Source organism: Carassius auratus, unplaced genomic scaffold, assembly GCF_003368295.1.
Source record: "Carassius auratus strain Wakin unplaced genomic scaffold, ASM336829v1 scaf_tig00006522, whole genome shotgun sequence".
Taxonomy (NCBI): Eukaryota; Metazoa; Chordata; class Actinopteri; order Cypriniformes; family Cyprinidae; genus Carassius; species Carassius auratus.
In genome coordinates, this window is record NW_020523762.1 from 1 (window position 1) to 62,707 (window position 62,707).

General features: G+C 39.6%; 3 long non-coding RNA genes and 7 gene segments (V, D, J or C); all 10 read right to left on the reverse strand.

Moving 5' to 3' along the window:
• Positions 1 to 3,638: 3,638 nt before the first annotated feature.
• Positions 3,639 to 5,787, reverse strand: LOC113071204 (uncharacterized). 2 transcript variants are annotated; one of them, XR_003280056.1, is made up of 3 exons: positions 4,765 to 5,787; positions 4,583 to 4,660; positions 3,639 to 4,368 (listed from the first exon to the last, which is right to left on the reverse strand). It is a non-coding gene; the product is annotated as an uncharacterized LOC113071204 (long non-coding RNA). The 2 variants fall into 2 exon arrangements; XR_003280055.1 differs by having other exon boundaries at positions 4,583 to 5,787.
• A 5,791-nt stretch (positions 5,788 to 11,578) lies between these two features.
• LOC113071205 (uncharacterized) lies at positions 11,579 to 13,255 on the reverse strand. The gene is made up of 3 exons (XR_003280057.1): positions 12,890 to 13,255; positions 12,708 to 12,786; positions 11,579 to 12,493 (listed from the first exon to the last, which is right to left on the reverse strand). It is a non-coding gene; the product is annotated as an uncharacterized LOC113071205 (long non-coding RNA).
• Positions 13,256 to 14,515: 1,260 nt separating this feature from the next.
• LOC113071208 (immunoglobulin heavy variable 1-69-2-like) lies at positions 14,516 to 15,399 on the reverse strand. The segment is given in 3 exon segments: positions 14,516 to 14,847; positions 14,943 to 14,957; positions 15,360 to 15,399. Coding segments are annotated over 3 exon segments (387 nt in total).
• Positions 15,400 to 15,598: 199 nt separating this feature from the next.
• LOC113071200 (Ig heavy chain V region 914-like) lies at positions 15,599 to 16,090 on the reverse strand. The segment is given in 2 exon segments: positions 15,599 to 15,929; positions 16,016 to 16,090. Coding segments are annotated over 2 exon segments (366 nt in total).
• A 16,922-nt stretch (positions 16,091 to 33,012) lies between these two features.
• On the reverse strand, positions 33,013 to 33,536 carry LOC113071209 (Ig heavy chain V region 914-like). The segment is given in 2 exon segments: positions 33,013 to 33,323; positions 33,408 to 33,536. Coding segments are annotated over 2 exon segments (354 nt in total).
• A 306-nt stretch (positions 33,537 to 33,842) lies between these two features.
• On the reverse strand, positions 33,843 to 34,420 carry LOC113071201 (immunoglobulin heavy variable 3-11-like). The segment is given in 2 exon segments: positions 33,843 to 34,262; positions 34,346 to 34,420. Coding segments are annotated over 2 exon segments (411 nt in total).
• A 4,673-nt stretch (positions 34,421 to 39,093) lies between these two features.
• LOC113071207 (Ig heavy chain V region XIG14-like) lies at positions 39,094 to 39,745 on the reverse strand. The segment is given in 2 exon segments: positions 39,094 to 39,571; positions 39,678 to 39,745. Coding segments are annotated over 2 exon segments (351 nt in total).
• Positions 39,746 to 41,223: 1,478 nt separating this feature from the next.
• Positions 41,224 to 41,757, reverse strand: LOC113071206 (Ig heavy chain V region 5A-like). The segment is given in 2 exon segments: positions 41,224 to 41,555; positions 41,647 to 41,757. Coding segments are annotated over 2 exon segments (351 nt in total).
• Positions 41,758 to 50,732: 8,975 nt separating this feature from the next.
• On the reverse strand, positions 50,733 to 50,962 carry LOC113071202 (uncharacterized). The gene is made up of 2 exons (XR_003280054.1): positions 50,889 to 50,962; positions 50,733 to 50,782 (listed from the first exon to the last, which is right to left on the reverse strand). It is a non-coding gene; the product is annotated as an uncharacterized LOC113071202 (long non-coding RNA).
• A 4,402-nt stretch (positions 50,963 to 55,364) lies between these two features.
• Positions 55,365 to 55,908, reverse strand: LOC113071203 (Ig heavy chain V region 5A-like). The segment is given in 2 exon segments: positions 55,365 to 55,687; positions 55,779 to 55,908. Coding segments are annotated over 2 exon segments (351 nt in total).
• Positions 55,909 to 62,707: the final 6,799 nt, after the last annotated feature.

Genomic DNA, 62,707 nt, shown 5'->3' on the forward strand with positions numbered 1-62,707 from the left:
GTCTTCTACAAAGTCTTTGGGGGTGTACTTGAACAGTGCTAATACTAGTAATTTTTCACATATTTTACATTATTACCAAACTTCTCTTCCAGTCTGGCATTAAACTATTCCTTTGACACAAGATTGGTTAGCAGGGCCAGTCTGTGCTGTGATTGGCTGCACTCGGAGCGTGGTCAGGAAAAGTCACGCTCCTTATTCCTTAGCTGCCTGTTGTGAGCTTCAGTGTAAATATTGTGTCAAAATCAAATCAATTTGAGCTCGATTTAAAGCCGGATGATAGTAACCGCTCTTGGCTCATCTGTCTTGGGAGACAAGCGTGTCTCTGACGTAGTGATAACACGTGATGCCTTCTCTAGTGCAGCTCAACCAGTTATCCCATTCATCGATCTTGTGATATCACAAATCCCGGAAAATATGAGTTGTATTCCGAACGAGTTGTTCGTTGTATTTTTTGAAAAGTATTATGTATTTGAACTTTGTAACCGTACAACTTTTTTATGCTCAACATTACACACTAACTAGAGTTGAAAAGTGAAAAAGCATAATAGCACCCCTTTAAAACTTTCAATATTGGCACTTAAACAAAACGACACAGGTTTGCGGCAGTGACGTTAAACCTCTGTCCTTATTGGCAGTCACTTGTGATTAATGACCATCATAGATTGTGTGCGATGTGCTAAATTGTGTTGAGTGAGATGCAGCACTTTGGGGATGGACATGCAGATCTGGAGAATGTTTGCAGCAATTAAACACTTTAATTTCATTCTGTAACTCACACAAAGTTGTTTTGCTGGCAATGTAGCTCACACATCATTTCATCTGTTCTTTATACTGCTTTTTGTAATGTTTTAAAATATATTTGTGACTAACGTACATTTATCTGCCTGTTACACTTTGTATATTGTAAAATTGTTATGCTTAAGATTATAGGGTGGAATAGGGAGCTTAAAATCATAGTTTTTATACAAAAGTGTGTTAACTAAGATAACTTTCATTGTCAATATATACATATTGCATTTACAATTTTGTGAAGTGGCTATAAAGTTGTTTATAAGGAGTGATTAAGGGGCTCAATGACATTATGTAATATTAAAATATATTTGCATAATAATATTTATAATTTAAAAAAAAAACTCATATAAGGGATTTGAATAGATTTGTATCCTGTTACTGAGAGGTATACCACAACATTTGAATATGGCAAATGCATGGTAAATTTACAAACTGCAGTTTGTACATAATTTATAAAGATCTGCAAATGATATGTAACCCATTTACAAGTGATAAATAGTTTAGATTATAGATAAGGGGATGCAGACAGTGTTATAAATGATTCATGCATTTACACAGCATCTATAACAGGAGTTGAACACTTAGTAGTGTGTACTGCAGTGTATAGTATGTGCTGACTGGTGAGGGTATAGACAGCTGTCTTCTATGACACACAACATTACTAAATTGTTAAATTATGACATATGAATCATTTAAGGGGGGGGGGGTGAAATGCTCATTTTCACTCAATCTCCTGTTAATCTTGAGTACCTATAGAGTAGTAACGTATCCTTCATATCTCCAAAAAGTCTTTAGTTTTATTATATTTATAAGAGAAAAATAGTCTGTGCCGATTTTTTTCGGAAAAACACAAGTGGCTGGAGGCGTGACGTGTGGGCGGAGCTAAAGAATCACGAGCGCGAGTAGGCTTTTGCGTTGAGAGCGTTTGGAAGTTGTGACATTACCGTGAGGAAAAAACCATCATCCAAAACAACCCATGGCTTACAGTCAGATTAAGTTGTATATTTATGATCCAGAATCAGATCCCGAGGCTGAAATTGAACAAGAGCAGCGTTGGGATTGCATCCTCCTTAAGAAATAAACGATACGCAAATCCGGCGTCAAACTGGGCCTTGTTTGTAAAACAAGCATCTTCGAAATGCAGGGAACAAACAAAAACACTCGCACAACTCCGTCGATGCTCTGTAAAAATAAACTCCATCCACTGGTCCCTTAATGTTTTTTTTTTTTTTTTGTAATCTGTGCAGGGTTGTATTGCCCTCGCAACCAAAAACACACTTCTTTTGTGACATTTCGCTCTCTTGCTCTGGTCAGTGAACGTCTCTGCTCTGTTCTACGGGCACGCGTGCACTCTTCCAGGAGAAGTGACCTTAGGACCCATATAAGGAAATTCCGCTCCATCTAACGTCACACAGACCCATACTCGAAAAAAACTTTCCGAAACTTGTGACAAACCGGAAGGAGTATTTTTGGAACAAAAGGTCAATGTACACAATTACACTCCGATTGAGCAGGTCTCTGAAGATGTTGTTGACAAACGCTTGAAAAACTGAAGGACTGTTGGAAAGGCCGAACGGCATGACCCGATATTGATAATGGCCGGTGGTTGTAGAAAACGCTGTCTTCCACTCATCACCCTCCCGAATACGAATAAGGTTGTAAGCATTTCGTAGGTCGAACTTTGTGAAATATTGGGCCGTGCGGAGCATTTCAAGAGCAGCTGGGACCAGAGGCAGAGGATAGCGGTATTTGATAGTTATCTCATTGAGACCCCGATAGTCTATGCATGGTTGGAGACCCCCATCCTTCTTCTTGACAAAAAAGAAACCGGCAGAAGCAGGAGATGTTGAGGGGTAATGAAGCCTTTGGCAAGCTGTTCTTCTATATACGAATTCATGGCCTCGGTCTCTGGCTGAGATAGGGGTATACACGACCGCGTGGCGGCATGGTTCCCGGCAGGAGCCCAGTAGCACAGTCGACAGCACGATGGGGAGGTAAGTGTGAAGCTTCACGCTCACTGAATGCTTGGGCAAGGTCATGGTAAACAGCGGGGATTTCCTGTAGATTAACATCCACGGAGGGGCTGGCACTCAATTTAGGAACCTGAACAGCGGGCATGCATTTATTCAGACACAAGAAGACCACTGGGTAATCCTCCTCTCCGACCAGGAAATTTGCGGGGTTGTGTTTCTCCAGCCAAGGAAACCCCAGAATCATAGGATGAAGTGGCGAATGAATAGTGTAAAACTGGATGGTCTCCCTATGTTGCGAACCGATGCTGAGGGTGAGAGGTGGTGTGATGTACTGGCGCTCCCCTGTCCCCAGGGGCGACCGTCCAAAGCTGTCACTGTCACAGAGGGTTCACAAGAGCGGAGAGAAATTTGATGAGTTTTTGCAAAGGTTGGGTCAATAAAATTTCCAGCAGCTCCCGAGTCTATAAAAGCCCTCGATTTTACAACCTGCCCATACATAATTAACGAAATATCCACAATGAGAGCTTGAAAAGAGAGTGAACGTGAACTCACCGTAGCGGGGTTCCGAGAAGTGGGTTTCACCGGGCAGGAAGCCCTGAAATGACCAGCCTGACCGCAGTACATGCATAAATGATTGCGCCTTCTCCTCTCACGTTCCGCCTCGGAGAGCTGGATGCTCAAACACTTCCCTGAATAGGGTGACAAAAGTGTAACCCTTGTCTTGTAAAATGAAACAGAGGGGTTAACTCATATATTAGGGAAAACAATAACTCACTAAGGTTTAACAGTTATTGTAGGTAAACTGTAATTCGCAAATCAGGACCAAATCAGAAGAGACTGAAACTCGTAAGAGGCAAGACACACACACACACATAGATGTAAATGCGCACCTTTATATTGGATAAAATTGACTTGTAAGCGCGATTGATAGGATACACTGGTTGGGAAAAAAAAATATCAATGACACTGCATAAAGGGCAAAAATAACAAGAACAAACAAAAAAAAAATAAAACCAAAAAAAGAAATATTAAATCTGCTTTAAATATTACTTTTTACCAATTAAGCTAAATGAATTTGAAATTTAACCCTTGACATAGAAAATTCTTCTCTCCAATGCAAATTAAATTGTAATAAACATTCAATTTCTGATCTCCTTTTTTATGTACACAACTCAAATGTATACTCAAGATCAGTAAATATAAAATAAACACGAATGTCAGGACTTGTGTTTAGTCACACGTACAAATGTCCACTGTAAACACTTGTTTATACGAAACAAAGTCTAAATGAATGCGTATCAATGCAGTATCAGTAATTCTTGAATGCACAGTTCAAACAAAATGTCAGTCTGAACAATAAAGAATGATATTGTCTCCTCAGTTCCTTTAAATCAGTGATCCAATGCTCAAAAGGAAAAATGAAAATGTCAGATGTTTCAAACCTCAAAAGAAAAAAATCCGACGCGATGTCCTGCCGAAAGTGAAGTGATACAGATGTCCAAAAAGACAAAGGATAGTTGTTTCTGATCGATTTACGGTTGGCTCGCCATCTTCATGAATTGAAAAAATCCAGATTCTAGATTTCTAAAATAACAAAACTGGCCTGTGCACAAACACAAAACAACATTCTTAATCAATCCTCACTTTACATACATTTCACTAAATCTACACAATCTTTACATGTCTGTACATATTTTTTATAACAGCGTGTACATTCACTGAACACCTCTTTCCTTCCAGTTACACCAATACACCCTTGAATCGCTATTTTTTTAACATATATACTAAACATTAATTATTTATTTTTACTAACTCACCGATTCCCTCGTGTATTAATGATATTTCTCTGTTTTTTTCCAGGTTTCTCTCGGATGACGCAATGATGGCCTACTCCACTGGAATTCAGCGTGACGACGGTCACATAATCAACAAAATGTAAGTAAGTGAGTAGTTTGAAATAAAACTTATTTATCAACAAAATGTCTGCAAAATAACTTACAATGTTTGGTTTTCACATGCGTTCTCTCTCAAAATGAAATAAATCAAGATCTTACGCAGCTTCTAATTCACGTTGTTTCTCAAGTTTTTTTCTCTCTCTCTCTAATGCCGCATCTCTCGGTGGGCGGAGTCAGCTTGACCTAATTACGCTCGATTGGCTGCTCACCTGCACAGATCTAGAGCTCAATCAAAATTAAAGTTACATTTCAACTATTTAGTTTACCTAACAAGTAACCCATTTCAAATGGAAAATATTTATATATACATATATATACATTTAGTATTTGTTCCATATTTCTTCCTCTAACAGTATCTAGCTATTCAGATGACTGTGTTTAAATCTAATTTAGACTACAAAGGTTTTTGAGCCTGGGTTACACCCTCCCCCCATAGAACCATGCAAGTCCCTTTGCATATTGCCAGTATAATCCTGTGCTGCAGAACAGCTCGTACGGGGACACTCTTGCAAGGACTCTGAAAAGGCTTCATTTAGGCCTTGAAGAAGGGACTGAACTATGGTTATCAAAGGGTTTCCCAATTTGGGGTAAGTCAAGATTTTGGGTTTCTCTTTTGTCCGAACAGACCTCCTTAACTCATTTCTTGAATGTACTGATTCGATGGCTTCCATGTCGGTTTCCATATTTTCAGCATCATTTAATTCCTCTTCAACCGAACTGAACCTTGGCACAGAAGATTCCCTATTGAAACTTGGGCTTTGTGCTTCCAAGCCAGTTACATGAGTTGAATCAGCAATTTCTTCTCTTTCAGATTGAACTTCAAAATTTACAGGTAAGTTCTCCTCAGGGTTTACAGGTAAGTTCTCCTCAGGGTTTACAGGTAAGTTCTCCTCCTCTAATTCTGGCGTTTCTTTCAGTAACCCTGTTCCCAAGGATTGGGCAATGTCCTCCTTTCCAGGTTGAATTTCTTTGGAAGTATGAACTGTGAAAGATTCGCCTACAAACTCCAGTTGGGGCACTGAATGATAAACTTCCTCTTCCGAATCAAAAATATCTTCTTCAGGACTTTCACCCATTCGCTTTACTGCGTGTTTTGCATCTGGGAACTGGCTTGGCGTTTCAAGTTCACTCACGTAGAGAAAGTGGTTCCGCAGGGAAGCAACAAGTCACGGTGTAGTGTCGAGTTGGTCCAGTTTGAAACTCAGGAATATTTGGTAAACAGGTAAATCGCCAATAACGGTCTACACTACATAGATGGTTTCCTCCCATTTGTCTGCAAGTTTATTCTTTCCTCTCAGTCTAACACTCCTCACAAGAACTCTGTCGCCTTTGTCCAACTCAGATGCCGTCACACGTTTGTCGAACCGAGTCTTATTTTTCTCAGCCATCCTTTTTGGGAGTTTTCAACTGCAATCCGGAAACTCTCCTCAAGACTTGACTTTAGGTTCTTTACATACTGGGAGTGTGTCGTATTTGCCTTATCTCTGAGAGGTAATCCAAACGCTAGATCTACTGGGAGCCTGGGTTGTCGTCCGAACATTAACTCGTAGGGGCTAAATCCAGTGGTTTCATTTCTGGTGCAGTTGTATGCGTGTACAAGTGGCTTTACGTACTCCTTCCAGCAGCTTTTCTTCTTGGTCTCCAGGGTTCCAAGCATATTTAACAAGGTTCTATTGAACCTTTCAACAGGATTTCCCCTCGGATGGTATGGGGTTGTTCTTACTTTACGCACCCCAGCGATATCGCACAATTCTTTGATCAAGTGCGATTCAAAATCGGGGCCTTGATCACTGTGAAGGCGTTCGGGATAGCCATAATGACATATGAACTGCTCCCACAGACACTTCGCGACAGTCTTGGCTTTCTGATTTGGGGGTTGGAATAGCAAGGGCGTACTTAGTAAATGATCTGTTATTACTAGCACATCCTTTGTATTACTACGGTCCGGCTCAAGAGTGAGAAAGTCCATGCATACCAATTGCAAAAGGGCGGTTGGTTGCAATGTTCACGAGTGGTGCTGCTTTTTCAGGTAGGACTTTCCTCCGTATACATCTCCCACAAGTTCTTATCTTATGCTCTATGTCTGAAGCCATTTTGGGCCAATAGAATCTATTCCGCACCAAGTCCAAAGTACGATCGATGCCCATGTGACCAAGGTCATCGTGCAGATGCTTCAACACATCAGACTGGTATTCTTCAGGTAAAACCAATTGATACATAACTTTATCAGCCACACTTCTCCTTCGATAAAGGACTCCGTCTTGGAACTCCAGACGTTCTCGTTCCCTAAGAAGGAAAGGTAGTCTAGGAAGAGCATTACGGACAGTTCTTGATGGAGTCTCACCAGTCTGGATTTGGGTAATGACTTCTCTAATACAGGGATCGGCCAGTTGTGCCTTTTTGGATTTCTGAAGGAGATAGGTGAGCGATGGTTTGGTAGTCCTCCACACTGATCTTCTTGCAAATAAACATCAGGCACTGCGGCTGTCTGCATTGTCAGGGAACTGATGAAAGCAGCAGGTGAGTCACATGAAAACTCAGACCATTGAGTAAGACGACTGTCACAAATGGCTCTTACTACCTCACTGCTGATTTCTTCCTTTTCAGCTTCTGCAGTGAGCCGTTCAGCAAAGTCAAGAATTTGGTTTTCCTCATTGCAAGAAGTGTCCTCTACAAAGAGTTCTGGATAAGGTCGCCGAGACAACCCGTCAGCATCGACATTCTGTTTCCCACACCTGTACTGGAGCTTGAAATTATAAGTGGAAAGTGCTGCTAACCACCTATACCCAACTGCATCAAGCTTAGCAGTGAAAGAACATAGGTTAAGGGGTTGCTATCTGTCACTACTGTAAAGGTACTACCGTAAAGGAAGTCGTGGAACTTTTCAGTGACTGCCCACTTTAACGCTAGAAATTCTAGTTTATGGGCAGGGTACCTGGATTCACTAGACGAAAGTCCCCGACTTGCATAAGCGATAACTCTTGCTTGTCCATCCTGCTCTTGGTATAGGGCGGCACCTAACCCTAAGGTGCTTGCGTCTGTGTGCAGGATATATGGTAGTTTGGGGTCAGCAAAGGCTAATATGGGGGCGGTGGTAAGTTCCTCGATGATTTGATCAAATGCACTTTGGCAAGCTGTTGTCCACCTAGTGTTGAAGAAATCCTTTGGATTTCGATAATGTCCATTGCCTTTCTGCTTACTGCCCTGACGCAAAGGAGGATACCCCGTAGTTAAGTCGTTCAAAGGCTTGATCTTTTTTGAAAAATCTTTAACGAAGCGACGATAGTAACCAACGAATCCTAGGAAGGACCGAAGCTCTTTTAAATTTCTGGGAACCGGCCAGGTTTTGACTGCTGTTACTTTGTCAGGATCTGTCTGCACTCCCTTGTCTGACACTATATGTCCAAGATACCTGACCGAGGTCTGTGCGAAGATGCATTTTTCTGGGGCAAGTTTCAAACCGTATTCCTTGAGCCTCTTTAAGACCCTCAGCAACCTTTCTTCATGTTCCTCCAAATCCTTGGAAAACACAATTATGTCATCTATAAAGACAAGAACTTCACGGAGATTGATATCTGCCATACACTTCTCCATGATCCTCTGAAAGGTGCTGGGCGCGTTAGTAACACCTTGAGGCATACGGTTAAATTCATAGAACCCCACAGGACACACAAATGCAGTCTTCGCTTTATCTTTCTCCTCCACTTCAATTTGGTAGAAACCAGACCTCAAGTCAAGTACTGAGAACCATTTGGATCCTACCAAAGCCATAAAAGTGTCCTCTAATTTTGGTAGTGCATAGGCATCTTTTATAGTTCGTTGGTTTAGTTTCCGGTAATCTATACATAATCTAATGTCACCACTTTTTTCTTCACGACAACAATTGGTGAGGAATAGGGGGACATTGATTCTCGTATGACTCCTGCATCAAGCAATTCCTGCAGATGTTTCTTTACGGCCTCCATGTCTTCCGGATGTATAGGCCTTGGCCGATGTTTGAATGGTGTCTCGTCCACAAGGTTAATTTTATGTTTAACCTTATCAGTGCGCCCGAAATCTTGGGGATGTAAGGAAAAGACTTCTGGCATCTCCCTTAACTGTCCAGTAAGCCTGTCTTTCCACCTAGGTGGGATGGGCGAATTTCCAAAGTTGAACTCAAGGGAGGAATTTGGAATGGGCTCCACTTCATCCTCTTTGCTGGACTGTTTATTTGAGATCACAGACTGGACGGCTTTTAACTCAGCTATAACACATCTAGGAGGAATTGTTATGTTGTGAGCGGTGGGATTGGAGATTACTACAGGTAAGCGACAGGATTTAGTGTCCCCAAGGGTAACTACAGAGGTCTTAACAATCAAGCCACCAGGTAGGGAAGAAAAGGATGGATGTTCGAGTACTACCCATTTGTCAGGGTACACTCCTTGTACACAAGCTGTCCCACAAAGAACTGTGGTTTGACCAGCTGGAATTGTTTGCGATTGCTTCTCAGGTAAACGCACTAGCCCAACGTTTCCCTCCACTCCTTGTTTTTGACGTAACTCTAAAATCTTAAGAACCTGCCTATACCCGTAAGAGGGTGAAAAGTAACAGGGTTTTTGTTGCGAAAAGTCCTTATACAGCTCATCCAAGGTGTTTGTGCCAATCAATATAGATGGCTGAAAGGCAGAAGGAAGATCAGGGACAACAAGAGCTAAGGTAGGCACCTCCATGCTGACCCCAACAAATTCTCTGGGAAAGGTAAGAGTTATTTCAACGTATCCAAGGTAGGGAACGTTTTGACCATTTGCACTCTCGACTTCAAGCAAATTGTCTAAGGGGTGAATTTGTTGGTCACTGAGATTTCTGTTGTAGAAGGACTGTGTGATGGTGCTGACTTGTGAGCCTGTGTCAAGCAAACAGTCACATGTCATTCCGGCTATGTCAACTTGGGCGGTGCATCTAGTCCCAATTAACCCTCTGGGAACAAATGACTGCCGTGAGTTCACCTGTGCTTGTGACATCAACACTTTATGTGGTTTGGGACACTCTAAATTGGTTTCAGTTCCCGCTTGCCCCGTAGCAGGAACTGCTGCTAGTTTAACTGTGGCTTGGAGCTGCCATACTGCAAATCCCATTCATTTTGCCGCTTCGTGAGTTGGTTTCTTTTTTCTGTCACTAATGTGGGATTTGGATCATTTGAACAGGAGCTGGCTATGTGCCCTTCCTCTCCACATCTAAAACAGTAGCCCGGTTTGGGTCTAGCTGGCTGCGATTTGTCCGAAACTCTGTCTTTTCCTTTAGGACTACTTATGTTTTGTTTACTCACGGACTTGACAGCACTCGCCTTAGGACTTGATTTGTCCTTAGACTGTTTTGAAGTTAGTACTGCAAGCTGCTTCTGGAGATGTGTTATTTGACTTGCCAATTGAGCAGTGATAGAATGTAACTGAGTCACGTCATCTCCGATAGCTGTCTGAGATTGTACTACTACACGTTGCTTAGAAGTTCCCAATTGCTGTTTCATCCGCACACTTTTTGAAGCGTGTTTGTTTTCCTCAACACGTAACATTGTCATTAGCTCGGCAAAGGATGGTGGCGAGTTCTTTTTCTGCTCTAATTGCAACTCTAAAAGCAGGGAGCTTTCCCAGCATCCTCGACAAAACTGTTTAAGCAAATGCCTATTGATCTCTGAGCTAAGCACTCCACCACGTCGCATGGTGGTCTGTAAGGCCACGTGTAATCGCTGTAAATAAGCGGATGGCTTTTCACCAGGGTTCTGAAATGTGTTCAGAAATTGGGCAAATAATTCGTCACCATCTTCGATGGGTGCAAAGGCAGAATCAAGGAGCTGAATGTAAGCTGAAGGTGATGCTGTAGAACCGAGGGATTTTACAATGTCTGCTGCTGGAGATAGAAGACTCTCACAGATTCTGCGTACTCGGTGTAAATCTGAGACCATTGGGTCTTGAAGGAGAAGTTCAGCACTGGTACGCCAGGTTTCATAGTTAACCTCATTCGGTGGGCTGGGAGTTCGCCCGGAGAATGCACGGAGTCGCAAAGGGGAGTTCCCAGATATCGCAAGGTCACTAGTGCGCACCAGATGCTCCACTACAACTTTTTGTACTGCAGGTGGATTTAAATCAGTGACCGTGAGTGGTGGAGATTCTGAGCATGGCGCTGCAGCTACTGCTGGAACTGTGTGAGGTCGTGCAGCACTTGCTGGCACTCTGGACTGCCTAGGAATGGAATCAGTTTGAGGTGGATCTGCCGAGTGGGGACGTAAAGTGTCATCATTTTCGACAAGGGTGGGCTCAGCACATGGTTTTGGCACAACTGCCTCTTGAATATAGACTAACATGCCCCTCAGAACATCCTCAAAACTTTCCCCACTATGTCTCGCCAAAGTTTCCAACTCACTGAGGTAAGTCTGGGTTGTGGTCTTTCCCAGCTTCTGAACATAAGTATCTGACAGGGCTGTAACACAGAAAGAGACATCAGGATCATTTTGGGCTTGTTGGACGTAGGGAAGCTCTGCCCGTAGGGTTTGCACTGCTAGTCCTGAGTTGAATTCAACTATTAAAGACTTCTCTGTCTCTAAGCTAGGATCGCTTACTAGGATTGTTCTATTTATTGACCCGTACCGCTTCACATAGTCCAATATTTCCTCATCTGTTTCGGTTCCGGTTATGCCATTAATTAAAATAGCATTTGGGACTTTCACGCACTCTTTTTCTACAACCTCCATTTTGTTCTATTTGTTCACTTCGCTATATCTACAACCACTGAAAACGGTTACCTTTTTTTTTTTTTTTCAAGACAGGAACTATAAGTGAATTATAGTAATTATGTGTGTGTGGTTCCCTTTGCCTCGTGTCCTGGGCTGGCTCGCCACAAATGAGTGTAACCCTTGTCTTGTAAAATGAAACAGAGGGGTTAACTCATATATTAGGGAAAACAATAACTCACTAAGGTTTAACAGTTATTGTAGGTAAACTGTAATTCGCAAATCAGGACCAAATCAGAAGAGACTGAAACTCGTAAGAGGCAAGACACACACACACACATAGATGTAAATGCGCACCTTTATATTGGATAAAATTTACTTGTAAGCGCGATTGATAGGATACACTGGTTGGGAAAAAAAAATATCAATGACACTGCATAAAGGGCAAAAATAACAAGAACAAACAAAAAAAAATAAAACCAAAAAAAGAAATATTAAATCTGCTTTAAATATTACTTTTTACCAATTAAGCTAAATGAATTTGAAATTTAACCCTTGACATAGAAAATTCTTCTCTCCAATGCAAATTAAATTGTAATAAACATTCAATTTCTGATCTCCTTTTTTATGTACACAACTCAAATGTATACTCAAGATCAGTAAATATAAAATAAACACGAATGTCAGGACTTGTGTTTAGTCACACGTACAAATGTCCACTGTAAACACTTGTTTATACGAAACAAAGTCTAAATGAATGCGTATCAATGCAGTATCAGTAATTCTTGAATGCACAGTTCAAACAAAATGTCAGTCTGAACAATAAAGAATGATATTGTCTCCTCAGTTCCTTTAAATCAGTGATCCAATGCTCAAAAGGAAAAATGAAAATGTCAGATGTTTCAAACCTCAAAAGAAAAAAATCCGACGCGATGTCCTGCCGAAAGTGAAGTGATACAGATGTCCAAAAAGACAAAGGATAGTTGTTTCTGATCGATTTACGGTTGGCTCGCCATCTTCATGAATTGAAAAAAATCCAGATTCTAGATTTCTAAAATAACAAAACTGGCCTGTGCACAAACACAAAACAACATTCTTAATCAATCCTCACTTTACATACATTTCACTAAATCTACACAATCTTTACATGTCTGTACATATTTTTTATAACAGCGTGTACATTCACTGAACACCTCTTTCCTTCCAGTTACACCAATACACCCTTGAATCGCTATTTTTTTAACATATATACTAAACATTAATTATTTATTTTTACTAACTCACCGATTCCCTCGTGTATTAATGATATTTCTCTGTTTTTTTTCCAGGTTTCTCTCGGATGACGCAATGATGGCCTACTCCACTGGAATTCAGCGTGACGACGGTCACATAATCAACAAAATGTAAGTAAGTGAGTAGTTCGAAATAAACTTATTTATCAACAAAATGTCTGCAAAATAACTTACAATGTTTGGTTTTCACATGCGTTCTCTCTCAAATGAAATAAATCAAGATCTTACGCAGCTTCTAATTCACGTTGTTTCTCAAGTTTTTTTCTCTCTCTCTCTAATGCCGCATCTCTCGGTGGGCGGAGTCAGCTTGACCTAATTACGCTCGATTGGCTGCTCACCTGCACAGATCTAGAGCTCAATCAAAATTAAAGTTACATTTCAACTATTTAGTTTACCTAACAAGTAACCCATTTCAAATGGAAAATATTTATATATACATATATATACATTTAGTATTTGTTCCATATTTCTTCCTCTAACAGTATCTAGCTATTCAGATGACTGTGTTTAAATCTAATTTAGACTACAAAGGTTTTTGAGCCTGGGTTACAAAAGCATCATAAGTAATAGACGTGAGCTGACCTCCTGACCACAGTGTCGTTGCCCACTCCAGCGATTTTCCCGTAAGCAGGGTGCAGATGAGAAAGATGCGACCCTCATCTGTGCGATGTTCTGGAGCCTGCTGGCTTAGATAGAGCTCGCACTGCAACAAAAATCCCTTGCAAGTGGAGGGTGAACCGTCATACTTTTCTGGTAGGGATAATCTTGGATTATTTGAGATTGTACTCATGACTTGCAGCAGAGGAACAGGTGTGGTGGGAGCTGGTGCCTGACTAGCAGCTGCAATCTGTGGGGTTAGTGCCTGAACAAACCTGACGAGTTCCTCTGTGAGCGAGGTTAGTTTAACCAGCTGCCGCTGATGTGAAGCGAGCACCGCAGCCTGGGATGAAACCTCATTGGCGAGGTGATGAAACTCTGCTGGATCTTGAGTTGGTGAAGTTTTCTGTGATGAAACGGCGGAGTCAGTTAGATCCATCTGCAGCAGTTTATTAATACAGGTGAATAAACAGAGAACAGCTGACATAAACTCAGGCTGGCAATGAAAGGGAACTCAAGCAGACGTTCGTAGAGAACTCAGATAGTCTAATCAATCGGGTTTCAAAGTCGAGAGATAATACGGAGAATAACAATACAGACCAGGGGTAAATCAAAACTTCACAAAATAACAAAGGGGAGAGCAGTCCATATAAACGGGAGAACACAAGTTGCAGGTGAAAATACTAAAAGGTAATCAAGATAATTAAGCAGGGTTAGACGGGGATGATTGGGGAGAGGGACACTGGGAAATGCAGTCCTAATATTCAGGAGAGAGGGATCTGATGCCGTAGCAGGGCGTAGCAGACCGTTCCATGACAATTGTTGTGTTACTTTTGACCCACCTGTGTGTTACTTTCGTCCCAAACGATGGGGTCGAAAGTAACAATGTGCAACTTATGTTCAAAGTGAAATTATACTGAAGTCTTTCTACATTTCTACAAAATACCACCTGGTATTGTTAGACCACACTTATGAGTTACTGACTACAGCAGAAATATATCTCTGTCTACAATGTTATCTTTTAAAATGATGTTTTTTCTGAAAAATGCTACTTTCGGCCCTGCTCTCCCATACACATTTTTATTGCAATCAAGATTAAATTTGCAGTGTTATAATGTTCATGTGGATTAAGGTATCAAACTAATTTAAAGCATCTCACTTCAGTTACTGTCAGTTCTTGTAGAGCTGCTTCATCAGATGGAGTCAGTGTGTCTCTCGAGGACAGTAATGCACAGCAGTATCCTCTTCTCTCAGACTCTTGGCTTCAAGATACTGTGTACTTTGAGACACGTCCTCACTCATAGTGAAGTGATTTTTCATGGAGTCTGCATAAATAAGATAATCAGAGCTAGAACTACTGCCAGGGTTAACTCTCCCAATCCACTCCAGAGCTTTCCCTGGTTTCTGTCGTATCCAGTTCATGTAGTAGTCTGTCATTGTAAAACCAGATATTTTACAGGAGATCTTCACTGTTTCTCCAGGTCTCTTTATCTCAGCAGATGACTGATCCAACCGGATTTCATCACCACTGATACCTGTGGAATAAAAAATAAATTAATTACATTTATGTAGAGCATCCATTAGTGTATTGAATGCTATTGGCTAGAAAAAAGGAAAATGTCAAACTTACCTTGAGTGAAAATCACTACAATAATGAACAGATAAATGCTTTTTGAACTAATTGTTTAAAAACCTTGACTGCCTTGTAACTATACTGTGTATTTAAATGATCATTTTATGTTTGCCAATTGTTGAGCTGAATTGTGTTTATATAAAGGTGAAGTGGAGAGTGAATTTGCATATGCTGCATTTTTGAGCTGTATATAAAGTGCTGAAGTAAGATGTGGGTGGAAATAAGAGGAGGTGTTACTGAAATACTTCAAGAATTACACATGAACTCCAAATTAACCACATTTACTTTAAATTAATATTAATTTCTTGGCTCTGTTCTTTATATAAATTTTGTCTCTAGAATTTGCTTCTTATATATATATTTTTTGTCTCTGCAATTTACATTTTCAGAAAAAAAAGTTTGCTAGGTTTTCACTGTAAGTTAGGGACTCCCACTTGTGGAAGCATCGAATCATTGCTGCAATGTACTATTCAATATTTTTTATTGTTAACATTTCAGGTTTTTTTTTTTTTTTTTTTTTTTTTTGCAAGTGATTGTGTTGCTTTTCAGGTTCTCAAATTACAAATGTGGAATGAAACGTTTTAATATTTAATTAATTCACTCACTGAGGATATAAATATAGTGAACTGTTTATATGGTTGTTTTCGGATTTTGTACAGAACTGTAGCTGTATTCATCACTGTGTCTCTCTTGCACAATAATATACAGCAGTGTCTTCATTCTTCATATTATTCATCTGCAGATACATCTGTTTCTTGCTGTTGTCTCTGGAGATGGTGAAGCGTCCCTGAACAGACTGAGAGTAGTATATACTACTACCAGATGAGATGTATGCCAGCCACTCCAGACCTCCTCCTGCAGTCTGTCTGATCCAAGATAAGTGTGGGTCACTACTAAATCCAGAGAATGTACAGATGAGTCTGTGAGATCCTCCAGGTTTAATGACCACTGACTCAGACTCAGTCAGTGTTTGACACCAACAGACTGAAAAACAAACAGTTCAACATTAACATTTACAACACTACACATGACTAAGTCTGATTATCAACAGGTTTTCAAGACAATCTTACATTCTGTGATAGCAAACATGAAGATAAAACCCAGTTTAGACACAATATCCATTGTCATGTTATGAAAAGAGCAGGCTAAAGTATCAACGTCACAAACAACGGAGTAGAGGTTTTTTAAAGAGGACGAGGAGAAGTAAGTTTGCATAGGGTGCCCCCTAAAGGTACATTTACATTTTCTGTGACCTTATTGACCTTCATAACTATGTCTGCCTTTAAATGTCTTGTATGTTTATATGTAGTAGTTCAGAGACATAGTAGTGTCTCACATTGGCTGTAATGAGGTAATGATGTGCTTGACAAAGAATATAATTAAACTAACAGTCTTTAATAACACTCTTTAAAAGACACAGGAAAACGCAAAAGATAAATAAATATAAACACAACCATGTAGAATGAAAATGCTTCTTTACTACTATAATCATTGATTCTGCACTGATTAGACTGAAAATCTGCTAGAAAGATTATCATTCAAAAATCTTGATGTGCTGAATATATAACTGATTATAAATGTTCACATAGATTGGATTGCTGTAGAGCTCAAATTAATTCTAGAATAGAATTGAAAATTTTCAGAATTCAACATTAATCTATCTATATATGTGTGTATATATGAATAAATGCACACACACACACTGTATAAATGTTTTCTTGATTTATTCAAGTGTACATCAATTTCTAAAACCCTGAGTATTAATTATAAAAAGTGAAGTGTGCTGAAACATTTTCTAGGACCCTCAGAGATCACATAGTTTTTGTGTCTTTTGTGTCTTTTGTCTTACTGTGAATCTCTAGCACAGTAATAAACAGCTGTGTCTTCAGTCTTCAGGCTTTACACCTCTGGTGTCTAGAGACTGAGCATAATATGCACTCCCTTCCGGGAGTACGACCAGAAGAAGCTAATTGTATGTATCCAGCTCGAGCACTGGACACATACATCCACAGAGTTGCCCTGTGGAGAAAGATGTAACCATGGTTCCTCGATGGAATGAGATGCTGCGTCTCGATGACATACTCCCGGCACCCCTTCCAGTGTTTGCTTCTGATGCCAGCGGGGCGGCATGTGCTTTTATAGCTTCCTGGTCATTTACATCAGCCCGCCCCTGATGTCACGCCCTTCCATTGGACGGATTGTACATGGTATTCAGAGTCGCTCACGTAAAAGGCGTTCCTCATAGCATTTCAATGCAGTGTCTCGTTCCCTCGAGCAACCATGGTTATATACGTCACCTGAGATGTTATACTTTAATGTTACTTAATCTATATTTACTTTTGTTCAGGTACATACAGTTTTTTTCTTAAATTAACCAACAATCTCTCACCAATTAACAACAATAATATTATGGTCAATAAAATAAAATGCATTAGAATTATAATCATTATGACAACGTGTATGAAAAAATGGCTCAAAACTCTCAAAGTACTTATTTTTTACTTATTGCCATTGTGATAATTCAGAAAACTATGTAGCCACTGTCTTGTCTTTTTTCTTCTTCTTTTTTTTTATAGCCAAAAAAGTTGTCATATTATGAGTAGTGTTTAATTTACTTGTTTAATTTACTCCTTATGTACTGCTTATTGTTACACCATTTACCATTTGATGACACTGATTGTTGATGTAATGAAGCCCAAGAGCCACCATCAGGCCTATTATGTGAGCAGTTCAAGATCAAACATATGCAAATACATTTTTTTTAATAATTCTGCATATATATATAATTTTACTATAACAATAAATGCCCCCTTTTTTTCCAGGTCCCAACTTTTGTCCTGTTAAGTTGTCCATGGTTTGTTATTTAATACTGACCCAATGTGGCCAAGTGGGGCCTAAGGTTGGTTAAAAAAATCAATGTTGATGGACATTCACCGGCATTGTTCAGTCATTTTAAGACATATAGTTTCTAGCTCAGCAGGTAAGTGTTTGTTTGATTATTTGTTCTCAATTATTATTATTAGTAGTAGCAGCAGTAGTAGTAGTAGTAGTAGCAGTAATAGTTTATGGTATTTTTTCTTTCCCTGATGAATGTCATTAACTGGTATCTGTGTTGTTAGTTATTATGTGATGAAAGGAGTAATCTATACAATCTGGCTGCCCAACTGCATTCTTCCATCTTAGAAACATTGCCAAGCTACGAAACATGTTATCTGTTTCTGATGCAGAAAAGCTAGTTCATGCATTCATGACCTCTAGACTGGACTATTGTAATGCACTTCTAGGTGGTTGTCCTGCTTCGTCAATAAACAAGCTACAGGTAGTCCAAAATGCAGCAGCTAGAGTCCTTACGAGGTCAAGAAAATATGATCATATTACCCCAATTTTATAGTCTCTGCACTGGCTACCTATTAAGTTCTGTATCAATTACAAATTATCATTACTTACCTATAAGGGCCTAAATGGTTTAGCTCCTGTGTACCTAACTAGCCTTCTACCACGCTACAGCCCACTAAAGTCCACTAAAGGAGGTAGAGCTTTCTCACATTTGGCTCCCAAACTCTGGAATAGCCTTCCTGATAATGTTCGGGGTTCAGACACACTCTCTCTGTTTAAATCTAGATTAAAAGCACATCTCTTTCGGCAAGCATACGAATAATGTATCTTTTAAATTGTGAGTGTAGTTGCATCTGATCAAAGGTGCATTTTTATTCATTAGCTTGGGTTAAACTAATTTTACTTTGTTGGATCAGCAGCTATGCTAATGATGTCTCTATTATGTTTCTATGTTTCGCCACGGGATTTACATCCCGTGGTTACTAGGATTTACACAAACTCCAGTCTGGATCCAGAACACCTGAGAAGAGATGATGCTGACCCTCAGAGGACCTCAGATGATGCTAACCCTGAATCAACAAACAGAACTAACAATTATTTCTACATGTGTGACTGCATCATATAATAACTTAATTAATAATATTGATAGTTCATCGTCTAGCTGACTACGTCTTGTATTATTATTATTATTATTATTTCTAAAATCCTGTCAAATGTGCACAAACTACTAGCTACTACTAAATATTGTAGAAACATAATTTTCTGTAAAGTTGCTTTGTAACGATTTGTATTGTAAAAAGCGCTATACAAATAAACTTGAATTGAATTGAATTGAATCCATTATTACTGTAAGAGAAATTAAAAATACTGAATATTATGAACTGTACAGATTATACGTCATACAGAAAAATACACTACTGTATAGTATGTATATAAATACTAGTCAGTATTGAAAAGCAAGTGTGAAAAGTGTAATTAAAGTTTAATAATTATTAAATAGTATTTATTTTTATTTTTTTGCATTTAGTACATTCAAAACAGATGAGCATTATGTTCCCTTTGAGTCGGTCACGTTCGACGTTATGAATGGGATCTTGACCGAGAGCCCAATCACCTTGAGTGGTACAATACGAGCCAATGGTACACAAAGTACTTTGGTCTGCGGAATTTGCATCGCGAGCTCCGCCCTGCCGAGCTGGTATATAAGGAGCAACGCGAGCAACTCGCATTCAAGCTTTCGCTTCGGAGCCGAGCACATCCCTTGCTGCAATCACCGGAGTGTTTACAAGCAAGAGCTGGTGTTGGTGTGACGGTGCGATTCAGCGGTTCGTCATGGGTTTCCTGCGACAGCTCTCGCGTTCCCCTGAGCGCTTCAACACCCCTAAAAGAGCAATTTATCTCACAAAAGAGATACGGGCCGATTTGTGTCTTTTTAAAGATGTCATTTCGCGCGAGTGTTTCTGGATGCGGTCGATATATCGCTCCTCGTGACGGTCACGATCGCTGTGTCATGTGTCTGGGCTTCCAGCAGGCTGAGACTGCGTTCGTGGATGGCTCATGTTCTCATTGCGGGGACATGACCATCTCGGCGTTGAGATCGAGACTTGATTACCTTAAAAGGTATAGAGTCCCCTCTGCCACACCCCGTTCTAGCTCTTTTTCTCGTAAGAGGGCTACTTCGGCTGGTGGTCAGGGTGATCTGAGGGTTACTGTGTGGGCTTCCCGGACGAGCGAACCTCCTCGGGCCACACCCCACTCACATACGCCGCAGCCAGTTGAGTTCCCGGGATTGGGGTTGCTGGACCCTCTCAGGCTCCTGACATCTCATTCGGGGCTCGCGAAGAGGACCGTATGTCGATCGCCGCATCACAAGGCGGGCTTGAGTCCTCGGGAGATGAGGGTTTGGCTGCGTTGCCTCCCTCGGGAGTGCCAGCGTTGTCCGAGTCCGATCCCGATCTGACGGCGTGCTTTCCCGGGCAGCGGAGAGCATCGGGCTTGAGTGGAATCCTCCACCCTGTCCTGAGCGCTCAAGGCTGGACAATTGGACCGACCTCGCTCTCCGGGCAACGAAGGTCACTGCGCGCTCCTTGGGTCAGGTGATGTCCACTTTGGTGGTCCAGGAGCGCCACCTATGGCTGAACCTGGCAGACATGAGGGAGTCTGATCAGGCTCACCTCCTCAACTCCCCGGTCTCCCAGGATGGCCTCTTTGGCGACGCAGTAGAGAGCTTTCCCCAGCAGTTCTCTGCCGCCCAGAAGCAGTCTGAGGCCATCAGACACATCCTGCCCCGGCGGCCCACTGCTGCTTCCACCCTGCCGCTGACACAAGCGCCTCAGCCTGCTCGTCACCGAGGGTGCCCCCCTGCGGCAGCTCAGCTCATTAGGAGATGGTAGCAGGGGGAGAATCCTTTGTTCTCATTTTCTTTTTGTTCCGCCACTGGCCCTGCGGCCGGTGGTACCCAAACCTTCACTAATAGAGCTGTTTCCTCCTCCTCCGGGTCCCAAGAGGCCACGAACGACAGTTGGCGACGTGCTTCCTTGCCGCTCTTGTTCTCCTCTCCCCTTGCCAGTTTCCATGCAAAGACGGCTCAAGAACACTTCGCCTTCTCATGCCCTCTTTGCTACTTGGAGTCAGACTAGTGCCCGCACTCCGCCCCCGCTAAGGGACGCTATGCCTCCCATGCCAGGGCTGTCTGCTCCACCATGCTTCCCCACTGTGGGTACGCCTGTAGTCCCCTTGACCCCGCTGGTTCGGTTCCTGGGAGCCTGGCTAGGGCTACCCAGGCCTTCCCGCTGGCTCATCCGGATGCTCAGGCTCGGCTACACGATTCAGTTTGCCCGGTATCCCCCCAGGTTTCGGGGTGTCCGCACGACGATGGTGGGCAAACACTTCGGATACACTCAGGTAGACCTGTTTGCCTCTCCAGAAAATTCCCACTGCCAGTTGTTTTACTCCCTGACCGAGGGCACCCTCGGCACGGACGCCCTGGCACACAGCTGGCCGCTGGGCCTGCGCAAGTATGCGTTTCCCCTAGCGAGCCTTCTTGCACAGATGTTGTGCAAGATCAGGGAGGACGAGGAGCAGGTCCTCATGGTTGTGCCTTTTTGGCCCGGCCGGACCTGGTTCCCCGAACTTGTACTCCTCACGACAGCCCCTCCTTGGCCAATTCCTCTGAGGAGGGACCTTCTTTCTCAGAGATGGGGCACCCTCTGGCACCGACGTCCTGATCTGTGGAACCTACATGTGTGGGTTCTGGACGGGTCATGGAAGGTTAAGGTACCTTGCCACCACAGGTGGTAGCTACCATCACTTCAGCTAGAGCCATGTCCACCAGACATGCCTTGTGGAACCGCTTCGTCACTTGGTGCTCTTCACGCCGTGAGGACCCCTGGAAATGCCCAATTGGGTCAGTGCTTTCCTTTCTTCAGGAGGGGTTGGAACGAAGGCTGTCTCCTTCCACCCTCAAGGTCTACGTGGCTGCCATTTCGGCTCACCATAACCCTGTTGATGGTAAGTCTCTTGGGAGGCACGATCTGATCATCAGGTTCCTGAGAGGAGCAAGGAGGCTCAATCCGACTCGCCCTCAGCAAGTCCCCTCTTGGGACCTCGCAGTGGTTCTATCAGCACTGCAGAGAGCTCCCTTCGAACCCTTGCTCTCAGTAGAGCTAAAGTTTTTATCTTTGAAAACTGCGCTCCTGACGGCTTTGGCTTCGGTGAAGAGGGTCGGGGACCTGCAGGCATTTTCAGTTTACGACGCGTGCCTGGAATTCGGGCCGGCTAACTCTCAACTCTCACGAGGGGACTTGCTGAGGGCGAGTCGGATTGAGCCTCCTTGATCCTCTCAGGAACCTGATGATCAGATCGTGCCTCTCAAGAGACTTACAATCAACAGGGTTATGGTGAGCCGAAATGGCAGCCACATAGACCTTGAGGGTGGAAGGAGACAGCCTTCGTTCCAACCCCTCCTGAAGAAAGGAAAGCACTGACCCAATTGGGCATTTCCAGGGGTCCTCACACCGTGAAGAGCACCAAGTGACGAAGCAGTTCCACTTCAAAGCATAGGCATGTCTGGTGGACATGGCTCTAGCTGAAGTGATGGTAGCTACCACCTGTGGTGGCAAGGTACCTTAACCTTCCATGACCCGTCCAGAACCCACACATGTAGGTTCCACAGATCGGGACGTCGGTCTGGGTATGTGCCCAAAATTCCCACCACTCCTTTTAGGGATCAGGTGGTGAACTTGCAAGCGCTACCCCTGGAGGAGGCAGACCCAGCCCTGGCGCTGCTCTGTCCAGTACGTGCGCTCCTCACCTACGTGGACAGAACTCGGTGCCTTAGGACCTCAGACCAGCTCTTTGTCTGTTACGGAGGCCAGCAGAAGGGAAAGGCTGTCTCCAAGCAGAGGTTATCCCACTGGATAGTGGATGCTATTGTCCTGGCTTATAAGGCTTGAGACCTGCCATGCTCCCTAGGGGTGAGAGCTCACTCAACTAGGAGTGTAGCTTCCTCCTGGGCACTGGCACATCGCGCCTCACTAGCAGACATCTGTAGAGCTGCGGGCTGGGTGACACCTAACACATTCGCGAGATTTTATAATCTCCGTGTAGAGCCTGTGTCCTCCCGGGTACAGCCATGTGTGGGACCAGGTGCCTCCATGTGTCGTGATTCTCCTTTCTGGGTAATCCCACGTGTGCATGTCCACAGTAAGTCTTTCCGCAGCATGTGTCTTTCCCTTGGCAAGCCCCTTGCCAGCTCTGTCGTTGAAACTTCCACCCTGCGGGCTGGGTACCTCAGAGTTCTTATGTATCACCACCTTGGTAGATACCTGCCATCTGTAAGTCCTCCCACGGGCAGGCAGCCTGCTAGCATATATCCAGCTGGAATATGCTACCCAGTGTTTTCTGTGTGAGCTATAGGCTCTCACTCGTGCTGGCCTCACAACAGGGTGCTATCACTCACACGGGTCGCTGGAAGACAGCCATGTGGCATTTTGTAAGGGACCCCATTCGTAACGTTGAACGTGACCGAATGAAAGGGAACGTCTTGGTTACGTATGTGACCCTCGTTCCCTGAAGGAGGGAACGGAGATGTTACGTCCCCTTGGTACTTTGTGTACCATTGGCTCGTTTTATACCACTCGAAGGTGATTGGGCTCTCGGGCGAGATCCCATTCGTAACGTCTCCATTCCCTCCTTCATGGAATGAGGGTTACATACGTAACCAAGACGTTACTTAAGAGCTTGTAATTCATACATGTCCCAGCATTTCATTTCCCATGATGAGTTTCCGAACAGTGTTTCTGTTGCACAATAGCATAATATACTGACTGCAGTGTCTTCAATCTTCAGCTGACTCATGTGCAGATAGAGATTACAGCTGTGCTTAGATGCTGTTAATCTGCCTTCCACTGACTGAGCTAAGCTCTTATAAGCATCTGAATAATAATACATCTATTCCAGTCCTTTTCCATGTTTTTTTTTTTTTTTGCGGATCCAATACATGTGAGTGCTACTAACAGTAAACCCACTGCAGGCACAGCTCAGTTTGTAGGAAGCACCTGGAGAAACAACTACTGACTGTTCAGACTGTGTGAGCACAACCTGCAGATAAACACAACATTTATAATTATGAATATGAATATTTACACAAAAAAACTGTTTGTTTATCCAGGGGATTTACTTAGAAGATACAGCAGCCAGCAACAGCAAGAGAAATGAAGTGAACATGGTTTGTATGAAGGCTGAACCGGTGATGAGTCCTGCACTCCACCGTGTAGCTTTTTAAATTAGGGCTGGTTATTTTAATGCGTTAATTATATTAATTAATTATGGAGAAAAATAACGCATTCAAATTATTAATGCATTTAATGTACTTGCCCCGCCGCAGACCTGTGTGGATCATCTGCCATTTCATACGGTCGAATATGAGGCAGGGCAACAACTTACTGTGTGATGGAGCCTAGAGACCTAGGCCTACCTGTTTAAAATTGTGGCTCATATTTACATCACAAGTACAATATCATATGAGGTGCAAATGTGATACTCATCTTATACAACAGTTCATTAAGAAGTTAATATTGTACTATTTTAGATGCAATGTTGTCTGTTTTGCTCAATTTTGCCAACCAAAATATAAAGACAAATCAGAACTGTTCGTCCCCGAGCAATCTACAGCGGCATTTCATTTCTTAATCCACATTTTGAACGAATTCGGTGAACCATTTGGTGCATTGAACCATTGGCCATAGTCATGTTGGCTTTGAAGTGGCACTGCACAGACCGATCGGTGTTTGACATCAAAGTACAGCAAAAGCGATACAATAGCACAAGGAGTTGTCTGCTCTCTAAAGCTCATGTGGTTCCTTGACACGCACCGATCGGTCTGATGGTGATGACCCTCTTCAAGAAGAACAAGCCTATTGATTCAATGAACCATTCACAAATAACCATTGACTTCACTCCTAAATGAATCTGCCATTTGAACAAATCAAATGAATGCATAAATGTCTCGATGACTTAATCATCAAGACATTTACCACCATCTACTAGCAGTTTTAGTTTATTATTTAGAGTATAATTTTATTAGAGAAATAATTTTATATTTTTCATAGTAATAATAATAAAATTAAGAAAATAAATTATTAAAGTTATAGTTCACCAAACCAAAAATTACAATTCTGTCATCATTTACTCACTTGGTCCAAAAGAGTATATGTAATAAATTTTATCAAACAAAACGTTTCTTGCTGAACCTACTTTTTGTAATATCTGTTTGATGATTTGCACAACAGTAACTTCAGATTATCTTTTCAAAGTTATTTCTACAAATTTGATGTGCGATTTAATTAGATTAATTAAATTAATTAATCTAATTAACTTTACAATTAAATAAATCACCAAGTCATGTAATAAATTTGATTTAAAAATGTAACTGCTTACCATCCCTAGTTTAAATGTGAAACAGACATCATTTAATTTGCATTGAAACCTTGAATTAGCAAAAACTCAGGAGTTTAATCCAATGAGGTTCATTTCATGAACAATAGTATACCTCCTAATGATATGAAAATAATATTGTACATGCATGCAGCTATTTTTATTTTTATTTTTTTGTTTCTCCACATACTCTTTTAAAAATATTTTGGTATTTTAATCATGCAGAGTCCTATTACATCTGTTTGTTTAGTTTCTGCAATGTTATTTTGTTAAGATAGGCTCTAGAGACCTATTTGCTTGTTTTTATGTCACAGTACAAACATTACCAAACAACAGAATGACACGAGCTTTGTTGAATTGTCCTTATTCAATTATTTTGTGTAGACAGATATTTTGTCTTATCTGTCTACTTTCTTGGCAGGTTTTGTGTATAGTACTGCAGTTATTTGAGTCACTGTGTCTCTCTTGCACAATAATACACAGCAGTGTCTTCATTCTTCAGGCTGTTCATCTGCAGATACACCTGCTTCCTACTGTTGTCTCTGGAGATAGTGAACCTTCCTTGGCAGACCGAGAGTAATGTGTTTCTTGGCCATCAGATCTGATCAATGCCAACCATTCCAGCTCTTTTCCATTCTTCTGTCTGATCCAAACCATCCAGTAGCCAGCAATGTCCAAACCATAGGCTGTACATGTCAGTTTATGAGATTCTCCAGGTTTCAGGACTGCAGCCTCAGACTCAGTCAGTGTTTGACACCAACAATCTGCAAAATAAAACATGAGATCATTATACTTTTGTGTACATTTAGATAAATATACAATCATATTCTGAACAGTAAAGTCTGGAATCATACATTGAGAAGCCAGCAACAGTAATGTAAATCCCAAGATGTTATGTTCCATAATTGTGTACTGAAATTTTGAGCTGTACAGTGATACAGAACTGATTATGAAGGGTTTAAGAAGGTCATCAATTTGTAGAGTTGGGGTACTCGAACTTGGACTCGGACTCGAGTCCGGACTCGAGTCCAATTTTGAATGAACTCGGACTTGTCACGCACTCGGGTGAATTTGTACTCGGACTTGACACGGACTTGAACAATTTGGACTCGGAAAATATTCCGAGTACAGTCGAGTCCACGTCATGTGTAACAATAAAACCAGCATAAAATTGAAATGATAAATTAATGAATGTCTCCGCTTCTGTCATTTTGCTGCACCACACCGGCAGGCAGAAGTCTCATGCTTGCAGACGAAACACACGCACCACTCACTGGAAATCAATGTGGATTAGTGATGGGAAGTTCGATTCTTTTCCGCGAGCCGGTTCTTTCGGACGGTTTGATTCAATAAACCGGTTGAAAAAAAAAAAACAGTTCACTGGATACATAATCCATTGCGATGTATTTGTTATTTAATGAACTTACATTTCGTCAGATTGCCCTTCATTCAAGCCCTCGGTTTACCCGCACTCATTACATTAGCACAAAATCAGTTCAGAATCAATCACCAAAAGAATCAGTTCGGTTCAGACGCGCTGTGAGTCAGTCGGCTTCATGCTGAATCACGAATGCGCAGTATCATCAGCTCCTCGGTTCTCGAATCGGAAGCGTCCGAAAGAAACGGTTTTCGGTTCAGTTTACTGATGATCTGAAAACTGATACAACCGGTTCTTGACTCGAGAACGAGAATCGCTCAAAACCCGGGTAGGAAAATTTGACAGGGTAAGATAAAATGTCAGGACACCGGCACAGGCTGTGCAGTATCATCAGCTGCTCTACTCTTCTTCATGTTCTGTTTACTACAAACTCAGTTTGTGAATCTGTCATCATTAACTATAAATACAGTACAGAAATTTCATATATCATCCCTTATTCATATTAAACATGGAGTCTTTAGAGTCTTAATTATTGTCCAACTTCCCTGAAAACCCCTTTGGCCCATACATAATCTACAATATACAGATTAGAAACATGTAGCCCCTATCTTAAAAAAAAAAGTATATATATATATATATATATATATATATATATATATATATATATATATATATAGTTTTATCACACTTTCCGATGTTTAACAAAATACTTGAAAAATTACACGCATGCGCAGTATCATCAGTTCATCGGTTCTTAAATCGGACGTGTCCGAAATAAACGGTTTTCGGTTCAGTGTACTGGTGATCCGAAAACCGATGCAACCGACTACCAAAGACAGCAGCAGCAACCAACAGATGCTGCACAGCTCAGCATTGCAGGATTTGCAAGACCAGAATTGACCAAACAAGCAGTGCTACTTTATGATGCAAGTTCTCCAAGACAACAAGAAATTCATAATGCCATCATTAAGGATCTCCTCATTGGCTGCACTTTACCTCTGTCAAATGTGGAATTGAAATTTGACTGTCAAATTGAAATCTCTGTCAAATTGACAATATAGTGTGATACAATAATAAAACAGGTTCATTTGTATTCTCATGCACTTGTAATACAATAAAACCTTTGAAACCTTTTTTGATAGGAAAAAAGTTCTGTTGACATAAAATAAAAATGTTCAATGGCAATGACTAGATGTAACAGTGGTATTTTTTTTATTACATTTTTATATTGCCATTGGTTTAATGGGTTGAAAGGTTAAAATATTAATAGAATGTAAAAATGTACAATACCAATTTATAATCTTTTTTAATTTAATTACTTTCTGGACTCGGGCGGACTCGACTCGGACTCGGCCTTTAAGAACTCGGACTTGAGTCCAACTCGACCCCTTTTGGACTCGGACTCGGACTTGGACTCGATGTTTGTGGACTTGGTCTTGACTCGTACTCGACAAAGGTGGACTCGGACCCAACTCTATCAATTTGCATAATTTATTTAAATATTCAGTTAGGAATGTATCGTATATAAGCAGTGGAATCATATTTCTGAGTCTCACGCACACTATATATTTATTTATTTACCTTTTTATTCATTTATTCATTTACTTCATTTTTTAGTAATTAATTTAATTTATCGAATTTAACGAATAAACCATATTAAGAATATTTTTATATAATTTATATTTAAGTAATTTCATCGACTTTTAATTATTGCCACATTTTGTTTCCAATAATAAATGTGCAGATTATTTAAAGCGTTTATTGATTTAGGTCTTATTATTATATATCTTAGGTTTTGTTTTATTGTATTTAAATTTTTTTGTCCTTTAAAGTATACTGTGCTTGTAGATGTTTCTCTGGAGATGATGAACTTATTTTTTAATGAATCCTTGTAGTCTATTCCTCCTCCAGCATGGATCATGCCGATGAACTCAAGAATCTTCCCCTGAGTGAGTCTAATCCAAGTGCCTTAGAGCCATCACTGAGAGCATATCCAGATATTTTACAGGAAATGGTAAAAGATTCTCCAGATTTTACCAAAAGGGAACTTGGCTGGTTGTGTTCCATGCTGCTGTACACATCTGCAAAAAAAGAAAAGAAAGAAGAAAAAAAAGGTCTTTATTTTGGGTTATTGATGTGAAATACTGCTGAAAAAAACTGCTATTTCATGCATACTGAGTTTTTTACACTGTTAAAGAGTTGGATTCCCATGCTAAACATGGACAAAGTTTCAAAAATTAAGTTGTACATTTGAAGGAGTATTTTTGTTCCCAAAATACTCCTTCCGGTTTGTCACAAGTTTCGGAAAGTTTTTTTTGAGCATGGCTCTTTGTCGGGGGGAAATAGTTCTGTGAAATTAAAGAATGGCACTACTCAAAGATTTAATTTGGAAAGAGGAGTTAGGCAAGGCTGCCCAGTCTCAGTTTACCTCTTTCTTATTGTTGCTCAGGTGTTTTGTCACTTTATTAAATCATCCAATTTAAAAGGAATTCAAGTTGAAGAGAGAAGTGTTCTGATAAGTCAGTTGGCTGATGACACGGCTCTTTTCCTGAAAAATGTTGATCAAATTCAGTCAGCGGTCAAGATCATTGAAGTTTTTTCCAGTGCCTCAGGGCTTTGTCTTAATTTACAAAAATGTGAACTATTTGCTTTAAAAAGTTGCCATTACAGAAATATATGTAATATCCCTGTAAAGGATTCTCCTACTTATTTGGGTATGGTTATTACTAAAAATGAGCAGGAGAGAATCTCACAAAATTTTGACCCAGTGATTAAAAAAGTAAAGAACATATTTAATATTTGGTTGCAGAGAGACTTGTCTCTCAAAGGTCGTGTTCTGCTGGCTAAAGCGGAAGGTATTTCAAGGCTTACTTATATAGCTTCCTCAATACACTCCGATAATAAAACAAATAAGATAATTGATCAAATTATGCTGAATTTTTTGTGGAAAAACCGTATACACTATATTAGAAAATCTGTTATTGTTAATTCATATAAAAATGGAGGGCTTGATTATTTAGATTTTTCTATTTTAAATAACACTTTCAAAATTAACTGGTTGAAATATTTTCTAAAAAACACTGATTCTGTTTGGAATATGATATCTAAATCGGTTTTTGACAAACTTGGTGGACTTTCATTTTTGCTTATGTGTGATTATAAAATCGAGAAACTTCCAGTTACACTGTCAGCTTTTCACAGGCAAGCACTTTTGGCTTGGAAGTTAATTTACAAGCATAATTTTTCTCCACATCATTATTACATTTGGAATAATTGTAATATTTTATACAAACATAAGAGTATATTTTTGAAAACTTGGTTTGATGAGGGCATTCTTGTGGTTGGTCAGTTGTTGAATTATCAGGGGTATTTAATGACTTATGATGAGTTTCTTTCATACTTCAACCTCCCTGTTTCCCCTAAAGAATTTGCCTCTGTAATTGGTGCTATCTCTTTGGGTGTTGTTTCTCTATGTAGAGGTATTTCATGCTCTAAACGTGTGTCTTTATTGCATCTTACTGATACGATTTGTGGTAAAGTTTGTTTTTCGACAAGCAAAAATAATAAGGCTATACGTTCCCTTTTTCAAAAAGAACTTGTAAGTAAAACACATGTTATTTCCTATTGGTCAAGGTTTATTGGAACTATTAATTGGAATAAGGTCTGGTTGTTACCTAATAAATATATTCTTACAAATAAGGTCAAGGAAATTTCGTTCAAGATACTGCATAAGTTTTACCCTGCTAAACATTTTCTATCCAAATTTAACAAAGACATTGATGTAAATTGCTCATTTTGTTTTTTGCAGCCAGAAACTGTACCTCATATTTTCTGGCACTGTCGGTATACCAAAAGGCTGTGGTGGGAAGTTTCTAAATTTATAAATAACAAATTAAATTTTAATTTTCTTTTGTTATACGAACATGTAATATTTGGTTTTTTACAATATGAAAAGAGTATGGAAAAGGAAGCGTATATTATTAATCTTTTGATTATTTTAGTTAAGTTTCATATTCATAGGTGCAAATTTACTAATCAGAAACCTTTATTTTCTGTGGTATTGAAAGATTTAGAAAATTATATGGTTTCCATTAAGGACAGTACAAACAAAAAAGCTGTTAAAACCATGTATTTGTTGAATAATTTTAAGATTTTGTGAAATGTCAAAGCCTTTAATTCTTTGTTTGGTCTATTGAGTTTTATTTTTATTCAATTTTTGTATTTTACATTTGTGTATCTTTAACCCTGGCATTTTATTTTATTTTCTATTTTTATTTTCTATTTTTATTCTTTTTTGTGTGTGTGTGTGTTCATTTTCTGTAATTGTTATTCATGCAATAAAAATAAAAAAAAAAAAGCATGGCTCTTTGTGACGTTAGATGGAGCGGAATTTCCTTATATGGGTCCTAGGGCGCTTCTGCCGGAAGAGCGCGCACTCCCGTATAGCGAGGCTGAGCAGCACAGACAGTTCACTGATCAGAGCGATTCACTGATCAGAGCGAGAGCGTCGCGAAAAGTCACAAAAGGAGTGTGTTTTTGGTTGCCAGGGCAAGACAACCCTTCACAGATTACCAAAAAAAAAAAAAAACAGCATTAAGGGACCAGTGGATGGAGTTTATTTTTACAGAGCATCAGCGGAGTTGTGCAAGTGTTTGTGTTTGTTCCCCTGCATTTCGAAGATGCTTGTTCACAAGGCCCAGTTTGACGACGGATTTGCGTATCGTATATTTCTTAAGGATGATGCAATCCCAAAGAAAAAGGGTCACGATCGTGTGTTGGAACCGCAGGCGGTGAGTAAAACTGCTTCAAATATCTCTGCCTCCTTGTTAGTGCGTCCCCTCCCATGCCAGAGACCCGGGTTCGAGCCCCGCTCGGAGCGAGTCGTTGCTGCTGCTGCTTTCGTTCAGTTTCAGCCTCTTGATCTGATTCTGGATCATAAATAAACGGCTGAATCTGACTGTAAGCCATGGTTTGTTTTGGAGGATGGGATTTCCCTCACGGTAATGTCACAGCTTCCAAACGCTCTCAACGCAAAAGCCTATTCGCGCTCGTGATTCTTTAGCTCCGCCCACACGTCACGCCTCCAGTCGGTCGTGTTTTTCCGGGAAAAATCGGTACAGACTATATTTCTCTTATGAATATAATAAAACTAAAGACTTTTTGGATTTATGAAGGATGCAGTACTACTCTATATGTACTCAAGATTAACAGGATATTGAGTGAAAACGAGCATTTCACCCCCCCTTTAAAGATTTGTACTAACAAGGTGTGACAAACATCAATAGAATCACAAAACAGAAAAAAATCATGATTTTATTAGTGGTTCTTCTCAGCTTCATGGAAACTTAAGGGAATTATACACAGCAACTGTGGGGATGGGTATAAAAACTGGATAATTTGCATTTTGAGTATTGATAATGTGTGTGTGCACAGGGTAAATATTGAAAGATGGATCTCCAAGAAACACAAGTTTTGCCATCATTTACTCATTTCAGAAAGTTAATTGTGGAATTTTATATATATATATATATATATATATATATATATATATATATATATATATATATATATATATATATATATATATATATATATATACACATATATATATATATATATATATATATATATATATATATATATATACACATATATATATATATATATATATATATATATATATATATATATATATATATATATATATACACACACACACACACACACATATATATATATATATATATATATATATATATATATATAAACACAAATATTCTTAAAATAAGTGCCAAATAACCAGTGGATCATTATAGAACCTTTAAGTTCAACTTTGAACCTTTTTGATAGCTAGAAGTTCTTTTCTTTGCACTTAAAGGTTCTTTTTTGAACTCTAAAGGTTCAATCTCTTCTAAGAGTGTGTATTTACATTTACATAAAAATTTAGCATAGCTTTTTTTGATATCTTGTATCACTGCTATTCTATGAATAGCTGATGTATATCCTCCACTGTTACACCGATTAAAACTTTATAAACTCATAAATCATGCAGTAATGACTCATTTGGAACAAAACATCAAACTAGACTTTTATATTTTCTGAAGTGTTTGCCCATATAAATCTCATCCTAGTTGCCAGTGCTTAGTTGTAGAACAGGGTAAAAGGTGGGCCTATGCTTAATTTCTTAATTTAGCTTTATTAATGAATTCATTAATGAATAAACAAATTACTATGTTGTGAAAAGCTTTTGGCGATGATTCAGAACAGAAATTTAATTTTTTCATAATTTAATATGCCCTGAGATTAACAACTTGGTTAAGACTCTAAACACAAGATTGCAGCATTATATTTTAATATATTTAAGTTCATTCTTGTAACGGGGTCAGTAGTTTTTGTTCAGCCCTCCTGTTTTTTGTCTTACTGTGAGCCTCTAGCACAGTAATAAACAGCTGTGTCTTCAATCTTCAGGCTTTTCACCTCTAAATGCAGCATGTTTTTGCTGGTGTCTTTGGTGATGGAGAACTGTCCCTGTAGAGACTGAGCATAATATGCATTTGAACCAGTGTCTATAAATCCAATCCACTCCAGTGCTTTCCCTGGTTTCTGACGGATCCAGTGCATCCAGTAGCTGCTCATTGAGAATCCAGACACAGTGCAGGACAGAGTCACTGATTCTCCAGGCTTTTTCACCACAGAATCTGAGGAGGTCAAAGACTGACCACTAACAGCTAAAAAAGATTAAACAAATCATGTTAGATGATTTAGAAGAGTGAAACTACAACAGTAATATAGAACTAATGGGAGTTTCTCACATGAAATAATTATCAGCAGGAGTCCATACAGTAGCATCTCCATCTCTGCAGTAAAACAGTGACAGTTACACTGCAGATGTTTGTCACTGGACACATGCACTGACTGAAAGTTTAGCTTTTATCAGTTTTTGAGTCTGGGAGACACTGACCCTTCCCACAAAATTATTTGCATCTTTGCAGGTTTGCAGATCTGTAGTTTAATGCAGTAATCTGAGAATTATTACAGTAGACAAGGGAAAATCTTCACTTATATATTAATAACTGAGTTATACATGTAAATTATTTTACTTTTTTCTCAGTAATTATTTATCATCAGCATTGCTCAGTCTTTTTCCAAACAGTTTCTGGTTAGCAGGTAAGGTTTTTTTATTTTATTTTTGTTCTTTATCTTTAAGGTAAGGCTTATAAGATCTGTGTGTGATGGTGTTTCAAACAGGCCTTATACCACTTCAGAGACTCTTTTTCATATTGTATAACCAACATATCGTCAGTCCACCATCATGTTTCTCATGAATAGTTTTTGAACAGGTGCTTGTATTTGTGCTTCCACTGTGTCTCTTGCACAGTAATACACTGCAGTGTCTTCAGTCTTTAACTGACTCATGTGCAGATAGAGATTAGAGCTGTCCTTAGATGCTGTGAATCTGCCCTGAACTGACTGAGCTGAGTTCTTATAAGCATCTGAATAATAATAAATAATCCATTCCAGTCCTTTTCCAGGTGCCTGACGGATCCAGTTCATGTAAGCGCTACTAACAGTAAACCCACTGCAGGCACACGTCAGTTTGTAGGAAGCACCTGGAGACACAACTACTGACTGTTCAGACTGTGTGAGCACAACCTGACAGTCAATACCTGTGGATAAAAACAACATGTAGAATTATAAATATGAATATTTACAATAAAAACTATTTGTTTTATCCAGGGAATTCACTTACAAGACACAGCAGCCAGCAACAGCAAGAGAAATGAAGTGAACATGGTTTATCTGAAGGCTGATCTGGTGATGAGTCTGCACCTCCACAGTGTAGCTGTTTAAATATGAAACAGACATCAGTTCATTTGCATTGAAACCTTGAATTAGCAAAAACTGTGGAGTCTGTTGAGCTTGAGACCAGTGAGGTGCATTTTATGTTCAATAGTACCACCTTTTGATATGGAAATTGTACTTATGTGACAATAGTAAACGTTTCTGTTGTTTGATTTGAAATCTTTGTAAATTATATGTACACATTATGTAATAATATGTATTAATTTATTTGATGTATATCTGGTATATTTCTGGTATTTTTATTGACTTTTAATTACAAATAAACAATTACCAGTTCTCTAAGGAATTATCATTCTGTCATTAATTATAAATTTTCATGTTATTGTCTTGCTTTCTTCTGTGGAACAGAAAAGTAAATATTCTGGCTGCTTTTTTTCCCATGTAATATAAAAGAGGTTTGATTCTGTCAAAGTCCAAAATGATTAAATGCCATTAAATATTTTATTATTGTAATCATTTAACTTGAATTTCTGTGTTTTGAGAAGTAAAATCCTATAGGGTTGGAAAGACATTGTGACACATTGTTTTGATTTTGAGGTAAATTATTCCTTTAATATGATACATTCTGTTTTTGTTATGTGTATTATGGGAATTAGTAGTGTTCATGTGGATGAGAACCTGACCAATAACCCAAAAATTTGAATTTTTCGCTACATAAGACATTAACTGATGATTTTGTTTTGGATTACATGTGGATTATTGTTTTTGTTTAGTTTTTTTTTTTCAGTTACAATACTGACAAAACAGGATTGGATGTAATGTCTGTACGTCTGTAAAACTGCCTAAATAAATCCCCGGAAATTTCATTAAAAAAGAATATTGTCTCTCATCTTCAGATCAATCACTCATTTACTAGTTTTAAATAGAAAATATGTCAGTTGAGTCTGCATTGATATATTTGGGGACACACAGAAATGGATGTGTTCAAACAAAATACACTGATTGTCAGTTTTCATTTATCATCGAATCATCCGATTCCAACAAATCGTTTAGCAAATTTAAGGTCTTTTAATGGAGAATGTGAAAATAAAAAGTAATCATTTTTTTAAATTTGCACATTGTGACTCATTTTGGCAGCACAGGCACATTTAGCAGATTAATTTAATAAAAAAGGCTACGTTTACTTGCAAAGGCTAAAGCATCACCTGACCCATTTAGTGTTTAATATTTATTTATTTGCTTTGATTTTGCCATATTGACCGTGGAATAATGTCATAAGATGTTGAATATGAAAAGGGTCTCCAACAATATCCAATCCATTCCATCAGACATCGGGTTCTGAGATTTTCATTGATGTTATGACCTGATATTAGTTCTTATGGTTATTTTTAATGATAATACAAAATTCTTTGTCTGATTTATAAAATAAAGCATTGAAAGTCTTGTCATTTTGTTTATGGTAAAATTGTTTATGATCAAGTTTCAGTGGAAAACTGTTTAATAATATGTGACACGTGTCTCGAGCTCTCATCAGCATCGCCCTGGAAACCGAGCAGTCGCACCTGCACCTGCTCATCATGGGCTGAGTGGCCACACCTGCGCCCCATCAAGCTCCCCATCCATAACTACATAAACCCAGCAAACGAATGCAGAGGTGAGAGATGTCTTCACAAGACTTGGCTAACCCCATGTTCTATTGTTTCTGCAGAGAGCAGTGTGGCGCTCAGAACACAATACAGCGCCTCCGCGACTGATTCCACTGGCCTGGAGGCTGAAGTCAGGCGTTTCTGTCAGGCCTGCCCAACCTGCCAACGGACATCACAGCGGTCCCCCAGCCCGCTGATACCGCTACCCATCACTGAGGTGTCCTTCGATCGGATCAGGATGGATCTGGTGGGGCCGCTGCCGAAGTCCACCCAGGGGCATGAACACACCCTTTTCATCGTGGATTATGCCACCCACTAGCCTGAGGCCATCCCCCTCCGTAAAGCCACCATGAAAGCCATCGCCCAGGAGCTGTTCCTTCTGTGTAGTCCCATCACATCCCAGATTCTGACTGACCAGGGCACCCCGTTCATGTCCCGGATGATGGTGGATCTGTGCAAGCTCTTAAAGGTCCAAAAGGTTCACGTGTCCCGAGCTCTCATCAGCGTTGCCCTGGAAACCGAGCAGTCGCACCTGGACCTGCTTGTCAATGGCTGAGCAGCCACACCTGCACCCCATCAAGCCCAAAATAATTGCTTTCAGCATTAAATGACAGGATCTGTGATCTATTAAAGAGATGAAAAAAACAGACCAGAAATATGTGTTACAAGCACTTTAAGACATGTCGTTAACATCTAAGATTGTTTGATAAACAGATCTTTAACTTCATGTTCATCTGACTTCAGTGTTTAATGAAATTTGTATTTGTATAAATACTTAGTTCTTCAAGAATTTTACATGCATGTCCAAAATTTCTGTATTTTGGACAGAAGTTGAAATTCCCCGTTATGCCAGATGATTCCTGCAGTGATTAAAAAAGTAGAAAGAATAAAGATTTCTGAATTGTATTGTGTTTCTTAAAAACAAATATTGAGACACATGCAGTTCTGTCAGCACTGATGACTAAATAATATCAATTTATTGCTTGATTAATTAAAAAGTTTGCAATGTTTAGTGAAAAAAAAATAGTTAAAGATCAAATAAATGGAAGAAGCAAATAACAAATGCAGCAGTAGGCACTTTTTATTTGTCTACAAAACTTTTGCATTGTGTTTCCAAGCTGTCTATGCAGAGAATATAATAATTCTTGCACAGGTCTTCAGGCAATTTGTCACTGTGTATTGAATGCACAATAATAAACAGCTGTGTCCTCAGTCTGAAAGCTTTGACCTCGTAAGAAGACTGTGTTGCTGGATTTTTTCAGCAGTGAAACTGATCTTATTCTTCATTGTGTCACTGGTGCCTGTATCTCCAGACCTACAGAACCAGCCAATCCATTCCAACGCTTTTCCAGCTGAGTGTCGTATCCAGTTAGTACAGCCACCTCCTGATGCTGAATATCCAGTGATCTTACAGCCGATGGAAAATGATTCTCCAGGTTTTATCACCATGAGAGCAGGCTGATTACGCTCAATGCAATTAACACCTGGGAACATACATTTGAAAACACTGTCATTAACTGAAATGAGTTGTGCACATTATTGTCACAAAACCTCTGAAATTATTTTAAATAGTAGCAGCTACAAGACTCTCTAATAAACCCATAGTATAGTGTTGATACTGTTACTCACTGGATGCTGTAGATAAAATCATTAGCAATAATCTAAAATACATGATTCTGTCTCTCAGGTGGGACCTGTGACTCTATCTAGACCGCAGGACTTTAAGAGCTCGTTACTGTGTCCGCATGCACCTGTTTACATAAGGAAGGAGATTTGCATCAATACTTTTTAGTGAACAAATTCAATTCAAACTACAAAATGAAAATTTCCCTAAATTAAATAGAAAACACTGAAGTCTTTTTTGTAAATGAGCCATTAAAAATCATTAAATATCTTCTGTTTGTTTCTTCTTGACACCTATTTTACAAAATGTTTAGATGTAAAATCTAATTAAACAAAATTCTTTATTCCTTATAATTAGTGCATGAAAAATGCACAGATCTCAGCACTACAGAAATATTCTTCTGTAGTTAATTTCTTTCTCACATACATTTATTTTGATGTACTCATGGACTTTTTCTCCTTAAATAAAATGCATAATGTTTATTTGCGTTTCTTTAGAATTTAGAAATTGGACTGCCTATCTCTCTGTCAAGAAAATTAACATTCATTCAGTGACATTTGAAGCAGTGAACTAAAACTGCATGACAAGAGCGCCACCTCTTGGAAAAGGAACAGTACATCTGGAGCATCAGTGAAGTCAACAGTAAAGGTGGTTTTTGTATTGCTTTGACACTGAACTCATTCACTGTGACTCTCTAGCACAGTAATACACAGCAGTGTCTTCAGTCTTGAGGCTGTTCATCTGTAGATACAGTTGACTGCTGGAATCATCTCTGGACACTGTGAACCTGCCCTGAACTGACTGGGAGTAGTATGGTGTATTGGATGTACTGATAGTTGAAACCCATTCCAGTCCTTTACCGGGTGCCTGTCTCACTACACCAGCCCAGTTGCCGCTGAAAGTAAATCCAGAGGCAGTACAGACCAGACGAAAAGATTCACCTGGTCTTTTTACCACATCTTCAGACTGAGTGAAGGTCTGACAATGAATATCTGTGGAAGAGAAAGAAATATAATAAACTGAAAATTCAGGAAAAATTTATAACTATTTGCTCGCTAAAAGTATTTACAGTAATATTATTATTATTAAGAAAACAACAAACCATTTAAAAACAGTAATATCAGGACTGAATTAATTATTGTTGCCATTGCTAATGATGCTCTTCAACAAAAAACACATAAAATCAGTGAACAGAAACAGTTTATGAAAGATAAACATTAGAGTTTTGCATGAACTCCTCCTCCAGCCTCAATTCTTCTTTTACATGTGCATAAAAAATGTAAATACATTAATATGTGACGTTAAATTTGTGACAATAAATTTGAATATGTGACATTTATGAGAACATTTTTCATAGATGTTAAATGACTATGTAATATTTTTAAAGCATTTTTAGCTGAATGAAATGTGTGAATGGATTAATAAATCCTTATGTGTTAATGATTACTGTATACTGGCACAGCTTGTAAATGACTGTAAGAATATTTATATGGGGACTGGTGTTGGATGCTGATGAAAGTCTAGAAATGCCCCTGGTGTTATCTATATCTGATTCTTGCATGTGTTCAGGTTTTTGTACAGAGCTGTGGCTTGTTTATTTACTGTGACTCTCTGGCACAGTAAAACACAGCTGTGTCCTCAGTCTGAAAATTCTTCCCCTGTAGAAACACTGTGTTTTTGGACGTGTCCTGGGTGAAACTGATCTTGTTTTTCACGGAGTCTTTAATGTTAGTGCCACCACCATTACAAAGATATCCAAGCCATTCCAGTGCTTTTCCAGTGGGTTGACGGATCCAGTGAATGCAGTAGCTTGATTCTGAAATCCTGCAGGAGATGGAGAATGATTCTTGAGGTTTCACAACCATAGATGAAGGTTGAGTGAGCTCAACACAGAAAACACCACCTGGAAATAACAATAAAATAATGTATTATTAGTTATGTCTCAAAATGTCTGATAACAGAAGCTTATTTCACTAATATAGATAGAATAAAAGATCGGTCAAGCTCACATGATGCAGCTGCTGCCAGCAGTAATAGAGCTGATGAGAAGATCATGATTAAAAATGATGTGAATTTCTCCTTCTGTGCCTAAGACACACTTCGCTTTAGTACATGGAGTAGATGGAGAATTTGCATATAGTCATTTTGTAGTCCAAGATGTGAAACTTCTTTTACCATTCAATCTTTAGTCTGTTTGATATCTTGTATAATCTGTTGCACCATCAGGTTTTTAGATGTCCAATAAATGCATTCTTAATATAAATATAAACCCTTTATTCTCTGATATGAAGGCCTATTTAGAGATTCTTACTGGTCGTTCAAGATGCATGCATGTTTTTATTTTGTTGCCTATTTTTTTTTTTTTTTTATCATTTTAAACATTGCACTTTTATAGCAATTTGTAGTGTAAATTTGAGAAACCTCTTCATAAATCTATTGTATAATCTAGGTCTTATAATTTGATGCTTATCAACAGAATTATATAGTGAAAGTTGAAAAAGTGATAAATAAATGCATATACCAAAAATGTCAGACACGTCTAATGAAACAGCATGAGCACAACTCATATTCAACAAACAAATTTAGTTTAATATTTGGTATTTGATGTATTAAAAACAATAAAATATTAGGTACAGTTCAATATTTAAGCAGAACTGTGTTTCCTACTAGGCCACAGATCTGTCTAATCACAGTCAGGCTGATGTTTTGGAAAAACAACATGAATTCAAGTGTGATTTTACTTATATACAAAAGTTCGGTAAACAAAATAATACTGAATAACTTACAATTTAGTTTTGTCAGTATTGCAATTATCTTTGTTTTTGCTCTGTCAATGCCATCGAAAGAACAATTGTGCCTCACAAGTCTCTGCTGTTTTGTTCCAGTTTATAAAACCTGGATACATGAATGCAATCCACTCCAGTGTTTTCCAGGGATTTCTCTCACAACAGCTGCAGCACAGTTACTGAATGAAAATTCAGAGGATGTCCAGAACAGCTGAAAAGATTCACCTGGTCTTTTTACCACAGCTTCAGAGTGAAGGACTGACAATGAATGTCTGTGGAGGGGAAAAAAACAAAGTGAATACACTAAAACATTTACAGAATCTAAAGCTGACAATACTAAATTAAATTTAATCTGACTAACTAAGAAAATGGCATTATTTACTGAACATGTAAAAATAATATTAAGAAGAGTAAATTCATTTTTATCATAATTGTCAAATGATTGTCCGACCTGTGCTGTCACAAATACAGACACATTATTTGTTGCAGCTTAAGAAGAAAACACATTACTGTTTCCATTAACTCCTCCTTCCATCTGCATTGCACATTTTCTTGCAATGAACTGAATGATAAACGAGTGCGCAGGATTTTTCTTTATATTGGTTCAAATGACACATTACTTGGTGATAAATGATGCATTTGTTTCATTATAAGGATTTCTTTGGAATTTTGTTGTACAAGCTGAATTAATGTCTATAATTTCATTATGCCATGTAAAAACCAGAAAGTCATCAGAAACACTTTTGATTTGTGTTATGACAATGTTTTTGTACAGGGAGTCTGTAGGCGTCTGTCACTGTGTTTCTTTGGCACAATAATACACAGCTGTGTCTTCAGCTCGCATATTCTTTCCTTGCAGTGTTATTGTGTTACTGGAAGTGTCTCTGCTGATACTGAACTTGCTTTTCAGAGAATCCTTGTAGACTGTGCTTCCATCACTCCAGATGAATCCAATCCACTCCAGAGCTTTTCCTGCAGGTTGACGAATCCAGGCTGTATGCTCACTTGTAACTGAATATGAGACTTTACAGTTGATAGTGAGAGTGGCATCAGGACGGACAGTCAGAGACTCAGGCTGAGTGAGTTCATATGAATCAATACCTGTATCAAATCAAATAATACTCGTTAGTAAGATATCATGATCTTTTGATCAACAAAATTATGTATCACACAGAAAACAGACTAAACTTACAGGATATGACTGCCAGAAGCAGCACTAAAGATGAAGAGATCATGTTTTGTTTCTCAGCACAGTTTGACTGAACTGAAGTGATTCTTCACTCCCTCTAGTGATCAGATGAATGTGTAAACTGACTCATGCCTGCTGTTTAAATATGCAATAGGAGATTTACATACTTCACGTGCATAACCCTGTCCTGAACATTATTTTCAAAAAGGCTTTTAGGTTTGAATTTAAGTCATTATTTACATTGAAAGAGTCATTGAGCAATGATCATGTAAAGTCAAATGTATTATTCCATTATCTAATCATGCAATACTCTAATGTAAATGAATGGAAAAAAAAAATTCTCCTCATTATTATTATGACAGGGATCTTTTATAAACATTACTAACACTGAGAGTTTTTTTTTTTAAAGAGTTGAACACATAGAAGTGACAAAATTATAATGTATTTCTCTCATTTAAATATTTGTAACGTTGAACTTTATAAATGAAATGTTATTTTTTTCTTTCCTCTACAAATGTCAAATTATTTACATCACATATTATTTATATATAAAAATTTTTTACTATTTTACTTTTTTGACAGTTTTGTAAATGTCTGTATATGTATTTTTATTTACTACACTTTTACTTATTTTAGTAACAGCTAGTTGTAACAAAGTTTACTTTTTTTATTTTTGTTTTTTTATTTTTGTTAAAGTATTTTATTTAATGCAAAAATGATTTTTCTCTCTTTTTTATGGTTTTAGTTTTGGTTGACTGTAATAACCCTCATTCTGAAAGTATGGATCTGTTGGACCTACATCAGAAAGACTGTAAATAAAATTTATGTATAGTTATATTAAATAGTCATATATAAATTATATAACTATGTTAGCAATATGTTTTAATATATTGCATTAATCCTATAACATCACTGATCTGCTAAAATTTTAATCTGGCAGAGTGCTCTTCTATTGTAATATCATCAGTATTCTTGTCAAAGATTAATAACTTTGACATTAACCTTCACTTTATAACTGTGATAGTAGAAGTTATCTAAAAATGAATCATTTTGTATTCAAGTAAAAAATGATTGTACTGTTAAGTTACACCAACATTGGTCATTTCTCGGCCATTTGTTGGGCTTTAAAACACTCATATAAGTAAGAGTCAGTTTTTCATATTCCTACCGTATGTATGGGGACTTTTTATTGTTCTTTTCATTCGAGATGTTTTTGACCAGAACTGCTGGTGTTTTTTATCACTGTGTGTTCTCTCTCTGGCACAGTAATACACAGATGTGTCCTCAGTCTGCATATTCTGTCCTCGCAGAGTCACTGTGTTCCTGGAAATGTCTCTTGAAATTTGAAATCTACTTTTCAGTTTATCACTGTAATATGTGCTACCATCACTACATATCAGCCCAACCCATTCCAGAGCTTTTCCTGCAGGCTGCCGAATGAAGCCAGTCCAGTAGCTGCTGTCAGACACTGTATATCCAGAGAGTTTACATGACAGTGTCAAAACCTGACCAGGATTTAAGACCATAGAATCAGTCTGGGACAGTTCAACACAGTGGACACCTGATGGGGAAAATATGGTCAATATTATGTATAACGATGAGTGTTTTTAATATGAAGTATCTCTAAAGAAGCATTAGAGACTTACGAGAAACAGCTGCCAGCAGCAGCAACAACCAGAGAGATCATGGTTTGAGACGAATGAGAACAAGCTGCTTCTCTTCATCTTAAAACTCAAATAAAGAGGAGGAGGAGAAATATTTACATACATTAAAGCACTTTGTGTATGAACAGTGCAACAACTGTATCTACTGTTATCAGACCAGAGAGTTTCAGGTACACCATGCTGTTTGGATTGTCTCTAGTGATCTCTATTCGTCCATCTACACTTTTAGCATACATTGTTTTACTGGCGTCATACCAGATAACCCCCATCCAGATGAATGTTTGTCCTGCTGACTGTCTGATCCAGTGCATGCCGTACCGTCCAAAATCAAATCCAGATCCTTTACACGAGAGATTCAGAGTTTCTCCAGGCTCTTTGGTGACAGGACTTGATGGGATGAACTCCAGGCACTGATCACCTAAATCAACTCAAAGGTATAATGACCTGTGGTGTATGAAAAGCCAAACTCAAGGAAAAGTACAGATATCTTACCAGAAATTGACTTTGGTGGAAGTTGAAATAACTGTTTAAAATATTACTGAATTAGTCCAACATTGCCAACATCTGCCAACATTGGTTCAATCGTAACATTGTGAAGTGATGAGAATACTCTTTGTACACAAAGAAATAAAAAAAATAATTGCTTTATTAAACAATTCCTCTCCTCTGTGTCTCTCCAAATCATCATAGCACCATTTTGACAAATCTGACGAGTATGCAGGCGGTTTACACTCTTCTGTGTCAGCCACAGTTTTTTACATGTATTTACACTTTGGTTTGAAAGAAAACAGCGGAACGACACATCACGGCTGATAGAAAAGATTGTACACTGCCTGAGTACTAGTCAGATTTTAATGAGTGAATCACTTACCGTATTTTTCGGACTACAAGTCGCACCGGAGTATAAATCGCATCAGTCCAAAAATACGTCATGATGAGGAAAAAAACATATATAAGTCGCACTGGACTATAAGTCGCATTTATTTAGAACCAAGAGAAAACATTACCGTCTACAGCTGCGAGAGGGCACTCTATGCTGCTCAGTGGTAGCCTACAGAAGCACTGAACAGCATAGAGCACCCTCTGGTGGCTGTAGAGGGTAATGTTTTTCTCTTGATTCATTTCTCTTAGTTCATGTCAAATTAATTTTGATAAATAAGTCACATCTGACTATAAGTCTCAGGACCGGCCAAACTATGGAAAAAAGTGTGACTTATAGTCCGGAAAATACGGTAATCATTTATTCAGCGGATTCATTCAAAAAGCTGATTCATTCAATAAGTAAAGTTTCCAATATTATGTCATAGATACTAGATATTCATTGTGTCATAGAGTAAGTCAGAGGGGTCATATGATGTGATTTCAAGTTTTCCTTTATCTTTAGTATTACAAGCTGTTAATGAATAGATAAGATGTGATGTTCGTGCACCAGAGAAACACAAGGAGAGGGAGAGATCCAACTGCAGGTAAGTTTTATTAAAAAAGGGTAATCCAAAACAAACAATCCAAGGAGACAAACAAAACAAAAGAGGGAACCGGAAAGAACAGAACGGGAACTCGGAGGACGAGATAGCAAGGGTAAGTCTCGGGAGACGAGAACATTGGTAACACGAAGGATAAGGACTCCATACAAACAACAGGGAAAGACAGGTATTTATAAGGAGACTAATGACAATAGATTGCCTGCACTTTGTGCAATTAATTGGAGTGCAATTACTGTGAAGACAGGACCAGACTAGAGGAATTATAGTGCCTATTGTGAAGTGCCTAAGGAGAAGTGAGCTCACTAGTGGACACAGAGGAAAACAGAGACTGACAGCGTGACATTACCTCCTCCACAGAGCAGCTGCCAGATGCTCCACCTGAAACCAAGGGAAAACCAACAGATAAAGACACTAGGAGGGAGGTGGAGCGGCGGAGGACTAGGGGGAGGGACAGAAAACATGATACACAGAGACAGGAGAACCAGGTAGAATGGGGAAACAAAGACAAAACAACCAGATAAAATGAGGAGACAGAGACAAGACAACCAGGTAAAATGGGAAGACAAAGACAAGAGAAGTGTAACACAAAACAAGGAGTCCAGGAGGGTGGTGGACCGGCGGAGGATCAGGGGGAGGGACGGAGGGCCAGGTCCAAAGAAGGAAACAGACAGAAAAACAAAAGGAAACAAAAATACAACATAAGTCCATGAAGGACATCATGTGATGCCCACCAGGGCGGAGCCGAGGACCACCACAACCATGTGGTCAAGGCAGAAGCCCCCCAGGGCAGAGCAGAAGACCACCACATCCTTGTGGTTGAGGCCGGAGTCCCCCAGGGCAGAGCAGAAGACCACCACATCCTTGTGGTTGAGGCCGGAGTCCCCCAGGGCGGAGCAGAAGACCACCACATCCTTGTGGTCGATGCCGGAGTCCCCCAGGGCAGAGCAGAAGACCACCACATTCATGTGGCCAGACCAACGGGAGGATGAAACTCTGGTAATCCTATGGTGTTTCTACTGGATTCCAGAAGATTGGTGCTGACTTGACTCTGCTCATGAAGATTATTGGTGACTTGCATTTGTTCATGAAGATCCCCGGTGACTTGACTCAGTCCTTGAAGATCCCCGGTGACTTGACTCAGTCCTTGAAGATCCCCGGTGACTTGACTTGACTCTGAAAGGTCAACGGTGACTAACCCTGACTCTGGAGGGTCCACGAGCACCTGACAAGACTCTGGAGGTTCAACCGGAACCGGACTCAACTCTGGAAAGTCAATGGGCACCTGACTCAACTCTGGAAGGTCCACAGGAACCTGACTTGATTCTGGGGAATCAACTGGAATGTGACTCGACTCTGGAAGGTCGACGGTGACTAACCCTGACTCTGGAAGGTCGACGGTGACTAACCCTGACTCTGGTGGGTCCATGAGCACCTGACTCGACTCTGGAGAGTCAACCGGAACCTGACTCAACTCTGGAAAGTCCACTGTAACTGCCATCCTCTGCAGTGGCTCCGGGCCGGTGGCCATCTTGTGCAGTGATGCTGGCTCCGCAGATGTGACATGAACAGTCTTGGGAATCTCTAGGATTTTTGACAGCCTGGAGAAATAATCCAAAAACGTCTCTGCTGCTATCTTGGGCGTTGGTGCTGAGCTGGCGGACATCTTGCATTGTGGCGCTGGACTGGTGGCCACTTTGTGCTGTGGTGCTATGCTGGCGTCCATCTTGCTTCCTGGCGCTGGGTTGGCAGCCATCTTGTGCTGTGGCGCTGGACTGGTGGCCATCTTGTGCTGTGGCGCTGGGCTGGCGGCCATCTTGTGCTGTGGCGCTGGGCTGGCGGCCATCTTGGGCTGTTATGTGGGGTTGGCTTCCATCTTGCCCCGTGGTGCTGGGTTGGCGGCCATGTTGCCTCGTGGCGTTGAGCTGACGGCCATCCTGTGCTGTGGTGTGGGGCTGATTTCCATCTTGCCTCTTGGTGCTGGGTTGGCGGTCATGCTGCGCAGCGGCGCTGGATTGCAGGCCATTTTGTGTAGCGGCACAGGACTGGCGGCCATCAAGCATTGCATCGCTGGCTCAGTCGATTTGTGCCTCCTCTCCCCTCTCTGTCTACAATGGGGAAACGGCAGTTCCCATCCGAACCCCGGGTCAATGGGAGGCCACAGTGGAGATCGCTGCCAGACCTCCTCTCGACTACACACTCCGGAGCGACCTCCCCTGGTTCCACGGAACACAACTAGGCGAGTACCCTCAAATCCATTCCTCTCCCGCTTGATGGCTGGGGAGGAAATTGGAGCAGACATACCGCTGGATCTCTTTGATGGAGTCCTTCTGTAACGTTTGTGCACCAGAGAAACACAAGGAGAGGGAGAGATCCAATTGCAGGTACGTTTTATTAACAAAAAAAGGGTAATCCAAAACAAACAGTCCCAGGAGACAAACAAAACAAAAGAGGGAACCGAAAGGAACGGAATGGGAACTCGGAGGACGAGATAGCAAGGGTAAGTCTCGGGAGACGAGAACATTGGTAACACAAAGGGTAAGGCCTCCATACAAACAACAGGGAAAGGGTATTTATAAGGAGACTAATGACAATAGATTTCCTGCACCTGGTGCAATTAATTGGAGTGCAATTACTGTGAAGACAGGACCAGACTAGAGGAATTATAGTGCCTATGGTGAAGTGCCTAAGGAGAAGTTAGCTCACTAGTGGACACCCAGGAAAACAGAAACTGACAGCGTGACATATGATCCCTAAAGTTCCAAAGACTAGAGCCCTCACGTCTACATCACAATGTGGGAAGATTTGCATAATGCCGCCCAAATGTTATGACATTTGAAAACCTTTTGTGTTTCTGTGAATCAGACTGTTAAAGAAAGTCATCAGAAACACTTTTAATTCGTAATATGTGACCATGGACCACAAAACCAGTCTCAAGTCACTGAGGTATATTTATAGCAATAGCCAAAAATAATAAATAATAAATTGTATGGGTCAAAATTATGGAATTTTCTTTTAAAGATCATGTTCCATGAAAATATTTAGTAAATTTCCTACTGTAAATATATTAAAACTTAATTTTTGATTAGTAATATGCATTTCTAAGAACTTCATTTGGACAACTTTAAAAGCGATTTTCTCAATATTTTGATTTGATTTTTCTTTTTCTTTTTTTCGTGTTGATACTGTTACTCACTGGGTGCTGTAGATAAAATCATTAGCAATAATCTAAAATACATGATTCTGTCTCTCAGGTGGGACCTGTGACTCTATCTAGACCGAAGGACTTAAAGATCTCTTTATTGTGTCCGCATGCACCTGTTTACATTAGGAAGGAGATTTGCATCAATACTTTTTAGTGAACAAATTAAATTCAAACTACAAAACGAAAAATTCCCTAAATTAAACTGACAACACTGACGTCTTCTTTGTAAATGAGCCATTAAAAATTATGAAATATCTTCTGTTTGTTTCCTCTTGACACCTATTTTACAAAAAATTAAGATGTAAAATCTAATTAAACAAAAGTCTTTATTCCTTAAAATGAGTGCATGAAAAATGCACAGATATCAAAGCAGCACTATACAGAAATATGTTCTTTCTCACATTCATTTGTTCTGATGTACTCATTGACTTTTTCCTTCTTAAATGAAATGCATTGATCAAATCTGTTCATTTACAGATATTTAACAAAAAAAAATTTTATTTTTATTATTTTATTTTATTTTTTACAAACATGCACACATGAAAATATAGTTTGTGATGGAGCTACGCTAGGTTTATTTGTGTTTCTTCAGAATTTCTAAATAAGACTATAGCACTATTCGGACGGGACTAGTTTTCTAAACTACGTTTGAGTTTCGATTCTTGCCACCTGACGTCTGTGATTTTCATGTACCAATTCGGACGGGACTAGTATCTCCGTGTTTATTACAGAGGTGGGAGGGTCTGATTTGTGCATCTGGGCGTCACAGAGATCACGCGCTCTGAATGCGTGCATTTAATTCATTCAGAATGATAAATACTAAATGGCTAGTATAGCAAAACCATGTTAATGTGTGGTTCCTTTAGTTTAACTTGTTTTTCTTTTCTTTTCTTTTTTTTATTAAATGTAATTAAAACATTATGTAACTGAGTACATAAATGAACCTGAGTAATCTTACCTGATGCTGATATTACAATAGCCGGTATTAACAGTTTAAGCGATCTTGCTCTTGATTTTATTATTTGTATTATTTTATTATTATTATTTATTTGCGGCTAAGCAAATATATGAAACATGCGCGCGGTAAGAGCATCTACGGTAATTCACGTTGGCCAAAACACACAAGGAAACGCGTTGTGAAATAAAATATCACCGGCAATCACAGACATTCGCATTCGGACGGGATTAGATTTCTCAGAGGATCACTGAGTTTGCTGAAAAACGGTAGGTAATTTGCTCTGGAATTATCACAGAGGTTGTGTGAGAAAAACACAGACGTGGCAGATTCGGACGGGATTAAAATCACCAAGTACGTCTGTGAAACGCAGATTTCTCTAACGACCCCCTGTAAAACTAGTCCCGTCCGAATAGGGCTTATTTCTCTGTCAAGAAAATTAACATTCATTCAATGACATTTGAAGCAGTGAACTAAGACTGCTTGACAAGAGCGCCACCTCTTGGAAAGGAACAGTACATCTGGAGCATCAGTGAAGTCAACAGTGAAGGTGGTTTTTGTATTGCTTTGACACTGAACTCATTCACTGTGACTCTCTAGCACAGTAATACACAGCAGTGTCTTCAGTCTTGAGGCTGTTCATCTGTAGATACAGTTGACTGCTGGAATCATCTCTGGACACTGTGAACCTGCCCTGAACTGACTGGGAATAGTACTTCTGAGAACTGGACGTGCCGATAGTTGAAACCCATTCCAGTCCTTTTCCAGCTGCCTGTCTCACTACACCTGCCCAGTAGCTGCTGAAAGTAAATCCAGAGGCAGTACAGACCAGACGAAAAGATTCACCTGGTCTTTTTACCACAGCTTCAGACTGAGTGAAGGTCTGACAACAAATATCTGTGGAAGAGAAAGAAATATAATAAACTGAAAAGTCAGGAAAAAAAGTATTACTATTTGCTCGCTAAAAGTATTTAAAGTAATATATTATTATTATTATTATTATTATTATTATTATTATTATTATTATTATTAAAAAAGCAACAAACCATTTAAAAACAGTAGTATCAGGACTGAATTAATTATTGTTGCCATTGCTAATGATGCTCTTCAACAAAAAACACATAAAATCAGTGAACAGAAACAGTTTATGAAAGATAAACATCCCAGTTTTGCATGAACTCCTCCTCCAGCCTCAATTCTTCTTTTACATGTGCATAAAAAATGTAAATACATTAATATGTGACGTTAAATTTGTGACAATAAATTTGAATATGTGACATTTATGAGAACATTTTTCATAGATGTTAAATGACTATGTAATATTTTTAAAGCATTTTTAGCTGAATGAAATGTGTGAATGGATTAATAAATCCTTATGTGTTAATGATTACTGTATACTGGCACAGCTTGTAAATGACTGTAAGAATATTTATATGGGGACTGGTGTTGGATGCTGATGAAAGTCTAGAAATGCCCCTGGTGTTATCTATATCTGATTCTTGCATGTGTTCAGGTTTTTGTACAGAGCTGTGGCTTGTTTATTTTCTGTGACTCTCTGGCACAGTGTCCTCAGTCTGAAAATTCTTCCCCTGTAGAAACACTGTGTTTTTGGACGTGTCCTGGGTGAAACTGATCTTGTTTTTCACTGAGTCTTTAATGTTAGTGCCACCACCACTACAAAGATATCCAAGCCATTCCAGTGCTTTTCCAGTGGGTTGACGGATCCAGTGAATGCAGTAGCTTGATTCTGAAATTCTGCAGGAGATGGAGAATGATTCTTGAGGTTTCACAACCATAGATGAAGGTTGAGTGAGCTCAACACAGAAAACACCACCTGGAAATAACAATAAAATAATGTATTATTAGTTATGTCTCAAAATGTCTGATAACAGAAGCTTATTTCACTAATATAGATAGAATAAAAGATCGGTCAAGCTCACATGATGCAGCTGCTGCCAGCAGTAATAGAGCTGATGAGAAGATCATGATTAAAAATGATGTGAATTTCTCCTTCTGTGCCTAAGACACACTTCGCTTTAGTACATGGAGTAGATGGAGAATTTGCATATAGTCATTTTGTTGTCCAAGATGTGAAACTTCTTTTGCCATTCAATCTTTAGTCTGTTTGATATATTGTATAACCTGTTGCACCATCAGGTTTTTAGATGTCCAATAAATGCATTCCTAATATAAATATAAACCTTTGATTGTTTGATATGAAGGCCTATTTAGAGATTCTTACTGGTTGTTCAAGATCCATGCATGTTTTTTTTTTATTTTGTTGCCTAATTAATTTTTAATTAATAATATTTTTGATAATTTTAAACACTGCACTTTTATAGCAATTTGTAGTGTAAATTTGAGAGACCTCTTCATAAATCTAATAATCTGGGTCTTATAATTTGATGTTTATCAACAAAATTATATAGTGAAAGTTGAAAAAATGACAAATAAATGCATATATCAAAAATTTCAGACACCTCTTGGTAATGAAACAGCATGAGCACAACCCATATTCCACAAACGAATTTAGTTTAATATTTGTCATTTAATGTATTAAAAATAATAAAATATTAGGTACAGTGCCATATTTAAGCAGAACTGTGTTTCCTACTAGGCCACAGATCTGTCTGCACAGTCAGGCTGATGTTTTGGAAAAAACAACACGATTTCCAGTGTGATTTTACATATATACAAAATTTCAAACAAGATAATACTGAGTAACTTTACAATTTAGTTTTGTCAGTATTGCCATTTTCTTTGTTTTTGCTCTGTCAATGCCATTGAAGAACAAATGTGCCTCACAAGTCTCTGCTGCTTTGTTCTTGAATTATTCGTTTTTTGAACAAATCAATCACTGATTCATAAAGACAATCACTTGTCGCGACCTACTGGTGAAACTGTGTACAAATGGTGAAAAGCCTCAGGGATCAGGGTCAGTAAATCAGCAATTTTGATGAGATTCGAAAACCAGAACTGACTGTTTTATAAACACTAGTTTGACTTTTCCAGCATCTGCAATGTACATGAATGAGGAATACGTTTTTGTATCACACTGACTCAGAACTCATCCAATATGTTACTGCACAATAACAGACAGCAGTGTCTGTCTTGAGGAAATGGCATTATTTACTGACCATGTAAAAATAATATTAAGAAGAGTAAATTAATTTTTATCATAATTGTCAAATGATTGTCCGAACTGTGCTGTCAGCAAATACAGACACATTATTTGTTGCAGCTTAAGAAGAAAACACATTACTGTTTCCATTAACTCCTCCTTCCATCTGCATTGCACATTTGCTTGCAATGAACTGAATGATAAACGAGTGCAAAGGATTTTTCTTCATATTGGTTCAAATGACACATTACTTGGTGATAAATGATGCATTTGTTTCATTATAAGGATTTTTTGGGAATTTTGTTGTACAAGCTGAATTAATGTCTATAATTTCATTATGACATTTCACGAGTTCACATCTATGTATATTAATACAGTAAGGTTATGCGTATTTGGCGTGCTGTCCGGGTGGAGGGCTTCGAACTCGGGATGTGGCCCAAACCCAGAATACTCCCCCCAGTTGTGGTAAGAGTAGATGGACCTGTATTGAGGAGAATGTTGTGGAGGAGGGATGCTGAAAACTGTCAATGAACAGAGGTAGGTTCTGCTGTTATTTATACCTTGTCATGAGTTGATTACTGATTGGTCTCCACTTGTGTTAATCAGCTTAATGAACTGCGACTGCTCCTCCCGAACTTTGTTACAAAACAACATTTCACGAGTTCACATATACGTATATTAATACAGTAAGGTTATGCGTATTTGGCATGCTGTCCGGGTGGAGGGCTCCGAGCTCGGGATGTGACCCGAACCCAGAGTACTCCCCACAAAACAAGAGAGCAAAAGGAAAGCCGCCGGACTACGAACCCCCCAAAACGCAGAGATTTGGCGGGCTGACATGTTTTTGAAGTGTGGTCGTTGACCAGGAGATTTCACGTTGCCTCTGGCAGAAGCGGAGGAGCAGGCAGGTCCTATTGGTTAATAAACGAGGAAGAAACGTTTACAATGTCGGGAAGACAGGTTCTACCGTCTGCCTGTGAGATGTAATGATTTGTTGACTAGATGCGTAATGTGTCCGCTGGGAGGCTGAGGCTCGCTGGACAGATAGAGGAAACGAATTATATCCCTGCGTCCGCTGGAAGACTTGGCTTGCTGGACGAAGAACAGAAAGAGATGGATTCAAACTGCGTCCGCTGGGAGACTGAGACTTGTTGGACGAGTAGAGTAAATAAATAGGTATTTACTGCGTCCGCTGAGATACTAGTGCTCACTGGACAGACAGAGGAAACAAATACGTATTTACAGTGTCCGCTGGGAGATTGAGGCTCGCTGGACAGGTAGAGGAAAATAGATATTTACTGCATCCGCTGAGAGACTAGTGCTCGCTGGACAGACAGAGAAACAAATAGATATTACTGCATCTGCTGGGAGGCTGAGGCTCGCTGGACAAACGGGGGAAACCAATAGATATTTCTGCATCCGCTGGGAGACTAGTGCTCGCTCGACAGACAGGGGAAAACAAATAAATATTTACTGTGCCCGCTGGGAGACTAGTGCTCGCTGGACATGCGGGGGAAAACAGAGCAGATATTTATTGCGTGGTTTACTCTATGAGGGTTTGGTGGACTTTTTTGATATGGAATCGGTTGGTTCTTATGTAGCTTTGGAAGGCATCTGAGGACCACCTTCCTAGAGCTTGGATCTGCTGCTGGGAGAGACCTTTTTCAGCTGCTGAGGTTGCTGCCCCAATGCGGAAAGAGTGGCTTGAGAAGTTTTTTGCTGGGATTCCTGAGTGTTGGAGAACGAATTAAGATGTTTCTGAAACCAGAAGCATGTCACTGGTTTGTTGGATTCGTCTATGAATAGGGGATCGAGATGGGATTTAGCTTGGGAAGTTCTCCACTGAAGGTATGCCAGAACGGATTGGAATGGTTGGATTGGTGATGAGAGTTTGAAAATATAAATGAAATGGCCTTTTTTGGTTTGATCTGTCTTACTTTGTTTAATCAAATATGATGTGGTTTCGTTGTCTAGGACTGATAAGTCTGAGATGGTGGGGTGGGTTTTAGGATCAAATTTGGAGGTGATGGCGAGTTCCAAACATCTAAGGAAACCGAAAAAGGCTAAAATAAACATGGCGTCTAATGTGTGGGCGATATGGAGAGACTGGTAGCCGGTGCGGAGGGTGTAAATGCATTGGATAAGGATATCTGATGTTATGGGTTGTCTGGTGTCGGGACGGTTTGGCTGGGATCGTTGAATTCCTTTGATTAAGAGGGAGGTTTGTGAATTATTTATCTTGGGTGAGGGGGCGCCGTACATCAGTTTGTGGAAAAACTGAATGCCACTCAGATACCCTTTGATGGACCCGACTTGAAGGCTCTTGATGCTGTTAAGGTAGGATATAAATGAAGTGATTGTGAGGAGAGAAAAGTCTGGGAATGGTAAGTTATAGGATATGTGGAATGTTTTAAAACATCTCCACGCGGTCACGTAGGTTTGGATGGTTCTGGGGGAAACTACTTGGAGGATGGTGTCGAGTGATGTGTCGAGGAGGGGATTTAGCGGATGTGTTACGGGAATATCAGTTCTGAATATGGAGGAACGGGCGTTGGTAAATAGTCTTCCCCTGGAGCCAGTGTCCTGAATTTCTGAAACAGAAAGAGAGAGAGAGAGTCAGCGATTTGGTTTTCTGAGCCCGGAACGTGTTTGGCGACTAAGATGAATTGGTCGCACGCTGAGATGCGAAAGGAGCTGGAGGCCACTGAAAGCCGTGGCTGTTGGGCCCGGCAGCATGCTGCGCTGCTGCGGCGTAAGCAGTGATGGAGGGCTGGGCCTCTTCGGGAAGTCGAAGTGAACCTGCCCTGTCAGACTGTGTTGGGCGGCCCAGTCTCGGTGAAGGCTTGTTCCTCCGGGTCGATTGATGAAATCCAGTCTTAAGTCACTGGGGTATATTTGTAGCAATAGCCAAAAATATATTGTATGTGTAAAAATTATGGATTTTTCTCTTAAAGATCATGTTCCATGAAAATATTTCATAAATGTCCAACTGTAAATATATTAAAACTTCATTTTTTATTAGTAATATGCATTGCCAAGAACTTAATTTGGACAACTTTAAAAGCGATTTTCTCAATATTTTGATTTGATGTGTTTTTTGTTTGTTTGTTTGTTTTTTTTGCAACCTCAGACCCCAGATTTACAAATAGTTGTATCTTGGCAACATATTTTCATATCCTAACAAACCATACATCAATGAAGAGATTATTTATTTAGCTTACATATGATGTTAAATCTCAATTTTTTTTTTTTGTGGTCTGTGGTAAAATATTATTATGATGTTTTTGTACAGGGAGTCTGTTGGCATCTGTCACTGTGTACGTCTGGCACAATAATACACAGCTGTGTCTTCAGCTCGCATATTCTTTCCTTGCAGTGTTATTGTGTTACTGGAAGTGTCTCTGCTGATACTGAACTTGCTTTTTAGAGAATCCTTGTAGGCTGTGCTTCCATCACTCCAGATGATTCCAATCCACTCCAGAGCTTTTCCTGCAGGTTGACGAATCCAGCCTGTATGCTCACTTGTAACTGAATATGAGACTTTACAGTTGATAGTGAGAGTGGCATCAGGACGGACAGTCAGAGACTCAGGCTGAGTGAGTTCATATGAATCAATACCTGTATCAAATCAAATAATACCTGTTAGTAAGAGATCATGATCTTTTGATCAACAAAATGATGAATCACACAGAAAACAGACTAAACTTACAGGATATGACTGCCAGAAGCAGCACTAAAGATGAAGAGATCATGGTTTGTTTCTCAGCACAGTTTGACTGAACTGAAGTGATTCTTCACTCCCTCTAGTGATCAGATGAATGTGGAAACTGACTCATGCCTGCTGTTTAAATATGCAACAGAAGATTTGCATAATCGCACAGAGCTTGTAATCAAATCTTCATGATACAAAAATATTAATGTTTGGGTTAATAATATGTTTTGCTCTCATTAGAGACTTTATGACATGTTTTTGTTTTTCTCATGGACTTTAATGATTTTCTTCTCCATATTTTCTAATTCATTTTGAGTCCTTTGAGAACTTGTGCACTAAAAAAAGGTGGAAAAAAATCTCTTGAAATAAGGTAAGATTCACATGCAATTTGAGGAATTGCTTGACTTTTCTTTGGAGAACTTTTGCAGAACTGCTTGTGTTTTTTCATTGTGTTCACTCTCGTGCATCATAAGACACTGTTGTGTCCTTCATCATATTCTGTCCTTATAGAGTCATTTTTCTCCTGTAATAGTCTCTGGTGACTTGAAAGTTAGATTTTTAGTGTGTCCCTAACATGTGTAAATGCTACCAAACATCTACACATGAAAAGACACATGTTGTGTTAAAGGAATCAGATATGCCTTTGTGCTGTATAATGTTTGAGCTTTTGTAGTGAATTTCACTGCATACTGTAACATCTTCAGTGGTGGTAAATAATTTCATTATGTTGCATTTTACAGTTTTGTTTTGTTTTTGTTTTTTCTCTGCTGCCACCTGTTGACTTCTAGTAACAAGAGAGAAAACAGTATGGTTTTTGATCAGCTGTACAAGACCTTTGTGTCACTGTGCTTGCTTTGCACAATAATACACAGCTGAGTCTTCTGCTGTCAGGCCTGATAGTTTCAGATACACCATACTCTTTGAATTATCTCTGGTGATTTCAGTTCGACCTTAAAAAGGATTCAGTGTAGACATAACCACTGTCGTCACTAGAGACACGTCCCATCCACACAAGTGGTTTTCCAGCTTGTTGTCTGATCCAGTGCATGCTACAGCAGCCAAAGCTGAACCCAGATCCTCTACAGGACAGAGTCAGAGTTTCTCCAGGCTTCTTCACAGTTGTGCTTTCAATGAACTCCATACTTTGACATTTTATGCCTAAAAGGGAGATTGAAAAGACTGATTTAATTTGGAATCTGTATTCCTGTAGATCTGATAATAGACGTGTGAAAACTCAGGTTCTAGGCTGAATGAGAGCAGCAGTAAGCAGAGTGTATCCAATCAGATCCAATCAGCAGCACATACTGTAAATACTAAACAGACGTTTGCCCTGATTTGCAATGGGAGGCTTAGTTTACTGTCATGAAGAGTCTATACAGATTTTATTTTCAAAGGGGTCATGAACTGAGAAATCTGTTGTCTTTAGTCACATTGTGCCAGTCGCGTATGCTGTAGACACAAGGTAAAATTAAGAAAGATATCCAGATCAGTCTATACTCAAAATTACTCCGTTTTACCAAGTTTTTCCTCTATTGTTCTAAATGCGAGAAGCAAGATGAATGAGGGGGACATGGTGAAGGCTCAGGAGTACAGTCGACGTGCATGTAGGACAAACACAGTGGCCGTGATTGTGACCAGTGCAGCTCTAACTTTGTTCCTGGTCTTCTATTGTGGAGAAGTCTTTAATACTGGCGTTATCTTACATAATTTACCTGGGGTTTCCTCAGCAAGTTCAGGTGACACATCTTTTTCCTCTTTTGAACTGCCTTTTGACATTGAAAGGCAAAAATCTAAACCACAAAAAAAAACTTTTACCCATCTGGAAGCCACATTAATAGAAGTCCTCAGAAACCGTTATACAGTGGAGGAAGATGGAAAGTGTGAGGACAAAAATACAAGTGATACTGTGAGGTTTTATTTTAATGTCACAATCATCCCATAAATTTCATTTCATTAGGAGAATTTGGATTAGAAACCTTATATATAAAATTATATTAGAGTCAACAGGGTCACATAATTTGCTTCTGATATCACTTGCTGAGAAGACATAAGAATATAGCAATTTCATGATTGTACCATCTTTTATTTATGATTGAATGAACATGGTTAGTGGTTTCTATATGCTTTGTAGTTACAGAATGTAAATCGGTTTTATGAAATTCTATATGTATATTCACTTTTTTTAGAGGCAATAATAAAACGCAGGTGTTTCCTTAGGGTCACACATCAGTAAATATGGCTCTTTTTTGTAGACACTCCCTTGTCTTCATATATGTCTGTTGCTTCAATACTAGAATAGTTTTTAATGTTTTTATTAGTCTTGCTAATAACTTACTTTGGTAAAAATGAGAATAAAAATTGGTCAACAAATAAACAATTCAAACATGACCTTATCAGCAATTAAATATATTCAGTGGTATCCACTTTTTTCGACTGAAATTATATTACAGCAACCAAAGATGGCTTTTTGTCTGGTGCTGTTTCACCCCAATGCCTAACTGTACAAGATTTGACATTGGATTTTTTTTTTCTGAAAAAATTTTAGCCTGAGGTGCAATAACATTTAGTCTAATGGCTGAAGCCTTTTAGTCTGGTATACAATGCCTTTTTGTCATATGACTGAGGTCAAAGGACCTAAGTCATAAGGTCCTAAATTGGGCACTGTATCACTGTCTTGTGAAATGTGCCATTAAAAAAAGCTACTTTACAGAAAATTAAGTTTCTACAACATTTAGTAATAGCTTATCAGTGGTGACTGTCAGTTTATATGCATATGGCAGAAATGTGTGGAAAAATCAATTAAAAACCTAGTCAAACAGATGATACATATACATATAAATATGTCCTTTGTCTTTTCTGTATATTGTGTATTTACACATGTAAAAAGCCTGATAAAAGTTTATGAATGTGATCAGCTTTACACCCTAGAAGGATTAATACACAAATTCATTGTCTCAATAAAGTTATAGAGACGGGTGAAAGTTACAGCTGCCCTCCAAGCTGCTGTGTACAACCTCAGCACTGGTGGGCAAAGGGTACTTGGCAGCGGATCAGGCTGGTGCATGTCTGCAAACCATGGTGTTGTTACAGATGTACAAAGCCGACATGCATAAGGAATTATCCGAGGATATCACGATGCTCAGTGGGAGCGCTGATTTGTCTCTCCGTGCTGGCAAGGAGACCGCCTGTGGAGAGACATTTGTGGCTGACCCTATTCGATATGATGGACAAAGACAGGGTCTGCCTCATGGACACCCTGCTTGTGTTCTCGGGCTTGTTCAGTGACGCCGTTAATTTCATCGTCGACATGTACCAGGAGGCTCGCAAGCAGGCGGCGGCACTCCAGCGGTTTCTCCCACATCACCCTCTAATTCCAGATGTTGCCGGGCTATATTTTACACAGTACACAGTTTGGGCCTGTGATGGGCCTGTGATAATCAACAGAATCGTTTCTTTGTGAAGGTGAGATAAGTCAGAGGTAGGGTGATCTGGCTAAAGTTCCGAATGAACAGCATGTAAAAATTGGCAAACCCCAGAAAGTGCTGGACTGCTCTATGACTGTCTGGGGTGGGCCAATCAGCAACCACCAACCACATGGATACCTTCTGGTGAGAGAATAAAACCCAGGAACGAAATGGTACCGACTGTGCATGAAACTCACATTTCTCCAACTTGACAAATTAATGATTCTCCAGCAGCTGCTGGAGCACTTGCCTGACGTGCTGGACATCATCGCGCTCATTCTGGAAGAAGATCAGGATGTTGTTTATGTAAACAAAAACAATCCGATCTACCATGTGTAACCAGGTGATGGTTGAGGTGATTTAAATACTTAAATTCACGAAGTATATATTTGCGGAGAATGTAATGACAGGTTCCTTTAAGAAATGTCAGGTGATGTCATTGCGTGTCTGGATGAGTGTGTGAGAATGCGCGCAATGTGGAAGTCACAGAGTTATACTCTGTGTGTCCGTGATTGCTGTTCGTGTGTAATTAAAATAGCATCCAGGTACGGACATCTTTGTATAACACTTTTATAAAAGTGTATAATTGCTGTCGACTGGAAGATTGCCTCGAATGTTGATTTATATTCACAGGGAGTTGGGTGTTAACGCAGAATTGCGTGGATGTGTGAGGGTGGCTGAGCTTCCTCACCGCATGTATAGACGAGGCCTGTTCACGTGGAAAAAGTGTTATATTACTGTGTAATATCAGAAACACAAGGAAAAGTGAGTAATATATTCACTACTGTATGTCATTTCAGGTGTATTTAGTGAGTGTTATTGTAGTCTAAATGTCTGTGCAGTTTTAAGATGTTATGTTTTCTTTATAGACTTCCACTACCGTATTATTGTTGCTGGTGTTTTATTTTGACATTGTTGTTTATTATTGCACACAAGAAGAGATGACCAATTGTTATATTATCTTTATTTTGGGTTGAACGATTTGATGTGTAATACAAGGATATTTTTGACATTGTATTTTGATTTGTTCTGGGTTTTCTGTCCCAAATACTTAAATGAGACTAAATAGAAACTCCTAACCAATTATAAGGAATAAAAATACGAACCTCACTCATATTTGTTGGTCCTGTGTATCATTTTCCTGTGCCCACAGTTTTGGTACCAGGAGTGGGGTATTCCAAGAGAGTTGGGAGAGTAAAGTTTTTTTTTCATCGTTGTGTGCAATATAAGGAAATGTTGTAAAATAATACGGTAGTGGTGAAGAGAAGACTGAAGATTCCTGCAGGCGAGGAGAGATTCTGGTGGTGAGGAGAGCAACGAATCGTCGTGGAGTATCGGAGGTCCAGCGCAATCTCATTGGCCAGGGGCTAAAAGATTATTTGACAGCTGTTGCATCAGATCAGAAGGACTTCAAGCACTTATCCTTTTCAGAGCTTTGCATAAAGACTTTTAAGGACTTGATATTTCACAATGTCAGATCCAGATGATGACCATAGCGGAGCGAATTAAGCAGAACAAATCAGAGATGATGATCATGGTAATTTAACAGATCAAATTAGAGAGTTGCAAAGTTAACATGACCAAGCAATGGCTGCAATTTCCTCACTTAATCAGCGTTCTTATGTTTATGTTCCTAGAGAAAGGCACATATTACCATATTGTGGTGATATGGAGAAAGACGGCAATTATGCTGGTATGTAAAGCAGATGGCAGTATCAGGCTATGTGTAGATTACTGCAAACTTAATAAGAATAACCAAAAAAGATGCCTTTCCCTTACCTCGAATAGATGAGCACTTTGATGCTCTGCGGGGTGGCATGTTACTTCTCGACAATTGATTTAGCAAGCGGCTATCATCAAGTGGCAATTGCGGAAGGAGACAGGCACAAGACTGTTTTCTCGACCCCTTTGGGCCTCTATGAATTCTTGCGGATGCCGTTCGGGGTCTGCAATGGACCTGTAACCTTCCAAAGACTGATGCAGGCCACCATGAATGATCTTGTTTTCTGGATTCTGTTAGTCTACCTGGATGACATCTTGGTATATTCCTCAACATTCCAGGAACACTTAGTTAGGCTTGAAACAGTACTGAGGAGGCTGCAGGACACTGGTCTCAAGATAAAGTTGGAAAAATGCCACCTTCTTCAGTCAGAGGTTGTGTTTCTGGGACATCAGATATCAGCCGATGGTATTGGCACAGACCCTCAGAAAGTGGAAGACAGTGGCCAGTTCCGTCTACAGTAAAGGAATTGAGGTCCTTCCTTGGACTCTGTAGTTACTACAGATGGTTTATACAGGGATTCTCAAAGATAGCTGGCCCACTTCATGACCTGGTGAATTCATGCCTGACCCCTGAAAGCTCCAGCAGAACTAATGTCCTTTTAGGAAGTCTGTGGACTGAAAAATGTCAAACCGCTTTTGACACACTCAAAAATAAGCTTACTAGTGCGCCTGTCTTAGGGGTGGCAGACTATTCAAAACCCTTTATCGTGGAGATAGATGCAAGCAGTCATGGACTGGGTTGCTGTTTTATATCAGCAACAGGGAAATGTAAAAAGTGCCATTGCCTTTGCAAGTAGACGGCTGAGAGATGCAGAGAGAAATGATAGAAATTACAGCAGCATGAAACTTGAGCTCCTTGCTCTAAAGTGGGCAGTTGTAGAGAAGTTTCGAGGGTATTTGTTGGGGTCCAAATTTACTCTAATAACTGACAATATTCCTCTGTGCCACTTGAAAACAGCAAAGTTTGGAGCAATTGAACAAAGGTGGCTTTCGCAGTTGTCCGTTCTTTGATTTCGATGTTCAGTGTCGTCCGGGGTATCGAAACACAGTAGCTGACACACTATCTAGACAGCCGTTCGCAGGGAGCCTGAGCTAGTTTCGGAGAATGCGGAGTATGATGGGATGTGTGGCCATCTGTGGTTGGAATAACCGTGGTACAGACCTTGACCCTGAACTTGTAGTTGCTGGGACATAACAGCTGTAAAGTGAGGCATATGCGAGCTGTAGTGTCAAACTCCCTGGATGATGGCAATGGATGGGGTCAGGGAAATACTCCAACCTTTCCAGGTTATACAGCTGATGAATTAATTGGCTTCCAGCAGCACAGTTTTGTAATTAGTGGATTCAGAAAGTTTTGGGATCAAAAGAGAAGGCCCATGGGAAGAGCTAAAAGCTCTTTTAAAAACCTGTTCAGTCATGTTGAAGCACTGGAACAGCATCAGGGAGCGCCATGGTCTACTGTACCGTGTCTTTGAAGATGTCAGAAATGGGGAATCTTATTAGCTATTGTTACCTCTCAGCTTGAAGAAGCTTGTCTTGGAGTATGTGCACAACTCTATGGGGCACCAAGGTGTCGAGCTTACCCTCCACTTGTTGAGGCGCAGTTGCTTTTGGATAGAATTGCACAATGTGTGGAAGAGTGGGTAAAAGGTCCGCAGCCAAAGGTCCACCCTCCTATGA